We start from the raw sequence: 71,318 nt of genomic DNA, 5'->3' as shown, positions 1-71,318 counted from the left end.
TCACTAAGTCCAGGTTTCTGATATTGCCTGAAGTACCTTTACTGGGAGAAAGTTTCTACTACATTCAGGATTAATAAACACATTCCTGATAGGATATACCAGTTCTTGTTGGTAAATGAATAAAGGTGTTAATTTGGCTCATACTTTCTTTACCAGTGAATAATTAAAATGCAAATAAAGGTGATCTCAGAGTTGGCACATTAATTTGTATTAAATCAAAAAAAAAAAAAAAAATACATTTCACATTTTCTGCTTTTTCATCCATCCTGTGTTTCCTGTGTAAAAAACAAAAAATAAAAAAGTGAAAACGCTGTATGGTCACATCCAACAACCAGCAGTCCTTCTACAGCTACAAAGTGCCAAACCTGCATATAAAACAACCAAACTGAACCTTCACAGAAGGTAAAACATAAACTCTGCAGCTCCACTTGTAAAACATCTATAAAGTCTGAATATGCATGAGGTCACACGTGTTTAATCATTTTTAAACTCTTCTTTGTGTTACAGCGACATGAAAACAATGACATGTTAAAATATGTTTACATGAAAACTTCTAATATAAAAACACTATTTTAACATTGATCCAGCTGTGTTGCCATAATGAGTTAACAGTACCAGCTGTGGCCACAAGGGGGCACAACTCTTCAAAACAAGACAATTTCAGATAAAAGCAGGAGTTTCACTTTCTTCTTCTGTTTAAATGTAAATATGATGAACAGCGCCTCCCAGTGGACAATCTGCTGCTCCAACATGGAAATATCTGATCAGATACTTTATTGATCCTTAACAGGAAGTTGGCAAACGTTTTGTCTTGAATCATCAGTACTGTTGCCATGGTTACCTGTACTATTCAGTACAGAAATATGATGGTGTTTAATTTGTTGAAATCGACATATTTACAATGCACTCCGTAGTTCTTATTTGAATGTTTGTTTTCCAAGCAATGTGAGGACGATTAAAAGGGGAAAAAAAGTGCAGGACAGGTTTATGTATGCTAAATTTGTTACAAGTACAAAAACCCTACAAAGAGGAAAATTAACAAATAAATTAATAGAGAATGATTCAGAGGAAGCACACAGACTGTAAAGCTAAGATAAAACTTCTTTTGCAAACTAAACAGAAGCATCGCAGGAACGATTAACGATTAATTCTGAAAATTAGACCAGACGGCAACAGGATTTACTCCAAATCGGATGAGAAATCAACTGCATTTATACTTGGATTATTTACAGTTATAATAAATTCTCCTCAAGGTGCAAAATATCCAAAACAAAAGAAGAAAGTGAAAGCAACAGCAAAACTGATCAGAGTTTATCAGATTCAGGTGGATTAATGTTGAAAAGACGGAGCGCTGCTGCTGCTGTAAGGACCAAAATAACTAAAACCAACTCTGTAGCTTTCCTTCTCATATAATAAGACTTTCATTAACCCTGCAGCTTTAAAATGTATTAGTTCTTAAACATAAATTCTTTTTTCTTCAGTTTTAATGAGCAGATTTGTATATTTCTATCTGACTACGGCAACAGGTCACAACACAACACTGCAGAAAATCACAGGAACTAAAAACAGCCATCTTTCTACTCTAACTACTCCATCATGTCCCCACCAACGATAACAGTGAAGCGATGTCTTCTTGTTTTTGGTTTCCTCAATAAAACACACGTTTCTGCAGAAAGAAATAAAAATAAACTTTAAGAACATGTTAGTTAGTAAAATGTTAGCTTACTCAGAGACAACAGGTAAATCTTTAGAGGCCACAGTTTCAGAAACGTCCCACCACACCAGTCGCCTGGAAACCCTCCTGGTTGTGTCTCCAACACAAGTCTTGCCTCCCATTCCTCGACGCTCTCTGCTGGAAAGTCTTCCAGAGGAGGACGGCTTCTTCCATGTTCATGTTGCCATAGAAACAACAGCAGGAACCAGAAGAAGAAACGCTCAGGAAGAGGCGACGGTTTCTTACAAAACACGACTTTTGGTTTAAGTTACGCTACTTTCATCAGCACTGACTTCACACAAGTCTTCATCACACACACCTCGACCCAACCCGAGACCTGCGAACATCCCAGATCCCTGATCCCGGCCTGGACTCTGGGAGGCGACGCCCAGCAGCGGCCCTGCGGCGGGCATGTTGCCGCCGCTTCCTGTGGCGGAAACGCCGCCGCTGCCAGGCTGCGGTGACAAAACGCCAGCAGAGACATGAGGAGCTCCTCCTCTCATCCCTCCACCCTGTCCTCCCTCACCTGCAGACAGCAGGAGGTGAGGGGAGGGTATCAAATCCGGCCCGTCTTCGCCTCCTCCCCGTCTCCCTCCATCACTGCTGCCCCCGCCATCGCCGCTCTCCCCCATCCCGCTGCGCCTCTCGCAGTGCGAGCGGTGCCTCATGAAGCTGTCGCGCCACATGAACTTCTTGCCGCAGCCGAGGCAGTCGTACGGCTTCAGGCCGGTGTGCGTCTTCATGTGCTCCGTCAGGTGATGCTTCATCTTGAACTTCTTGGCGCAGACGGGGCAGTGGAACGGCCGCAGGTCCAGGTGCATGTTGATGTGCCGGTCCCTCATGCTCTTATGGGTGAAGGTTTTCCCACAGTGGCACATGAACACTTTGGCTGATCCTCCGGCGCTGCCACCGACACCGCCGCCTCCACTTCCAATCCCACCGCTGTCCGACCCTTCCACTCCCAAACCACCCTGCAGGTGGACGGCCCCGTGCTCCAGACTGGGACCTTTTAAAGAGCCCCCTCCTATCACACCACCTGCCATGCCCAGCGGAGGCGCCGCAGCGTCCAGGGAGAGTCCAGAGGCCTGGCTGTAGAGGAGGATTTGGTTCCCCTGCATGTCCAGGGGGAAAAGCTGAGCTCGGGCCGAGGCCGCAGACGGAACCTGACCCAGCAGCGCTGAAACGGCTCGGTTAGGGTTCTGGTTCTGACCCCCATTGCTGTCATGAAGGTGCTGAGCTAATGTCTGCTCCATCAGACTGCCTTCAAACTTCAAGTAGTCCTCTGACGACTGGCAGTAGTCAACCTGCAGACAAACAGGGATACAAGTCTTCTTAAACCTGCAACGAATCCAGGTCTGCGGCTTCAGAAACATTTTTAAAACACATAAAAGCCAGTCTTCAGCCAGTTGGATTCATGCATGTTGGACATCCTACATGCATTAAAGAGTTTCTGACTTCATAAAGTTTTATCTGACTCAACATGAAAGAAGCATATTTCTGCAAATCCAGAAAAGTAGAATCTCTAGCACCCCCTAGTGGTCACATACCAGCCATACAAGCATCAGTTTCCAACACTTTGTCTCATTTTCTGCGATAAAAACACATTTTTTATTGACGTTAAACAGAGTGGTTCGTTCTGCTCAAGGAACAAAGCTGTTACCTTCCACTTCTGGAGAACATTTATAAATCCTGACTTTTAAAAAGAGCTTTACAGATCAATAATGATCCCACTGACCGTCCTGCTACTGAGCTGTTGGAGGTCCTATCCCCAGGTAGACAATAATATTGTCTTATTAATAACATTATTATTATTATTATTATTTATTTATTTATATAATTAATAAATTAATATAATTAATAATTATTGTTAATATTAATAATAACAATAATAATAGCGCTACACCTCGGCACACAGAAAGTTTCTTTCCACCAGCGGTTCTGACTTTAGACAATGTACTCTAAAAATGCCTCATTCATGCACCTCATTACTATTTTACATCCTTTGTTTTATTTATTATTTATTTCTTATATTTTTTACTCTATTTCAGGATGTCTTTATGTGTGTTGTATGTTTGTATGTGCTTTTACTACTGTTTTCCAATGTGGTTTTAATCCTGCAAATGGGCAATAAACTGAACCAAACTGTTTTTTTCAGCAGGATCTTTCCATCTGCCGTGACGTCACCACACAGAGAGGCGTCTGGTGTGACTTTCAGCTCACCTGCGACTCCATGTTGCTCTCAGCTCGGCCCCCCAGCTCGCCCGAAAGGCTCCGAACATTAGAGATGTTGAAGCTGGCTCTCTCCCTCTCTCTCGCCAGCTCCATCTCCCTCTCATCCTCATCCTCATCCTCCTCTCCACCTTCCTCCCCGGACACCACGATCAGGTCGTCGTCGTCGGTGCGTTCAGTTTTCACCACCACCCACTGCTTGCGGGGCATGATGCTGGGCTGGCTGTATGTGGGACGTTTCTGCAGCGGCATCGCCGACGCTTCGCCGTCCTGTCAAAACAAACCTGTTATTTATGGTAAACGCCGCCATGTTTGTTATCAGCCATCAGTAAAATATCGTCAGAACGGTTCATGAGGTCATAAATGTTAAATATAAAAACCCGATTGATCCGTCTCACCTGATAGGACGACACGCCGAAGCTGTCGCTGACGCCGACCTCCTGCTCTGACACTGAGCTCCTTTTCTTCCTCCTCCTGCTTCCTCCTCCCCTCTTTCTTTGGTGGTACATCACATCCTCCTCTTCCTCCTCTACTTCTTCTTCCTCTGCCTCAATGAGGAAGGCTTCCTCTCCTCCCGATGGAGCGCAGTAGCTGGGCGTGTTGCTCGCTCTGCCTCCATCTAGCGAAGCCCCGGCTGCAGCCGCTCCACCTCCCCCAAAGCTGCTCCCGTCTCTGGGGCTGAAGTAGTTGGTGCTGCTGGGGGACTGGCTCTCGCTCACTGACGGCCGACTGGGGGGCTGGGGGGCTCGCTGGGGCTCGTCTACAACCTGGACTTGGCTGACACCGCCTGCATTAGCAGCTCCGTTCCCGCCACCCTCACCGTTGCTGCTGCTACACCCGGCGTTGGCTGACCCTCTACTTCCACCTGCTCCATCCTGCGCGGCCCCCCCTCCGCTGCTGCCTCCCGCCGCGGCGCTTCGGCCCTCCTTCAGCAGCTCGGTGCATTTGTCCACGATGTGCCACATCTGCAGGACGCTGCCCACCGTCAGGTAGTTGACGATGTCCTCGCGCAGCATCCGGAGCTGACCGGTGTAAGCGCAGCTCAGCACGCTCTCGAACGCCAGCGGGTCCATCACGGCCGGGATGGAGACTGTGGACATGTTCTTCAGCAGAACCTGGAGGTGAGAGGAGATCAACATGCTGGAGGTCATAATGATCTGCTCCTGCCACCAACGGTGGTCTGATACAACCAGGTTTCAGATGTGTGTCAGAAGCAAGACCGGGTTATCTCATGGACACGAGCCCAGGGGCCCACGACCTCTTGAGCCCCATGTGGGGATCACGTAGGGCATACACCAGAAACAAAATGTACATAAAAGCCAGTTAGTAACAGCACAGTGTCTTGAGTATTGCTATTGGTACCATTCATTCCTTCATTTTCTGAACCGCTCCAATTCAGGGTTGCGGGGAAGCTGGAGCCTATCCCAGCTGGCTTTGGGCGACAGGCAGGGTACACCCTGGACAGCTCGCCAGTCCATCGCAGGGCCACACAGAGAGACAAACAACCACTCACACTCACTCCTAGGGGCAATTTAGAGAAACCAATTAACCTAACATGCATGTCTTTGGACTAGCTTGGAGGAAACCGGAGTACCCGGAGAGAACCCACGCATACACAGGGAGAACATGCAAACTCCACACAGAAAGGCCACTGACCAAACCAGCTAAGGATCGAACCAGTGACCTCCTTGCTGTGAGGCCACAGTGCTAACCACTGTGCCACCGTGCAGCCCGCTATTGGTACCACTGGCTGAGAAATGTTATAAATGTTTCACAATTCAGAATTTCCACAATGTTATGGTGTGGAACGGGGCCCCTGGAACACTCTGGGCCCAGGGGCCTGTGCACTTTTAATCCGGCCCTGGTCAGATGAGTCATTAAAGTCATCTGTAAACCATTAGAACTCAACGGAAGAACCAGTGTTGAACCATTAAAGACCAAACACGAGACATCTGGACCTTGAGCTGATCCATCTACTGTTGGCTGAAGCCTCATCAGAAATGGTCTCCATGTAGGGCACAGGTGTGAAACTCCAGTCCTCGAGGGCCGGTATCCTGCAGGTTTTTGTTGTCTCCATCCTCCAACACACCCGACCAAATTTCATTAACAGGTTGACGAGAAGCTGCTGGATCCATTTGATTTAAATCAGCTGGGTTGGTGGAGAGAAAAAAAAAACCTGCTCGATACCGGCCAACAAGGACTGGAGTTTGACACCCCTGATGTAGGGGGAGGTTTTCAAGAAGCTGTTCTAAACGGTGAGTTATGCTAAATGACAACTGGACAGAAAACTGATGGAGTGAGGAATCTTTGCCTGAGAACGACGCGGTGTGGAGCATCTGGACAGAGAACATTATGAAAGGCAGAAACATCCAAAGTAGAACTTTGGAAAGAAGCCTGGAAAACTGCTCCTGATGACGACTTAAAGAAATGACAAGAAAACCAGTTTGAGACGAAGAATGAAGCTGCTCAGACCAAACATTTCATTATGAACTCCTGTTGTTGCGTCATTATGTTTCCACGTAACTCCTGCAGCTGTTTCCTCCTTTCATAGTATTACAAATATAAAAGGTGGAATTTTGCACTGAAGATATAACCTGACAATATAAATCAGTTTTTTCCAACTTCTACATTATTTATATTGAAAAGATCACAAGGCCACACTACAAACCACAAATTCTATTCTATTCTATGCTATTCTACATTTTATCCAAAGCGACTTACATGTGAGTGAGAACAACACAAGCATGAAATCAAACAGTAGAAGACATCGTAGGAAGGTGCTGGTGGACTGTCCAGTTGGACTCAGATCCTTCCATGAAGTGCTACAGGCTTTTATTTTATTTTTTTTGTTTTGTTTGTTTTTCTCCCTTTCCACCCCATAATATCACCTATGTTATAATACAAGGAATTAATACCATGTTTGTTGCAAAGAACAGGGATAAGTTCTCCAACTTTCCAATAAATACAGCTAAACTAAGTGTTGAAGTTCTCCTTGAAGAGCTGAGTCTTCAGCTTGCTCTTAAAAGTAGACAGGGACTCTGCAGAGCGGACAGAGTTTGGAAGGTTGTTCCAGCATCGTGTCACAACAGAGGAAAAGAGTCTGGCTGGTGGTTTAGTCCCATGTATTGGTGGGAACACGAGGCGTCTTTCACTGGAGGAACGTAGCTGTGGAGAGGGAGTGTAGGTCTGGATCAGGGAGTGAAGGTAGACGGGAGCCGTTTGAGTTAGTGTTGAGTTACTAGCAAGCCAGCTTTAGATTTGATGCGTGCTGCGAGCGGAAACCAGTGAAGAGCGATTAGCAGCGGAGCGACATGAGCTCGTTTGGAAATGTTGAAAAATGAAACTCTAGCCTATATGAACAATAAGATTATTTATTATTTTAACCGTTCTTGTCAGAACACATAACTCCGGTGCTCTCTTCACTCCACTGGCTTCCAGTCAGGTACCGGATTGATTTTAAGATTCTTTTTAAGAAATATTTTTAGAAATATATCCGTATTAAAACTAGACCTACCTGTTATTTTATTTAATACCCTTACTTTGAGTGCTGGAAATCACAAATATACCACAAGACATGCAAAAGATGGAAATTTTAGCTTGCCTAAAGCAAAATCAGATGCCATAAAAAGAACTGTTCTGTATAGAGGCGTGAAAACATGGAATTCATTACAGAAGAATATTAAATTAACCACTGATCTAAAACACTTTCAAATACAGGTATCTATATAAATCATAATGATAAGGATTTGGTGATAAAAGTATAATTAATACTAATGTATGTGTAACAGAGTAAACAAATTGATAATATGGATAGAGGTGTACTAGAAGATTTGTATTATAGATAATTAAATATATAGGTTGATATCCAATTATGAGTAAGCGTATTTTTGTGCATGAATAGTGTGTATTACAGTGTTTATATGATACAATGTTTTATGGTAAAGTACTGGATATAACATGAATGACCATGACATGCATGCATTTAGTATGTAAAAATGGATGTAAGGAGATTATTTGAATATGTAAACAGCTTGTATTCCAGGACTGAACTGAAGCGCTGATGTTCTGTGTAACTTTTACAAGTTTTATGTTTTTTGATGTTATAATTGTGTCGGACCCCAGGAAGAATAGCCGTAGCTTGCTGCAGCTAATGGGGATCCTAAATAAACTAAACTAAAATAAACTTTTATTTGTTTTGAAGTGTTTAAATAAACTGGCCTCAGATGATCTGTCTGAACTTATCGAAGCGCATCGGCCCTCTCGAGCCCTTCGGTCAGCTAGCCGGATGGTCTTTAAGGTTCCACGCTCAAACTTAAGAACAAGAGGAGACCGAGCCGTTGCAGTCGTGGCTCCCAGGCTGCCCCTACCTGTGCTGTCTGCCGACAGTCTGTTGACTTTTAAATCTCGGCTGAAAACACATTTATGTGCTTTGGTTGACCATAATCAGAGGATTGGACTGTATATGTGTGTTTGTGTTTTGTCCTTGTATTTTAGTGTTTTTAATATTTTCAAGTGTCATTTTCCCTATTTTTATTGTTTATATAAAGCACTTTGGATGCTGTGGTAAATGTGATTTATAACTAAAAATGACATTGATAAAAGATCATTTCCCACGGCACACCTGACAATCTCTCAAGGCACACCGGTGGGTAAAAAACACTGATATAAACTTACAGCTCCGACTAAATTTATAAAGGTCTTTTATATCCTGATTCACAGCAACATTTAGGAAACTTTTTCTGTCATGTTTGGACTTTTATGTCTTTTATCTGTGTTTGTGTGAGTTTATGTTTTTTGCTGTAAAATATGGCCTGAATGATTTATTGAGGGAAATTTATGATGGATAATCCTAAACTAATGAGGGAAGGTAATGTTAAAAACAGACATGGAAATATCTGTGAATTTATAACTTCCATAATGATTAAATGATTATCAATTTAGTACATTTAATTACAAGCTGCATGTACAATAGGTCATATAATCCCTTTAAATGTATGAATATGACTAAAATCCCACATCCTGGTCACTTCTAGGTGATGCTGTTTGCTACGTCAGCCCACACACCTGATCGTGGAAGTAGGGCGAGGATGCGGCCAGGACGCAGCGGTGGGCCTTGAACACTTGTCCCTGGACGTGGATGGACAAGTCACAGAGCCTGCCGTCCTCCCTCTGCTGGTTCAGGCTGTCCAGCACCGAGGTCTGAGCACTGGGGAAGCTCACCTGCACCACCGACCCACCCGAGCTGCTGCTGCTGCTTCCCACCTCCATGGGCAGCGACTGGGTCTGCGTCGCATAAAAACAGTTTTTTATCACATTCATGTTTCAGAATCTCGTCTTTAAACACACTGATGTCTGAAGAGGGGAAATATGGAGACAGAAACTCATCCAACTGAAAGATAAACCCTCTTAACTTCTGAACTAAAGTCTGTTTTAAGATAAAAAGCATCGAGGTGGGCAAAAGGCCTGCGGATGATGAGGGTTTCCCTGCTGCAACACACCTGACACACATCAGACTTAATTAGCAGACTTGTGCAGAGCTGGACATTAAACTCTGGACTCATCTGGAAATTAGCCACTGATCCGAGGCAGGTGTGTTGCAGCAGGGAAACTCCAAACACATGCAGGACTGCGGCCCACCCCTCATCTACATCGAGGAATTTTCTTCCTGCAAAACGTTTCAGTCTGTCTGCAGATTTTTGTTCCGGTCAGATCAAACCTTCAGCTTTCATTTCTTTTAGGTAGCTTATTATATGTTAACCACCCTGCTGTCCTCTTCATGCCTTCAGCTTCTTCTCAAGGTGGGTTAAATGTCCCTGAGAGGTGATTTCTGCACACATACGTTCTGCAGCGGAGCATTTCTTCACCTAATGAGGTCAGAAAATTCTCTTTTAACTTCATTAGTCCACAAAACGTCCAACCAGGATCTATCAGGCCTCTTCTGGGGGGTCAGTTTTGTTCTGTGGATGCAGGAAAGGTTTGATTCTTCGAGGAAAGTCCTTTTTTGTGGCGGCAGAATCAAACAGAGTCGAGAGCCTGAGATCTCTGAAAGGACTTCTGGACTCAAACAGGTGTTGGCTTAGTTTTCAAACACAGTTTTCTCCAGAAGTTTTTTCAGCCCTAAAACTTCTGTTGTTCCTGTCAACTGCATTTTCTCAGTATCATTAAAGAAAAAGAAAGAACAACTATTTAAAAGCACCTGACTTCTCAAAAATAAGCATAAAATATTTCACATTTAACACATGTGTAACAGTTGTTTAAATGAATAACAATCTGTAAGGTGATTTTTCTTACCCTTTAAAACTAAGCAACCAAAGCATTTTTAATGACTAGTTAATGATACAGACATCTTAATCCACCTGTTTAACATAATTTACCAAAACCAGGCTGCAAATTTGCAAAAGAACCAAGAAGAAATATGAGAAATATGTTGTGCAGCTTCATGGCCTTCTGACAGCTACCTGTTCATATATTTCCCCGGCTAATAAATGCATTTCATGTGAATTTAATGTCAGGGATGTAATCAGACCATATTTTTATTGTATGTACAGATAAAACCACTTCAGATCAACAGTCCCACTTTGCACATCTCTGCAGAGCCTTGGAAACCCAGTTTACATCATGCTCAGGTCATGACAACACAACAGCTGGACACACTTTGGGTCAACATGCGACAAAAGCAGCGCTGTTGGTGAGACATCATGCTGGCTCCATGATACCAGACTGGAGTCTGACTGCTACCATCATGCCGGCTCCGTGATACCAGACTGGAGTCTGACTGCTACCATCATGCCGGCTCCGTGATACCAGCAGTCAGACTGGAAGCTACAGATGTGACGTTAGTTAGCCTGCCAGCTAGCTCACATAGCAGCTAGAAAAAGCCGCCGCTGCCGAGGTTCAGCTCACCGGTTCAGATGACACTGCAGCCGGATAAAGTCCCGTCTGTGGGCGAACCGAAGGCAGTCTGTCCCGCCGGCTTGTCGGCGACCTGAAGTTTGAGGAGCATTTTTAGGAAATGTTTGTCCATCTGATCTCTGCAGCGGCAGACAGCGACGCGTCGCCTTTAACGCGGTTCCAGACAGACGAGCCAGACTTTAGCCGACAGAAAAGAAATCATCAAATGTGATCAATATTTATATTTTATATGTAAAGATCCTGCTCAGGATGACTTATGGAGACTTTATGCTTAATTTATGGTTATTTGTAATGTTTACATTATATATGCTGCTCACTAACTCTATAGTTGTTTTTCTAAAAATAATTTTTATTGACTTATTATTTTTAAAGGTTTTCAGACAAATAGATTTTTTATTTTTATTAATTTTATTGAAACATATTTAGATATACAATGATTAACAACACTTGCTTTTTAAAAATGTACATTGTTTCTTCCATATCCGCTTTTATTTAAAGGTTTTCAGGCAAATATATTTAATTTAATATATTTGAAAAACTGGCATACAAATCATAATCGTTATTTTTATTTTTTTTTAATTATAGGAAAATAAAGATTTGATTAAGAATTTTTGAAAAGCTTTTATCATTTGAATACACATGGTGAATAAACACTATTATTATAAATCGATTTATTTTAAAGTGAGCGACTACAATATCACTTAACATTTTTATCTCTGTGCTCAGGCACATTAATATATCTACATCAATTATAAATAAATAATAAAACTGGTTCTTATAATAAAAACAGACTAGTAACAAATAGGAAATTTACTAAAACATCCACTTTTAAATCAAATGGATATTTTAATCTATTGTATTGAATTTATAAATATTGGCATTTTGGATTGATGTCATTGACCACATGATCAATATATCTACATGATATTGTTACACCCCTTATATCTACCATTTTATGCTTTAATTAAACACACCTTAAAATGATATATTTATATACATATTTACAATAAATATATTTACGTAGTTGTAATAACATTTTAAGAATATAAGGAAATTGTAATAGCGATATTTATATGTACACTAAAAATATTTAATTTAGCATAAAAGGTAATAAAATCTGTGTCCAATGTTCTCATGCTTTTTAGTCAATATTTTTTCCTACCAATGGAAAGAGGATTTGTTTTAAATGGTGCCAACAAAATGTAGGCTCAGCAGCAGAGCTGCATTTGTGGGGTACACCCATGAAAAACTTGACATATTATCCTTTCCTCCAGCAGCTTATTCTGACTCCATTACATGACAGAAATACAAATATTAATTTAAAGGTTTTTTTTGCCAGAATTTGGAACATGTTTTTCTGCAATTTTCTTCATTTTTCTGCACAAATGATAGAGAAAGGAGACATCTACTCCATCCACTTAACATCTTTATTATCAGACAGCAAATTAAAAACCATGCAGAGGAATAAAAAAAGCCCACAGTATTACTATCACTACTATATTTATTTGCAGTAATTCTGCAAAGTATACATGACATAAAAATGTGGAAAGCTGAATATTAAGTATGTTTATGTTATCAAAATTACACAAATGACAGATTAAATGTCTCGATTAGAGAATCCCTCAGTCTAAAGTCCGGAGAGCTTAAAAAAAAAAAAAAAAAAAAAAAAAGTTAAAATCCAACAAAGAAATATATACATGCACAGATTTCCTGCTTTAAAGAGAATCATTAAAAGCCCTAATTAGTATTTACTGATTGAGGCCCTGAGAATATATATATATTTTTTGGTTCTTGTGAATGCAAATGTACCAAAGTCCACAACGTGTACGTGAAACTTACACAGAATATTTCATGGTGGGACCAAAAAAAAAAAAAAAAAAGGGGGGGGGGGGGGGGGGGGGGGGAAGAGAAGTGGGATAAACCCAAAAGTAAAAAAGGTTTTCTTTGAATTCTTTGAGCTACTTTCTGTTGGAGGTTGCCGTCCCAATTACACAGTCGTTCACCTAGAAGGAGAGAAAACAGTTTCATTTACCGACCTTTTAACACAAACGTATCAGGAACTAATCAAGAGGAAGAAACAGACTCAAAAACAAGATGGAAAGAAGTCAAACTGTGACAGAAACGCTGATGAGAGGGAGGCTAATGAAACGTGTTGAGGTCGTGTGATCCAGAGCCTCATGAAGACACGACGGACGTTACTCACCTTGCTGGCAAACCTCAGCGAGTTGAGAGTTTCTCCAAAGCTGTCTGGCTCTGGAGAAATGTTCACAAACATCAACCTGGAGACAAGAACACATCAGAACTCCTGAACTGGAACTAAACTGGTTGGTAAAGGCTTGAAACTGATTCAGCTGGGACAGACTGCCGATGCATCATGGAAACCACAAGAGACTCACGTTTTACTGTTTCCTCCCAGGCAGCCCTGCAGGAGGTAGGTCAGTTTTGAGTTCCTGTATGGAACGTGGCTCTCCTGGAAGACAGAGTCAGTTTGCGTCACACGCTAAAGAAAAACCGTCACAGAGCTGAAGTCAGCTGCAAAACTACATCCTCCAGTTCTCTGCCAGCTGCAGTCTGAACTGAGCAGAGCCATGTTGGTCTGGGACTCCAGCGAACGCACCTTGTTAGCGAGTGAAGCAATGACGATGCCCAGGTTGGACAGCGAGCTGTTGATGGCCGTCATCTCCTTGAAACGTTCGCCCTGAGACTGACTCTTCACCATTCGCTCGCTGCCAGCCAAGTCCACCAGGCAGAGGGTCGCTGCAGGGAAGAAACAGTTTGTCACAAACATGAAGAGGCAACGAGATTAAAGAACGACATAAAAATCCAAAAGCAAGAGCAGCTTTGTGCTTCGACAGTCAGCAGGATTAAACTCACACTTGCATCTGAGATCCCTGCCAGCATTCACTCCCTCGATGTGCAGCTGGAAGACTGAATGCGAGCGAGATGAGCGGTCATTCTGGGCTGTCTGGGCCGTGGAGCGATTCTGTTTGGCCAAAGCAATCAGACCAAGAACCTGACGGGAAAAAAAACAAACCAAAAAAAACAGATTAGCTTTATAATCCTGAAAATGACACAAGAAGAACCATAACATGACGTGTGGAAAGAGTATTAAGTCTTCTCTAAAACAAGCTGACAGGAAGACAGATCTGGATATCATCCGTATGGTTAGAGGTGATTTTTAAATGTTGAAAAATAGAAAATTTAATTTCAACCCAAAATAAAAGAATAAAATGAAAGAATATGAAAACAGAAGAGCAAAGGAAGCACGTTCAGTGAAACTATCCTTGTGGAATTCCGTACATGCTGGAGGAAAAGTCGCTTTTTCAGATGCATCGTGGTGAAGATGATTATGAGTTTATGTACAAAAGTAAAAATGAAGAAAAATAAATAAATAAATAAAATTTGATTCTTTGACTTTCAATTAAAAACTTAATTCTCTGAAATGCAACAGTGGAACTTGCAAACATGGAAGTGCAGCATCTGGACTGTCTGATGTGCACATAAACATTACTGAGTTTAATCCTGTATAAAAGCTAGCGTGTGGACGTACTTCAGCTTCTATGTGTACGTTTCGTTTGTTTGGAAATATAAATGGACAGTCTGTTCAGAGGAAAGAAGAGAAGTCTGGTCCCACTCTAAGGGGACATTCACATCAGCCTTTATGATTCCAATCCTGGTTCGAGAGTCTGCATCGTTTGAGCAAATGCTAATAAATGTGAATGAAGCAGATACGATAAGCGGACGGCAGCACGAAGGTCACCGTGGGCTCAAAGCATGGCATTGTGGGTATAAAAAAAAAAGAAGCACATACTGGATGAAATGAAGCTCCAGCTGGGAGAAATGTCTCATGGTCGTAAGCAGAACAACTTAGTAAAAGTTCTGATATAAATATGTTGAATCCAGGATCTGATCCATGATCCATGTTTTCATCTGCTGTGATGGAAACAGAACTTATCCTGCATGAACCAGCAGAGGAATGAGTTTCCTTCTTTATCGTTTGTCACAACAAACTGTGTTACATGTTTCATCTCAGAGGACACTAGTCAAGTAGTCACACGAGTAAAAGATGAATCGAACAATGTTTTCTGATCGCTCTGTAATTTAATCTCCTTAATCGTGACATAAATAAAAGTTCCCACCTGTCATTCCACACATCACAACTTCCGTTAGATTCACAACGCTGACAAACAGCTATAGAAATAAATCTGTACATCAAATTACTGCTACATTTCCATATGAGGCATCCATGAGTCGTACCTGGTCCTCGGTGTAGACCTTCTCGTAGGTGAGGTTGGTGATTGTCACGTCATTGGCGGCCGTCTTGCGGATCTCGTGTTCTGGCCTCTTGCTAGCCTTGCCGGTGTACAGGAGGTCTCGCAGCGTCTCGTTGTAGATTTCAACAAAGCTTGCTGTGAAGGTGAACTGAGGTGAAAACAAACGTGGATCCAACGTTAAGCAACCACAAAACAGTAAACAAGCATTAAAAAACCTCATCTCATCTCACTGTTACTAATATCCATGAAAATACTGCAGTCTGGTGCTTCCAGGGGAGTCAAACTCCAGTCCTCCAGAGCCGGTATCCAGCAAGTTTTTGTTGTTCCCCTGCACCAACACACCTGATTTAAATCAAATGGATCCAGCAGCTTCTTGTCAACATATTTATGAATTTCTGTCAGCTGTGTTGGAGCATGGAGACGACAAAAACCTGCAGGATACCGGCCCTCAAGGACTGGACTTTCACACCTGTGTTTTAGACAAATCGGTAGTTTGAGATAAGCTGATTTTATTGATCATCAGCTCCTAAACGAACCTCCCAGCCTTGTGAACCCAGCTTATCGCTTGCTCTGAAGATTTGCTGCACAGCTCTGGGAATGACACCTCTGGTGTCGTCGAACTCGTCTCCCTCCATGGTGTAGGTCTTTCCACTACCTGTCTGACCGTAGGCAAAGCAGCAGACGTTGTATCCATCCAGAGCCGACTGCACCAGCAGTGAGATCTCTTCAAAAATCTGATTTAAAAAAGTTCATTAAGTTTATTTTCTGTTATATGATAATTTATCTGCTGCATTAAGCAACAAAAACTTGACATTTACTGAGTAAATGTGTGATATTTACCTCTTGTTGTGAAGCCTGGGGCCCAAACACTCGATCAAAGCTGAAATTATAGTTTTTCTGAGTGTCTGTAGTTTTGCCAGTGTGAGACTGAAACAGAAAATGGAGAAATGGAGAAATCGGTGAAAGCATACTGATTATGGGGCGCAGAGCTGAGCCTTTTAAATAAGAAGTGATTCATTTAAAACATGTTTTGTTTTGTTGGCCTGCAGAAATAATGATTTCCACATTTAAGACATGTTTTTGTCAGAAGCTGACAGGATTCTCACCTCCTCTGTTTTGGCCAAAACGATGGCCTTGTCATCGCTGGGTGTCAGCTGGATGTGTTTACTGAGGCCTCCGTCCACTAGAGGGCGCACTCTGCAGAACACCCTGATATTACCCTACATGACAAAATTAAGAATCAGGCTTTTTTTTTTTTTTTACCCACTAAGAAGATTCACAAAAAGAAAATTCACAATTAAAAATGACAAAAAGAAACGCACAGAACAAAGTTTCCATAGTAACTAGATGACAACAAGGGAACCAGTAACTCATCAATCCAGCCCATGCTCAGCTTCTACACCAGCCTGTTACTCACCTTGAGCTCCTGGATGGTATTATGCAGACGTCTGCGCTCCATCTCCCCTGCATGAAGCTCATCCCTCTGCTGGGCCACAGTGTCTTTGAGCGAGCGCACCTCTTCTTCTGTGTCTCTGAGCGTGGCCTGCAGACGGGCCATCGTTGACTCCTGTACGGACATCTTCATCTACAGCAAAAAAAAAACACATGCATTTGAATGTTTTTTTTTTGTTTTGTTTTTTTGGGATCTGCATTCTGAATCAGCCCCGATTAGATTTGAGGTAAAGGTCATTTCTCGGTTGTTAAACAGATTTAATTAACACATCATCTTGTCTAAACAAATTAGTTTATAACTTCAGACAGCTCAGATCTGACAGATACATTACTAATCCCTTAACACAACTTAAACATAACCAGTAGCAGATGTTCTGTAGCAGTACTGTTTACCTTCAGAGTCTGCAGCTCTGTGTCTAGGCTGTCCCTCAGAGTCTCCATGACCTTGTATTTTCCCTCCAAATTAGTTAACTCCTTCTTGAGAAAGCCCCTCTCACTTGACACTTTATCCAGTTCCTCGCGGACTCCTGACAGCGCCTGCAGCTCTGTCTCGTACTCACTAAAAGTCAATGAAAAAGAGAAAGATTTGGCCAAAGCAGGTCAAGTAAAAGAACAACAGAAATGACAATGTATTTCCTTTCTATCATTTTCAGAATGAGATGGTTCTCGCACCTTATCTGGCTCTTCTGTCTCACAACTTCTCTCTCCAGTTCGGTCACTTTGGTTCGACTCTGAGCCATCGAGTCTTTTAGCACCTCGTTCTCTTCATTAACCGATCGGACCTTTGTCTGGTAGTTGCGGATCTTGCACTCCATGTCGCTGACCTTGCCCTTCAGGTCCCACGCTTGCCGTCTGGGGGCTCCAGTCCCACCTTTAGACAATAACAATACCAGTCTTTCCCACTTGTCTACATACATCACATGTGCAGAAAACACAATCAATCGTTTTAGTTTCATTCTCCAGTATCCTAAATAAGATCACTAATCTAAAAATCTGGCACTACTTTGTGGTACCAGAGTTACAGTTCGGATTCATTTTGAGAGGAGCAGGTAGTTCAGAGTTCAGTATTCCAACTCTGTTATCCGATATTTCAGAAGTAATTATAATCAGTTATCTGTCAGTGGACTGATATTGCTTAGAGTTGAGGATCACAAACCATAAGCATCTTGTTTTTCTACCTTGTGACATACAGAGATTTTACTAAAGAAGCAGGGATGAAAAGGACGCCAGCATCAGAATGTGAGCCGCTCAGTTAATCTGCAGTTTTCCTTTAAAATGTCTCATCCAAGCAATTCGGTTTGGCCTGATCTGAACTCTGACAGTCAGCATCTTTAAAGGACACTTTTAATTTACAAACCTTTGCTTCATTGCTGGTCAGAAATTAGGAAAATTGTGGTTCTCATCCGGTTTACAAATACATAAATTGAGAATGGGTGTCTCACCTGTTTTTGTAGCAGGTGGCTGTTTGACATTGGTTCCCTTTGGAGCAGTAGAGGCTGCAGCCTGTTTCAGGACACCTAATGGAAGAACAATCATCAGTCATGTTTGTATAACAGTAACATCTATGACCTTGACAATACACTGTGCTAACTGTGGAACCAGGGCTGGGCTATATGACCAAAATCTCATCACGATATAGCTCATTTTATATCCTCATAATGATATAAAATAGTTTGTGTAATGTTGTGTCAGTCATCAGTTATGTGTCAGATGTGCTTGGCAACGGCAGCAGTGATCTCCTTCCATCTGGGGGAACAATGGCTGTATGGCGCGTCATGGGTAAAAGCATGTTGCAGCATTTGCATCTGGAGTTTATTATGGGCGCTTTCGCCTCCACATGATACTGCTTTTGCTCATCAGCTCTCTGTATTCTTTGTCCTGATTCTTGTGCAGGTGATAAAATGAGTTAGTTGTGTCAGAGTCCGTTGTTGGGACTGTGTACTAGTCTGTTGTCGGCTCCACATCGGTCTTTTTATATCCAAACCACATCCATGTGACAGAAATTTCTCCTCTTTTATGAACAAGCTCATCAGTTTGAGTTGGCTGGTGATCTTTTAGTGAATTATCCTGCTCTAAAAACTCCATGTTTGTTTATATATAGCAGCGTGCATGTTGTAAAGCGCATCTTAACATAAAGTCCTGCAGTAAATTAATAGTGGCGTAAATTATAGAACCTCATTTGAAACGAAAGACATTTTCTATCGTCCAAACGATACATATCATATCGCCCAGCCCTATGTGGAACATATGCATTTCCAACATATATGCCCAACAGACTGGTTGTCTTACCTCTGGACGGACCAAGAGCCACGGTGGCAGCTCCTGTACCTCTGATTGGCTTAGCTGTATGACAGAAAACACGTCAGAAAAAGAAAAATATTTTAGATAATGGAGATAGAAAACCTGACTGAGCACAAATAAAAACAAAAAATTTGTAGTCTTGTCTGAAGTTCTAAATGTTGGTACTTTCTGGCAAATTTGAGTATAGAAAATAATAATGGATGAATTTATGTCCACATGTTAGATACATCTGGACAAACATTTCTTTGGACTTTAGTTATAAACACTCAGACTTAAGCATGTCACTCACAAAGTGGCGCTCTGGCTGCTGCAGCAGGGGGTCGCCTGTCACCGATAACTGTAGCCGCTGCGTGTGGTTTAAGCACATCTTGGTCCTTCCGCATTCTCTTCTGCAAATAAAATAAAAAATAATTATTTCAATAATCATTTCACAGATATTTTTTTAAATTGCTTGATGTACAGCAGCAGAAATAAACTACTATTCATAAAGCAGGTAATTTTAGCAGGAAAATCATCAATAATACAAACCTGAGCAGGTGCCAAGTCTTGGGAATTCTCCGAGCTACTGCTGGCGAGAACCCTCTTGCTTGTCATGACTGGCAAGCGGGACATTTCACTCTAAACACTGAAAAATAAATGACGGTTAAAGCACACAATTATATAGAAAAGAAATTCAAGGAGTAACAGCTTTAAATGACACGCTATAAACACGTAAAAGTGGCTTACTGCTACCTTTACATTCAGGTAAGCACCTGTTTTTCTGACAGAAAAATAACCAACAATGTTTAAAAATGAAGATAACTTTAACAACCATCTTTCTAAAAACCAAACTCTCTTAAACCATAATAGAAATGCAAAAGTCGTGCATGTTGAAGTATACTTTTTTTGAGCTGCATTTTTGTTTAAAATGACAAAATAACATGACCTTACTTTATTTAAACACACACACACAGGGATGCATGCCATTAATTGTTCTATATTGTTTGTCAACAGAAAGTTTACATTTTAGAATGTAAACTTTTAATAGCTTTTTAAGTAATTATATCAAGATCCATGCGTGTTATCTGATTTAAAAAAAAAAAAATTTTAATCTACTGATATGAAACACAAATGCAAACAAATGGCTCAAACTGTGGCTGCAGAACTCAGAGACCTCTGTAAAGCAAATGTCTTTCTTTTTTTCCCCTTTGCCAATGATTTTAGGAATTAATTTTAATAAGAAGCTCTACTGGCACAATGGACCTCCAAATGTAATCACTGTTTTTTTCTTCCACTTCTGGGATTTCCTGAAAATGTAATCAAAATCCGTCCATACTTTTAGGAGTTGTGTTGCAGACAAACTAACGCCACCAAATACATGACACTGCTTGCGTGGATATAAAACAGGTTTCAGTGAAAACACCACAGACTGTCTATGGAAAATACAAACGCTTACATGGAATTCACGCGTGATTTGCCGTGGGGAAAAAGATCAAAATCATCCACTAATGATACAACCAGGAGTACTGAGCAAATTCATATAATTATATCTTCTGTAGCCGAAACAAAAATTATTTCAAACTAGTTTTAAGAGATTATATTAACCAAATCTCGTCCAGCATTTGAACAGAACAGAACAGGGTAAATTTCCATTCATTCCAACGAGACAACGTTCACGTTGCCACTGACGTTAACTCCTATTCAAGTAAATAACTACATACACTTCCAAGAAAAATCGTTTTACACATCCCAAACAGAATTTTACAACCACCTTCCGAAATATATAAACAAATAAATTCAGTCCGTTTGATTTGATCAAAGTAAATACCTTAAAATCGGGCAGTGTTTTTCCCCAGTCTCATAAATCCACCGTCTCCGGCCGTTTGAATTTGAAATCCAACTGTTTTGGCGAGCGCTTCGCGTGAGCTGCCGTGATTGGCTGAGACGCTGTAGTTCCCGCCTACTTGTTCAGTGACGCTTGTTTTGGTTGACCTAGCGTGCCGCTTGGGCGGAATATGTACAGTTTACGCAGCTGACTGTTTGCTAAAGTCAAAATAGAGACGAAGGGAATTGATGAAGCGAATCTAATTTTAAACTTGTAATATGTCATTGATTAAATCAGGGATCATCAATGCTGTTCATCGAGAGCCAGTGAGCTGCAGGTTTTCCAAGTGACCCTGCTGGAAAATTCCTGTCTCACTCAGACAAGCTCCGCTCATGTCTGCTAAATAAACACGAACATTTCAATCAGGTGTGTTGCAGCAGGGACACTTTGAAAACCTGCAGGACACTGGCCCTCGAGGACCAGGATTAGGGATCCCTGGTTTAAATAATGAAAATGTTATTCTGCATTAAATGAAAAAAAGTATTTAAAATAATTTTTTTAAAAATGGGCTAACTTTTAGTTTTCCTACTGTACATATTTCTTTCGGGTATTTATTTCCTTAGATTGTTTGACAAACATCAATTTAAGATGCTTTCAATATAGCTTATATTTTTAAGAACCATCTTCATGGTTATTAAATGTCTAATAACAAATATTCTTCAAAATGTTTGGATGGGGTTGCTTGTCCAGGGGTTGCTTCCCTACCAAGTAGCATATGGGATACACTCCTGATTCCATTTCCACAACAGGAAATCAACATAAATCATTCATTTTCTCTGTGTTTAGTCCAATTTAAGGTCATGGTGTACCTGGAGGCCAGCAACTAGCATGTGAAAGGCAGATTACACCACAGTCAGGTCATCAGTCCATTGCAGCCAACATAAGTCAGTCATAAACAGTTTGTTTTTTTTTTACTTTATTCTCCATAAGGGAAGAAACAGTCTGTTCAGATGAGTAAGAGGTTTAACTGTGCATACAGTATGCAAGTGTGTAGCATAGGAGGGAAGTTAATAACCGTTATCGGGAGCATTGGTACATAATTTTTTCATAAAAAGACACAATGAAATACAAGGCGGAGCATACATGAAAATCATCAGCCTGATGCAAAGGCTGCTTTAACTTATGGATTAGGACCAGACATCTTGTGTGTCCCAGGTCACAACTTCTTCCTAATCATTTAGTTACTCTCAGATTGTTTGGGAGTACAATCAGTGAACACTAATGTACACTGCTTTTCAGTTAAATATTGAGCGGTAGCATTTTTACCATGGTTGCATGGGTCTTTGGCCATCTCTCCACCCTTACGTCTTCCATACGAGCAGCATTCATATCCTAGAGTTCAGCCTAAGCAGCCTGAACGCTCTTAAAACAAATGTGACAGTGGCTTCAATAAAATATTTTACATTTAACTTGGCACACTCATTTTAAGTTAAATGATTCAAATCCAAATCTCTGAGAGCAAATGTTGCATTAACAGAAATGTTGTAGACCTGATCATAATTATTTGGAGACTTCCCTGGACTTTAAACTCAACAATTTAACGTGACCTGGGACACTACCAGTGATTTGGTACGTGTTAACAGGAGTCTTTTTTTTTTCATATGTTCTGTACACAAGACATACTTCCCTTTTACAGATGAAAAAGTGTCCTCTATCTATTTTATGTACAGCATACTGCAATACAATAATGCCTCAGACTGAATATAATGTGGATAACATTTGCAATACAGTTATAATGAAAGTAGTAATAATATGTATGAAAGATTCTTAAAAAAAAAGATTGATAACAGTACCTGTCAACCGTTTATCACACAATCATTATTTCCCATCTATGGCCCTGACAACAAGCTGGGCTGTCTTATCTGAAGGACAGTAAAATTCTTCTTTTTGACAAGAAACATAAATGGGACGCGGCCATCTGTAGGTTCCTATGTATTCATTACCCCCCCCCCCCCTTTTGTTTCTCTCCGCATGTTCACGCGTTCCTCTGTTGGTAGAAAAATACAAACATATGATATATATATAAAAAAAAGACAAACAATGACAAACATAGATGTGAAGTTTAAGCTTCATCAAGTGCTTTCTGTACGACTCCTTCGTGTCCTTTTTCCTTTAACATGTACTTCCATCTTGCTCTGCTGAGGATTCCTCACCGCTAGTACATTCTCAAACCACTTGGTCTCTTTTGATCAGTTTTAGGCTCTGATAAAGAAATGGTTCCTAAACTCTGTGCTCCTCTGAATGGAGATGAGTGGAAATAAGAGAGTCATGGTTTGTGAAATCCAGAAGCAGAGTTCAGCCATTTTGGCTGCCGTGCTGCATCCGCTTCTCTTCGTTTGTAGTTTTCACTCAGGCTTGTCCGTGGTGTTTAAACACCATTTACACAGATCTACTTTTTCCATCCTTGGTTTTCATATGAATCCAAATGCACGGTTATCTTAGTTACTATTATGAATCACTACAGTCTTTCTTCCTGTCATCTCTATCTCCCCTGTTTAAGCTTCAACTAAATATTGTAGAAAGTTAACTTTAATGTGATCCAGATGTCCTCAAAAATTACACTATACTAAGTACCATAAATGTGCAGAGTAGTGTAATTTTCCATTTCACAGATATTTTACTTCCATCCACTACTGAACCCTCAGAGAAGCTGGTTTAGGATAAATGCAATAAATGTTTTAGAAAGTTCACTCAATTCATAGGTGAGTAAATGTCCAGAATGTTCCTGTAAAATAGAAGAAAATGTGTCCCGACTGAGGAATAAACAACATGCAGTACCATTTAAAAGCTCTAAACACATCTAATCATCACTATGAGTGAGTGGATGTGCTTTAACTTTTATCTGGTATTTTATATCAACCTCCTAAACCAGAAACTATTCTGAGAAGTACAACAGGATTGTAAAATATCTGCGTATAACAAGTAATGTACTGCTAATCTCAGGATTAGAGCCCCTGAACTGTGTGAATTAAATTAGACTTCTATATGTTGATTTGTATTGCAATATCCTTCCAATCCCTTTCTAAATGTCATTCAGGGCTTTCTAAGTGTCACTGAACCAGATGACTCGTATTTGGCTAACAAGCCTGGTAAAATGATTAACCATTTACTTGTTTTGAGAGGACTGTAATGATGAATACAGCTAAATCACTTGTTTGGATCTTTTTACACTGCAGACAAGATTAGTACTCCGCAAGCAGAGTGGGAGGATACAGCCTACGAGTTCATGTGCTCCACCTGTATGGCTGACGTAGAGACGGTGAGGCAGAGGTCTTTGTGGGTCACAGGCAGGTCTGCCACAGTGACTGGTTTGTACTGGATCTCACTGGCTGCTACTGTCTTGTACTGATGCAGATCAAATGGACATGAAACAACAGCTTCTGTGGGTTGCTGGGTTGGCTGGTAGCTGCCTGGGGGTCCAGGATTAGGGTTCTGGTTGGTGTTGTTAGGGTTAGCTTGGCTAGCTAGCTGGCTAGCTCTGCCGCCTCCTCTTCCTCGGCCACGTCCTCGCCCTCTGCCTCCTCCTCCGCCTGGCGTTAGGCCCTGCGCCTGCTGAGCGGCTACTGTTGCAGCCACTGTTAACGGGTCGGGGTTGTGCTTCCTCATGTGTTTCATTAGATACGTTTCCTACAGGAAGAAAATTAAGGTATTATCGTATCCAAACATCCATATTAATAAATATTTATTGCCGTGCATTTCAGCTGAAGCCATTATATTCTATCCAAACCTATAATATATTGTATAATATGGATGAAAAGTCTGAGTGTATACCGAGGTGTACGATCTGTTGCAGAGGCTGCAGGAGAACAGCTTGGCATGTTTGACAGTATGTGTGGACAGGTGCACCTCCAGGCTGGCAGCATCTGTGTAACCACGGTTACAGTTGTGGCACTTGTACGGCTTGTCTTTGTTGTGCTGCCGGCGGTGAGACTGTGGCGAAAAGAGACATTCAGTTACAGGACTGAGACAGAACAGGTGAAAACCTCTATTAAATTAAATAAAAATAAATTAAAATTTATGCTTCAGACACTGCAGAAAATACAAAGGAGTGAGAGAAGGGTGGAAATTATGTCACAAGAATAATAATGCACAGGTGATTTTACTCACCTGTAGGTTGGACAACTGAGTAAAAGCTTTTTCACAACCAGGATGGTTACACTTGTACGGCCGGTCACCAGTGTGAATTCTGAAAAATCAGTTTAATTAGTTAATTAGACTCTAATAATGTACAAGAACAAATAAAATGTGCATAACTGCATGTAGCCTGCTCTATGTATAAGTCTAGTCTAAACCAATGGTTCCCAAACTTTTTCTGCAGGGAGAAATGCATCATTAGTTTAGTGACTGTATTGCAGTTAAAATCGTGTCAGTGTTATGAGCCATTCTTCTGCTTTAGTGTGAGAAGTTTTAAACCAAGAATCTCTGCAAACTTCTTCAGGTGAGCTGAGTTTCCAGTGAGACGATGCTACTTCAGTAAAACAGCTCTGCTGTGTGATAGTTGGTGGTTTACATGTAAAGTAACCTGCAGGGTTTTCTTAGTGTTCGGGATGAAAAGTCCCCAAGTGGTGTTGCAACTTGTTTGGTTTCATAATTCATAATATTAGAATATAATATTTTTATACATGCATAAGACTGTGGTCTTGTCATTACCAACCATTGATTATTACTCGACTGTTTACCTGGTCAAGCAGGAGCAGATATGCTCCATCATGTTTTATTCTCTTTTTTAGTACATTAAGTCTCTCTTGTTGATTCATCATCATTAAGTTTTGGTACTTTAACAAATCTGTCCACTACCAAAACTCCAAAGTTTTATTTAGCCTTCCTGCGCCCCCCTTGTGATAACCCTGCACCCCCAAGTTTGGGAACCACAGGTCTAAACAACACACTGTACATACAGAATTACAGCATTATGATCACATGTTTTTAGCTCCAGTTATTGGTTTTCTGCGATTTTTGGTGCATCCCACTTCTATTTTCACCTCCAAAGGAAATTATCCATGTTTGGACACAGAACTAAGATATATAGTGTAATTTTAGAGGGGTTTGGGGTGTATTTTTTACAGCTGTCTTGAAATGAGTATGTGATAAAGCTACGCATGGAACACAGCATTAATTAAAGGATACATGATCAACAAGCAAACTGGGGTATAATGTTGTTATGTATGATATTTATGTATCTATAATGTGAAGTTCAGTGAAAGTAAAAATCCAGTCTGTGTGAGACATTTTAGTGTGGACATCCTGACACATTTATATTATAAGATACCATAAAAAGCAAACAAAACAAAAAGAAACCAAACAATTTGATACCATAAACAGAAAAATACTAAGAAAGTTCGAACAGTCACAATGAAATAATTCTCCACACACCTGCTCCCATACATGCACACACAACACACCTGATCATTCAAAACCCAGCCCAGCCCCGCCCAGTACCGTGTGTGCTGCTGGAGGTGACTGAGCTGCCTGAATGTTTTCTGGCAGTAGGAGCAGGTGTAGGGCTTGGCCCCGGTGTGGATGCGGATGTGCTGGGACAGGTAGCTGGAGTTGGCAAACGACTTGGAGCAGTGGGGACACTTGTGGGGCTTGGCCTCAGTGTGGTTTCTAACACGGGAAGCCGGGATTGAAGGGTTGAGGGGGGTGGAGAGAGAGAGAGAGAAACAGAGAGAGAGAAACAGCGAGAGGTTTTTAAGCTACAGCATGACCAAACTTCACGATGAACCGAAGACCAAATCATGCGCAAACGCTGAAAGGGTCTGCGATCAGCTACATTGATCACAGGTGATTAGGTCTGACAGTGTGCTCTTTGTGCTGCGTCTGAGTTGTGAAAACACAGAACAAACATACAGCAAGCACAGTCACGCTTTACTCTCTCTCTCTCTCTCTCTCGCTCTCTCCACTTGGTGTGTCCAGCAGTGGGTGAGGTGTGAGTGTTTCTGAGTTTCTGATTCGGCTGCATTCAGACTGAAATGTAACGGAAAGGCGAGTGACAAGCCAGTGGAGCACATCTTCCTGTCTGAAATGTAACGGCTGAGACCCTCAAACAAAGTCCAGAGCATGACAATGAGCGAAATGAGAACATGAAGGAGGTGCATAACAAGGTCAAACTTCAAACAAAAACATGTCTGCATGAATGGGAGAGTGCTTTCATCACTTGCATCATCAGGCATCATTAGTGCAGCGACGGTGAGAGTCTGATTAGTGGATTTCTAACTTCTGAGCATGGTGTGTAAAGCATGCAAGGTGCAGTGAAAAATGCAAAGACGGTAAAGGAAGTATACTCATATAGTCATGACAAAAGGTGCACATACAGTCGTCCACAGATGTATTCATCCCCTTTCGTTAAAGAAAAGGCTGAATTTACAACAGTCACTCAAATAACTGGAGACTTAAAAAAAGGAACAAGTAAACATTTGCTAAATTATAATTTAGTGATGTAAGACGCTGTTTTTTCATTTAACTAAGTTAAAGAAAAAAAACAAAACAAACAAATAAAAACGGTTCTAAACAAATCAGAGTATTTTTCTGTTGAACAGTGGGACAAAATACCTGCTAACAGGTGCAGAAGTCTGACTGAGAGGAACAGAAAACACCTGACTGGAGTGGAAACAACAAAGGATTGTTCAAGAAAATATATTATTTTATTAATTTAGTTTGCTTTTAAATATTATTTATTTTGAACCAGAATTGGAAAATAATGTATGATTTTCATAAAATTTTTATTTATTACATTAGTCAATTTCAGCTTATGTCACAACTAGCTGTTTTTTCCCTTCTTTAATGGGAGGGTATGAATACATCTGAGGACAACTATGCTTGTGGGATTTACATACCTGTTTATATGCCAAAAATAGAAAGATTTTTAAATTAATTCTTTTATTTTTAATTGCTTGACATTGCCAGCTGAAGTGTATTTAGTGTACTGGAGTTACACCCTGTCACAGCTAAAATATTTGGACATAATTAAGTGTGCTTTACTTTTACTTGGATCAACACAAGACTTAGCGTGAGCTGCTAAATGTCTTGGAGACAAACAGAATCAATAATCTCCTCTTTTTTTTAACCATGACATTTGTTTCAGACCCTACATTTACCGAAAGTATTAAAGTGTGTACCCGGTGTTATTCTCATAAATGCTGATCAGAACTGGAACCAATAAACGCCCACGATTACTGCTGCAAGACTGAACGCAGGACCAAATACTGAACAAACCCTCTCCAACTGCACCAATGCCAGATGAAGGTGGGCTTTTTGAGCAGTGGGAAAGGGACTTAAATAACCTACTTTTTCTTTTTTTGACAAAATCCTCTTAAACATTCAGTTTGTAAATTACATAAGTGACTCGATGTAACCAAAATAAGATAAAAAAATGTACATATTTAGTAAAAATTTTATTCAGAATTTAACCTTAAGTTACTTTCCTAATGATAAACTCTCCAGATAAGTGGTTCATTACAAAGAGGGAACACATGGAAGATCCACATGCTAAATGAGGGGAAGGTTCGGGTAAAATAACTTTGTTTTCTCAAACAATTGACCTGAACTATTATTGTTTTTTTTTTATTTAAAACAAAAACAACTGATAGGAGACCAAAACAACTGTAAAATTTTGGAATGAAAAATATTTAGATCAGTTATCAGAAACAAACTTTCACATTCATTTAAGTTTAGAGTAACTTCTTAAGTGATGTTTCAACTGTCCAAACACCTGAGTAAATCCCCACTTCACCATCCCATTCCTCCCTTTACCCATCACTACACAGAAGCACATGCACATGCTTTGCAAAGAGATTACAAGCACAAGCAAGTGTGCGCACACACACACATACACACACACACACACACACAGGACCACGCAAACCAGTCAGCCCAGTACCGTGTGTGCTGCTGGAGGTGACTGAGCTGCCTGAATGTTTTCTGGCAGTAGGTGCAGGTGTAGGGCTTGGCCCCGCTGTGGATGCGGATGTGCTGGGACAGGTAGCTGGAGTTGGCAAACGACTTGGAGCAGTGGGGACACTTGTGAGGCTTGGCCTCAGTGTGGGACTTGGCGTGGATCTGCATGTCTGACTTGCTGAAGAACGTCACCGCACACATTCGACACCTTGGCAGGTGAGGAATGACAAAGAGGAGAAGTGCTTTATAGTAAATACAGTAGATAGTAGCAAACATAGAGCCTGTGTTAGCAGCTTAAACAACATCCTGCAAATACCTGTATGATTTGGGGCCATCTTTGCTTGTATGGTCATCCTCATCATTTGACAGATCATATGGGTCGGTTGTGTGGTGCTGTAAGACAATAACCAATAACTGAGGCAAAAACGCAATAACTGATGTGGATGGAAACCCAGAAACAGCAAAAAAAAAAAAAAGTCTAAAAAAAAAAAAAATCACAATTAAAGAAAAAAGGACCCTCACCTGTCCACCAGCAGCAAGGTGTGCTAATATTAATGCATCACTTCCTGGAGGAAGGACTCCACTCACTCTGCTCATCATCTGCTTGCTCTTTCTGCCCCGCTTTGATGGCGTTGGCATGACAACCGCAGGAGGAATGGAAACATCATCCTTCTTATCTGTTAGAAAACAAGGAAAGGAGTGAAAAAGTTTCTATACACAGAACTGTATGTGGGCTTGCATCTGTATGCAACGACACAAAAAATTACATAAATCTATTTTAGGTCAAAAATGTTGAAGGAAAAAAAATCAGATTTATGTTTTATTTGGTTTCACTTCTGCAGAGGAAGTAAAACTACATATAACAAAAACAAAGATAAGTAATCTCTAAATGTTACATGAAATCTTTTAAATGACAGAAGTAATGGTGAACTACACCTGTGTATTACCTGAATTAGAGGGGTGCACTGCAGACACTATCATGGTGGTTGCAGTGGGGTGTCCAGCTACAAACGACTGGGTGGATGCGGTGGGGACCAGCGTGCCTTGAGGGGTGGTGATCACTAACCCCGCTAAGAGGAAAAGATAGAAACTATGACCTGACAGTCCAGGCTTTCACTGCATCTAAGAATACCTAACAGGTGGCACAGTTATAGAGTACCATCTCATTTCAAAGACTGTCAGCACTTAAAGCCACAGCAACACAGAATCTGAACCTTTAACGTGCTAATGCTAACGCAGAATATAAAGGGACACTAAAAAAACTGATGAGATACACATAAGTGATGAATATTTATAGTTTTCCTCTTTCTAAAGCTCCAATCTTAAAATGATAACACCACATTTTAAAAGACAACTAAGAAACAGCTACTTTAATAGGGGATGTCACAATTCGGACAGGAAAAAGGACCCTGCTTGTCACTCACCTGCAGTCATGATGCCCGTAGAGGGAACAGGCACAACTGTGACGTTCTGGGATGTGTGCGACTGATGTAGGTGTCCCCCAACCACACTTAAGGGTGCATTACTGCTGTGTCCACCGCCGCCTCCTCCTGCGGTGCCCCCACCTCCTTCCTGTTTGGGTACCACTCGCACTCCAGCCCCTGCATCCACTGAGCTCGGGATAGCAAGCACAGCTGTAGGGTAATGGGGGGAGGGAGTGGAAGACGCAGAAGAGTGAGGGAAGGGGGGCGCGTTGGCCTTCTCTGGACCCAGCTGCTCCTTTGCCTTGTTGAGGAACATGGCGTTCTCAATCTAGAGAGTGGTGAGTAGAGGGATAAAAGAAGGAAGGAATAAAGGGGAGAGGGAATGTAGGATGGTGGAGGTAAAACGATTCATGAAGGTGGCCGAGTGAGTTGTGATGGAGGATCAGAGTTAGCAGAAGGGAAGGAAGGTGGAGGACGAAAAGCACAAAGAAGGCAACATGAAGTAAACACAATATGATGACGATCAACATGGGAGAAGGTGAATTAGGTTGGAGAAAGCAGTTAAGGCAAAATCATGCAGTGTTAAAAAAAACAATAGAGGAGGTGAGGAGGAAAAGTCAAGCATGAGACGGGGGGTAACATGAGAAGGAGCATGGAGAAGGTGATCAACAGCATGTGTCATGTAGGGACAATCAAAAACAAGAAATACAAAGAATAATTTGTTGATACGAAGACAGGATGATGAGTAAAATAATGGTTAAGGAGCCAAAGCATGAGGAGAGTGAAGGGGATGGTTGATGGGTTAGATGAAGGAGAGAGGCCGAAGAGAAGAAAGCAATGGGAGAGAAGAAAATACGAAGGCATGGTGAGATGCAAAAAGTAAATTAAAAAAACAACAAAGAAGAAATGACAAGAGAGAGGAGAGGGACAGGAGTGATCAAGTGAGCGCACCAAGAAATCACACTGGAGAACAAAAAGACTTCACTGTGAGCTTAACTTCACCATCTTATTTAGTTGTGTTAAAAACATGCCAAGTTTTAAAGTGAGAATCGCTTCAGATCACGATACCATGTGTATTTCAAGACAATTCCAACAATAAGGTTGTCTCTACCTGTCCTTGTACAGTGGGGACGGGAGACCAAAAGTATGATGAGTTGAAATGGGAATCGTCCATTATTTCTGTAATTAAAAAGCAACACACTTAGAAAACACCTGTCCTCCCCCTCCTTGTTGATTTTTGAGTTTTTCTGTCACATGAAACGAGACCATGCATGGCTGCATTAGTCATCTTAGCCTGTTTCCTCTCCAGAGAAGCCCCTCTACATGTTAGCATGTGGACAGTCTTACGTTTTAAGGTTAAAAGTGAAACTTGAGAACATATACCCCTAAAATTTCAGCTGAATGTTGGCTCTATTTTCAGGAAACTTAAATGTTTGTAAAGATTTTAAAGCCTTAAATGAAATTTTCTCCAATAGGAGAAGAGGGAGAGAAAGGAATCAGGCAAAGATGTTCATCCCAGGGGGGATGGATATACAGATTTATACAGCACAGGAAGGCAAGAGGTGAGAAAACACTAATGATGATCAGTATTTTCTCATGTTTAGTCGCACAGCTCATGCACCTCTTTACTGGTCTCTTACACAAAATGTGTTGCTATTACACAATCTTGAAGCAGTTGCTTTATTAGCAACATATTTATATTGTTGGCATACTTTTGCTGATGACATTCATCATTTAAAGCACTAAAATATATCCAATATTTATTAAACCTGTAGTGTTGTGTTTCTTGAGATCCTAGCAACATTTATTTTCTGAAGCACAAGGAAGGATGTTTCTGTTTCGTTGCTCTATGTTGGCATGCATTTGCACCTTATTTTACACTGTTACATTACATATAATTAGTCCTGTGATTTAGTTGTCAGAGTACATGTTATGATTGTAAATGTCATGCATAACCAAACTGTTTACATACAAAAATACATATTTTTTTCTTTTTTTAATGAGGCATGCAATTACATGTTAGTTAAGCTGAATTGCCAGTTTACATAAGAAATATTTGTTAGGATGTTTACAACAATAAGGCAAGTGCATGGAAAATTACCTCAGAAATGTCTGAGGAAGCCACATATCTCATGCAACACAACTTAGGCAAGACCGGATTATCCAATGGGCATTATGGGCGTGGGCCCATGCCCACTTGGGGCCCATGTGGAGCCCACGTACAGCATACACTAGCAATTTAGACATAAAACAAAATGTACATAAAAGCCACATAGTTACATCACAGTGTTTTGTGTATTGCTACTGGTACTAGGGCTGGGCGATTAATCGGATTTTAATCTAGTTTAGTTGCTAATTGAGCATCTCTGGCATTGCAGCGCTGTGCTGTAAACTTCTCCCACAGCCGCTTTGGTTTCATTCAGACACTGCTCTCGCTAAATCTGGCGACTTTTTTTATTAAAAGCGACTAACGACCAATCTAGCAAGTTTTATTAGAGTTACTAGAGATTTTTCTGGTGTTTTGGCGACTGACTTGAAGACACATATTGTTCTGCAGTTACTGTAAGGAAGGAGCAGCAGGAGCCTCTCCCGTCCTAAAGCACTCCCAGGCGGCCAGTCTCAGTTGGCTCCGGCTGCAGGTCAATGTAGAATAACTGCAGTAGGTTGTGGAAGTTCACCTAAACATAGTTTATACAATTGTCAGTGACAACTGGCTACATTATTTTCCTATACATAGTTTGGCGAGTTAAACACTGTAACAACACTTGAATCAGCTGGTTCAGATCAGCTGTCTTTTAGCAGGTGAGTGAGAAAACCGAGCTGTAGTCTGACAGCGGTTGTTTGGTATAAAACGTACATCGAGACTCACATAAAATAGTTCCTATATAAGCGGTAAAAGCAGATTAAACAACTCGGAACTGTGCATTAGACGGTTATAATGCGCGACGCGGCGTCGACGTGCAGCGTTGTTTAAAAATACTGGATAATTGTGTTTAATAATTGAGATCTCAATTTCAGTCAAAATAATCAAGATTATCAATTTTTTGTCATAATCGAGCAGCCCTAAATGGTACCACTTGTTAAGAGATGTTAGAAATGAGAATTAGAAATTAGAAATTCACAATGTTGCAGTGAAGGGGGCCCCTGGAACACTCTGGACCCAGGGGCCTGTGCACTTTTAATCCGGCCCTGAACTTAGGGCATGTTTGTTTTGTTTTACACGAGCCTCCTCAGTTTTCTGCAGTTGCACAAGTAATTAATAACTACAAGAAAAAAAGAAGAAAAAAAAAAAAGAAAGAAAAGTTAAAACACCTCTAAGGCAAATTAATTAATGTCCTGACGCTGCAGCTATTCAAAGTCTCTGCATCAGATACCAGGGGCTGATATTAAAGCATTAAGTCAGTATTTCAGTACTCTGAGAGCCATTTTTGACAAGCTGGCTCCAAAAACTCTGGCTCTGCTAGCTTCAGGCTAACCTTAGCAGTGATTGATGGTAGCTAAACTAAAAAATCAGGCTGGCATAAACCAGGAAACATCTCGCAATGTTCACGGGGCAGATATGTTACACTGCACCTAACCGGTTGCAAAGAGCTAAAGGTGTTATCTGGGATGCAAACAAACATGGTTAACCTTTTTTTTTTTTTAACGCAACAAGACAAGGGCAGCAAGCTAACTCGCCTCCATTAATTTTCTCCTTTTGTTCGCTGTAGCTGCAAGGAGGCCTGTATATTCTAATGCTTAACCAGCAACACAAACATCCTAGTCCCTACGCCTCCATTCCTCACTCCCTGCTCATCTCGCTGAGAGAAAATAAAAAAAGAAAAAAAAAAGTCTCGAATAAAAAAAAAAAAAAAAAAAAAAAAAAAAAAAAGACAGAAAAAAAAAACGTCGACGTTGTTGCCTCTGTAGGAGACGCAGCTTCATGCAGACTTCCGGTGGCTGGGACGACGGTGCTCTCAGACACACTGGAAATAACAGTTAATTAACAACCAAGTTATAACTCCTGGGTTAGTTACCGGTGAACTGGACTCCCCGTCAACCCCCCCGGAGCTTCTTCGGGTCGGGACAGTTCGAAAACTTTGTCCAAATCCGCCCCTTAAAGCCCTCAGAAATGCCTTTTTTTTCTTCGTTTTTTTTTCCTTTTTTTCCCTCCAGGTCTCTCATTGGTCAAGCTGCACGGTGTTACGTAGGCGCGTTTCCGGTTAGACCTTTCAAATTAAACCTAATTTCCATAGAATTATTATTGTCATTATACGAAAACAAACCAAAACTATATGAAAGATAAATAAATAATATCAGAATTATTCACGTATTTTCTAATTCATGATTGGGTACCGAGTTGTAACGGAGAATTGATCAGTTTTCATTTTCTAGACATTGTTTTTATATAATCAAATGTGTATTTATAACGTTTTCTTTGTGTAATTAACTCTTTTGACTCCCTTTTTAAAAATCAAATTGTTCAAAATAAGTCAGAGAACACTTTCATAGATGTTGTACCGTATTTTTAAATACTAAACAAAACTTCCACCAAAAGATTGACTACATTTTGTTAACTTGACACATCTGCCAACGCTAAAATTGCGTTTCCGGAACATTTATTATCCTTTAAATGTGCAGGAAAAGACAATAAACAATTGTCCCATTAAAGTATTTAAGGAAATTAAAAGATATTTATGAAAAATATGATTTCTTTTTAAATTTGATGGCAGCAGCACATAAAAAAATTGTTGGAACAGGCTGATGCCCCTCTTCTCTTGACAACTGTCTCTAGGAGACCACTGGCTGAAGCTTTAGGACAGGTGTTCCCCTTTTATTTTCTGATGCAGGATTCCAGCTGCTCAGCCAGAGCTTTGCTGGATTTTTGGTTTTCACGATGATGATGTTTTGTTGTGGCGAAAGGTCTGGAAATGTTCTGCCTCCAGACTCTTGTGAAGTCATACTGTTGGGATGAATCCAGTATATGATTTAACATTGTCTTGCTGACAGATTAATGTCATCTTAATGGCTGCAGATGTTGCTCTAAAGTCTCTGTGTACTGTTCAGAATTGTACAAGCCTTTGCACATGTGTAATCTTCCCATGTTTTAGGCAAGCAAAAATCATCCATACCATGTACACGTTCACACAAATCAAGCCAGATGGTCCAACTCCTGTTTAGCCCTAGACTGTGGGTTTAGCCCCTAATAAAAATGTCACCTTTTTAATCAAGTTCACAACAGAAATGTTTTACATGTTTCATTTTTAAGAGTTTTCACCAAAATGTGGCAATGTTTCTGGCTTGTGTTCATGAGAAGATGAGTGGAAATGGTCTTTTTCTTCAATTTAAACTGTTTTTGTACCAGTTCAGATCATTTTGTCTCTTTTATAAGCACAGCCTTACTAACATGGCAGCAGTAACAAATGAAAACTAAGACATGTTACTGACCTTTTTAGTTGTCAAATTCACAGAAAATTTTATTTATTTTTTTTTTTTTTTAGATGTTTTGCAGCCTTTAAATCAATAATGAACCAGTATTTTCAGTGTTAAAGTATGGTCTATGTTCTGTTGAGAATATGTTAATTAGACTTACATTCTGCTTTTATTGACATTTTAGACAGCGTCCCGGCTGTTTTGGAATTGGGACTAAATGCTGCACCCATGCAGATCCAGTTTTTTGGATGTTTTCCAATTTTTAAAATTTTTTTATTGCCATTTCATTCTATTGCACAGATTGTGTACAAATGTCATGGTTTCATCATCAGTGCCATGATCTGCCCACTTTGCATGTGCAAATAACACATCTTCTGTGATAGAAAATGAAATACAGGAACATAAAAATAAAAACTCAATATAAAACATACTTAAAAATACTTATTTTATGATAGAACAAACTTTCAGAAACACAATGGACATAGTTTCCCTTTTGAAATTTAATAATTATATTGTGTACAGCATTTAGAGTAACAATTTTCTCTAACACAAATTTCCTCAAATGACATGACAGTTATTGCAATGCAACAAAATACAAACTTCCACTTCGGCACGATGTCATGAACATAACAGAGAACTTGAATAAACTGAGCTTTTATACATGTAAGCTGACACACAGGAGTTTCTGTTAGTGAGAATCAGTAGTTTAGTGTTGACTTGTGAAGCAGGTAGTGCTACACTGATACTGGATAAAATATCAAATATATATATACTGCATAAATAAACACATCTATTCCATATCAAGTGCCACGTCAGCATCATTACACTTAAAGCAAGACAGACGTTCAAAGGTTAAACTTCCATTTCTACAGCTAACCAACAGGTAATCTCCTACTTTGGTAAATCCACAGTTGACGCACACCTACAGTGTCCAGTCTGGAAACAGATACTTTCAGCAGAATGACAATTCAAGATAATGATTAAAGTGTGATAGGTATTAATGCATGCACATCAACAGTAGTGTTTTCATCAAATAAACAAATTTCAGTACATTTACCAAACTGTAATCAGCAGTGTAGACGTATAAAAACAAGCGAACAGAGAGGAATGAGAAGCAGAGGAATAAGACTAAACTGGTTTAGAATAAACTTTGCGCTGTCCTACAGCTTAAAGTAAAACAAATAAATAGGAAAACTCAGTTACTACTATAAATACAAAAGTACAAAAAAATACAAACAAGCATGTTCACATTGTGAGATCCTTCACTGTATAATATAGATGAATTATAATGTTCACTAATGCGAAATAAAGAAAAGCCATGGTGTTGGAGTGTGTATAACCAGCTCGGGGGGTGAGGTAGAGGGTGATGGTGTGACACATTTATCATATAAGGCAAGTTTCAGAATGACTACAGTAAGACTTCAGGGCTGAACCACCATCAGCATATTATTCTGAGCAACAGCTGCATTGAGATTGTTTTTCACTTCCATACAGTGGATTGTTTGGTATTCATATTAAGATTACATAAATTATAATACATCCAGTGCACACTACAGCAAGACTGAAGTGAAAAGGAAAACAAAACAAAACAAAACAAACAAAAAAAGTAAAAAAAAATTCTACTGTTCTGACAACCTTTCCATCATTCCTGATAAGGACTAAGCGTCCTGATATTCAGTCCCTGCAGTACAAGCTGACATTAAATTATTTACAAACTCACCATTCTGCATCCTGTTCATAAGATCTACACTAAAAGGTTATTTAATCATTATTTTGCATTATTCTCATCACTAAAATAGTTTGTTTCACAAGCTAAATCTGTTGCTACATAGCCGGTCAAAATAAAGACGAAAGGCACCACTTACTTCGTGTGTGTGACTGAGCATCAGCGTGGGAAAGATGAGACTTACACTCCTGTTACACGCCATGCTCACATTTCATATTTAACTACGTCTGTAAGAGAGCAGAAGTAAATGCAGGCGTGAACAGACAGAGGATGGACAGAGGACTCATTAAAATCTGAACGGTCGGCATGAAAATCACTGTCAACAATGTTTATATGCCAACCTTATAGGAGGAAAAGGTGAAATAATCTGAATCTATCCAGCAACCGTATATGAAGGAATACCTGACTGAGCTGGGCTGTCTGGAGGAAAATATCAATAACTTGGAGGCTTTTCAGCCGAGTTGCAACATGAAGGATAATTTTTCTTCTGATTGTTGTTGGTGTTTACAGTATCTGCCGTTGTTTCCCTTTTATTCATTCATTTGCATCAATAAAATTACAATATTTTTATCTTTCCAGCTTATGTGCATGTAAACGTAAAGCTTTCTACCTGGATTTGTGTAAATAAAAGACACATTTCAACACTAAATGTGAGCAGGATGGTAACATTTTTAAGCAAAAGAGAGAAAATCTCAGCTTGGTGGCTGATCCTGCTCACCCACAGAGGTCAGAGTATCTGAATTTCAGGAAGAATTAATCACTTTATAGCTATAAGAATAAAATTATATTTAAAATAGTTTGTAATCTAAAAGTTTTCATGTGATTTTTGCATTAATTTCTAATATAGTGTATTTTTATATGTAAATGTACTCTGAGGCTGTCAGTTAAGAAAACTGAATTTCCTGAGTGACCACCATTATAGCAGACGGAGCTTTGGGTTGTAAAATCATAGCAGATCTTTAAAAACAGCTGGGAAGATGTTTGATAAAAGTCCTGACTGATGCAGAGTGTCTGCTAAATAACCTAATGTCAGATAAGAGCATGCTGAAGATGTAACGGCGTGCACATCGCAGTTTAACGTGGGGTGTAGACCTCCTGCATGGCTTTCCAACAGGTAATGATGCTCCTAAACTCTGACAAATAACAGACATGTAATACAAAACAATGACGGTAAAAATAATAAATAGCAAACTAATGCCACACACTTCACGGACGGTAAATACCTGTTAAATCACAGCTAAAAAGACTTGATAAAAGGGTTTTTGTTAGAAACACGTCATAGGAAACGCTAGTAGTGTTAGTAAATGAATGCAGAATGCATGTTTGCATTACATTTTCATGCTAAGATGCACTTAAGGTTTGGCAGCAAGGCAGCGGACACAGGCAGTAATGGAGGAGGCGTTAAAGGTAAACAGAGGGGAAGGAGGGACACACAAGACAGAGATTTTCCCAGTGAGATGGAAATAGACTGCAGCAAAAAGGAAATGAGGCAAAAAAATGAAATAAAAAATCAGAATAAAGTCTTGTGAAAATGCAAATTAGCTGCATTTGAGTACGTTTTAAATCCAGATGGATGTAGAAAAGAATATATTTTTAAAGTATTGTCGTATGAATGAACACGTTGAGAACAAAGTTTGGTATCTACAACCACAAACTGAAGAACAAGAGGTGATCACCATTTGCACAACACAGCAGCATCACAAAGTAGCTCGGGGAACGTAGCTACGGAGAAAAAGGGACACGAGGAGGCTGTGATAAGATGTATGCAGGGAATCCAGGCAGGTGACAAGACAGCGGGATAGTAGGTCTGCCTGCATGGTCACCAGCTTGGTTGGTTCTGTTCAGCCTGTACGAGAGGACACCTGCAGGACAGGGGGGACAACGGGACAAAAGGCCAGTTTGTCAGGCTTAAATACAGCAGGAGTTGAGGAGGAACACACATGTAGACGGACTACCTGAGAGATGTTGACTCCAGTCAGTTTTTCCACAGCATCAGGGAGGCGGGTCATGATGTCCAGCACCTCTCCGGACAGTTTGGCTGCCCCCACCTCTCCACCTCCGCTGGAAACCATGGTAACTTTCCTGGCTTCACACAGAGGCTTGCTGATCTCCTCCGCCATCTGGTGCAAAACAAACATCATGAAACATTACAACTACAAGCAAATAGAGAAGCCGCAGACGTCAAAGAGCAATAAAAGTCCCACGAGTTGGTTAATCTTACAAACAAGCTTAACACAAATGGCACACGGGACATTTTGAATCCTGAGGAAACCAACAAAAAGCTGAACAAGCAGTTATCTGCTGCGTCTCACCAGAGGCAGTTTCTCCAGCAACATGTCCACCATGGCTCCGTCCTTGTACTCCTGGAAGGCTTCTGCCTTCTTTGCCATCTGCTCAGCCTCAGCTCGACCCTTGGCCTCCAAAGCAAATGCCTCCGCGTCACCTTTGACCTGGAGGAGATAACAAGGCAAATGCAAAGTAAACAAAGTGATTTTTACCAATAAGTTCTACCCAACACCCAGCCCTTCATTTGAGGACTTTTTTTTTACAAACATGCATGTATCTTCTATGTTCCCATAATATCAGCTTTTTATTAAACATGCTTTGATTTTACAGTTTGAACTTTTAGGGAGCTGTAAAGAACTCCAAAGGGAAACAGACGTGGTCCTACAAGGCCTGCAGTCCTGCAGGTTTTCCATGTTTTTCTGCTCCCCTGCAGCCCTTGTAGCCCGGCTTTAGGCTTATCTATGCATTTAATATGTTCCTATATGTTTTATGTGCCATTTTTATTCCTGGATTCTCTGACCTTCTAACATTTATCAACGGACAAAAAATGCACAACAGTCTTTCCACAAATTCAGTCACACTTCCCTTTTGATGTTTATCAATGTGCATGGTGCATTTTAAGTTAAGTTTTACATAAATAAATAAATAAAGGGTAAAGTTTAGCTTTGCCTCTGATGAAGCAAACAAAGATAAACCTGTCCACACCAGGAAGGTTTCTGTAACTGAAGTTGTTTTCACACATGCAGTCCAGTAATTTTCCACTAGTGTTCCAGAAAAGCAGCATGTACGACTGCAAACGCCTGAAACACGCCTTCCTGGCTTCTTATTGAGTTTACCCTTGCAGCTGCTTACTGGGAAGTCCAGACAATAATAGCATTTAAATCCTCCTGTATGTTGCTTAGCACTCACCAGTTCTTCATGTGAAAGTGTCCAAATACATTCTACGCTAATATAAGCATGAAAAATCACCAGGAAACCCTGTTCTCAACACTCCAGAAGCCTCATAATGTTTCCAGCTGGAAGTATGACGTGCATGTCTGCACAGCCAGTGTGGGAAAAGACCATCGCTCATTTCATTGTTCAATAAGTAAAACTATGTAATAAAAACAATGACAGTATAGTTCCCACCTCAGTGTTTTAGAAGAGTTTCGTTTGTAGAATATAAACTAATCTCTTGTAAGAGCTTCAGATGCTAAAATAAAGATTTATTGGTGTGAAACGACTGAAATATGAGTAGTTTTGTTACCATATAGAGTCATTTATAGATACAAATTCAGCCAAAATGTTAAAACCAACCAGATTTTTCTGTACTGTCGGTGACTCACCTTTATGGACTCGGCTTCGGCTTCTGCCTCCATAATCATCTTCAGACTGGAGAGGTAGAACAACATGAAATGTACAGACAGACAGTGAGCAGATGTGTGAAAGGATCCAGCTGTGTTTCCTAACAGGTGGATGGATTGATTTTGATGAAGCCATTACTTTACTTTGAAACATCTGCTCTGAATCTGGACTGTGGTGAAAAAAAAACACATCTTGGAACAGTTAAAAATGCCAACTAAAATTACATCATCACTTCTAATAAACAATACTAGAGGAGAAATAAGTAGTTTGTCATTTTCAGTTTGACTTTTGCACTTTTTAACCTCCATAACAGAAACTGTTTTCTCATATTTCACAGTTTTTTTAATTGATTTTTACAGCTAGAAAAGTGAAGGAAAAACACACCAACCTTCTAAGTGATATTTTATGTTCAAGCAGACAAATAAAAGTTTCCTACGCTAGAAATAAAAAACGATCTGCAGCAAAATAATCCACATGGGTTGAGCTCTTCTGTAAAATAGCATAAATTCTGTTTCCTTCAGAGAAACTGGGAAAATCTAAAACACAGGAGGGGAAGCTTGATTATTTACTTTAAATTAACTTCTGCATCTTAAACATTTAATCTGAGCTTTATTCAAACAAAAAAACAACAATTGTTCTGCAATATGAATTTTACCACATTTTTCCTCCCCTTTAACACGAGCCTGCAGTTGTAAAGCCACAACTGCTCATTAAATATTAATTACAAGTATTACAAATAGATTACGTTGCCTGATGTGGTCATATCATGTTGTTTAGCAGAGGCTGCAGCCTCTTACACTCCATATAACAAAACAGTGGATCATTATCAAAGCTGGGAAAGAACGATGAATCCAGATAAGCAAAATATAAAATGTTGTGCCTCAGATTTACCTTCTTGTTCTCATATGTATCTATATTAATCCAGTTAGTATGAATTTACTGAAACGTTCCACTTATTTTCCATAAAGGATAGATCAGTGTTTCCTATGCTAATGGAGATAAGAAAGCAAGGATTTAAGATCTTTTCCTTTTCCATGAAAGCTCCTGTTATGTCCTCCATTTACAGATAATACGTCCAGGTTATCTCAGGTGGAAGCTCAGCAGAGTATAGAGACTCTGACTGCATACACAGGCTTAAATCACTGGTGATTGATCTGAAAGACTGAACTCAAACCCGGCGTAGGATGATGAGCTGTGACTGAGAATGAACCTGCAACTCACCGCTGAGCTTCAGCCAGTTTCTCCATACGGTACCGCTCTGCCTCTGCTGGTTTCTTCACTTTAGCCTCCAGCTCCTTCTCCCTGCGGGTGATCTCCTGCTCCTGCAGCATGATCTGCTGCGTCCTCTCAACCACCTGGACCTGCATCTTCTCCTCCTCGATGCGCTGCTTCGTCTTTGCTACCTGCCAAACAGAAACAGAAAACACAGACATGTGCAGACATATGCATCAGAATACACTCATTTAACCCAAAATATCACATCCAGCTATTAAATGTGTCACTTATTGTGACGTAGAGCTTTCAACTAGACCAGTAGCGTGCACAACTGCTTGTAGTTTATTTGTGGGCACCTGCAGCTGGTAGGCCATCTCTGATTCAGCCTTCTTTGTGTTAACTTCGATGTCATAGGCTGCTTTCTTCAGCTCATAGTCTCTCTGCGCCTTTGCCATGTCAATCTCATTCCTGTACTGAGCAGATATCTTCTCCTGCATGGCATGAGCTTCCTGCACAGAGACACAGAGAGGAGCAGAGAAATGAGGACAACTGAGATCAATAACAGCTAATCTTCACACAAAACTGTTAAAAGACAAATTAATGGTTTAAGAAAAAGGTAAATGATAGATTATTATATAAAAAAAACTCTAGAAACAAATGACTGTTCCAGTAAATCCCAACACCATCTGTAGTGAGAGGTATGTCAGAGGTTGACAGGAATAAAAACAAAGTGATTCCTCTCACCCGGATCACAGCGTCTCTCTTGTTCTGGGCCTCTCCGATGCGAGCATCTTTCTGGACCTGGGCTGTCCGAGCTTTTCCCAGTGAGTGCAGATAATCCTGCGTAAAACACAGGAAAAAGAAACTTCTGCTTCTGCTTTCCGTTTAAAACCTGGCAACCTGCAACACTGCTTATGGATCAACAAGCTGGAGACGCCTCTCCTTCTCAACACCAGTTCTAAAGTAGACTTTTTGAGGCTTTACTTCAGGTGACCACGTAGAAATACCTGGTCATCATGAACATCTTTGAGTGTGTAGCTGACCACGCTGATGCCCATGTTGACAAGGTCTGAGGAAGCCACCTTGAAAACCTGCTCTGAGAACTTCTTACGGTCTTTGTAGATCTCCTGTGAGACAAAGATGTTGATAGTGATGTAAAAACACATACAATCAAATAAAAACTGCCTAATTGAAGCTTTTAGTGCACACAGTCCTTTTCATTCTGGGGAACTTGCTTCTGACAAGCTAAATATTTACAAAAAGAACTAGATGTGGTGTTATTGTTACTCTAACGAGCTGCTCTATCATTACCTCAACTGTCAAGTGGGCGATGATGGCCCGCTGATGTCCCTCCAGTGTCTCCAAAGCGATCTGAGCGATCTCAGGCTCCGACTTTCCCATGAACATCTGGCAGGCTGCAGCCAGCATCTGCTTATTCTGACCCTGGATCTTCACCTGCAGAAAGCAGTTTCTTGTTTGTTATTAGAGGAGCTGGTATGTTATGCACATATAAACACTTTGAATCAAAACTATGAAACCACAAGTCGACGACGGTTAGATCAGAAAATGCTACACTTTGATGCTCTAAAAAAGCTGCTGAATTTATTAAAATTAGTAGATGCAATGCTATGAACAAGTCACACATGTAGTATCACATGTCTTATTTCTATCTGACTATATCTGACCAGTGTTAAAATAGTCATTTGTGATGTTTTCTCATAGAAACTACTTATCCAAGAGTTTACAGGTGTTTCTGTCAGAAGAGGCTCGTGCTCATCCTGCAGCTTTACCTGAGCGATCCCAGTGACAGAGATGGGAACTCCATGCCGGGTGTAGACCTTATCGCTCTTCACATTCAGAGTCAGAGTGTTCAGGGAAATCCTACAGATGCAGAGTAAGATGTCAGGGTGAAACTGATTATTGATGAATTCTAAGTTGCTCTAATGGTATACATTAAAGTGTTATGTTTCTGTTTTGTCAAATTACAAGCACTGAGCGGACGTCTGTAGAGCATCAACGTCATCTACAACACTAATTATTAAAATGAGCTGGTGTTAGAAATGATAGAAAGAGAAACATTCCCACTGGAAGGCCCACCAGTGGCCTGACTGAAGGGAAATCTTTACATGTTAAAAACAAGTTATTACTTAATAAGAGCAAGTGTTTAATATCTACACGTGGTGGACTTTTAATCCCAAATGAGCTCTTTGTTTATTTGTTCAAGTAAGTTTTCTTGCTCTCAAATTTGGATTGACTACGGTTTGTAATGTCATCGGCATCATGTTTTCTGCTTGTTACATACAGTGACAAGCTAAATACATCAGCTCCCACTAACATGGGACATCCAGGGCAGTGGAGGATGAAGATGTTGCTGCCAACTGTATAGTCACATATCTGTAAAAGTTATTTGTTTTGAATCAGGAACAAATTTTTATTTGTACGGTGCCAATTCAAAGCAAAGTAATCCGAAAACCCTTTTAAACATACAGTCTAATTCAGTTTTAATCCAGTTCAATCATATTCCTTGTGATTAAATCATGATTAAATCAATCAGTCCAAATCATAATAATTTGTACATATAGAGATATTTTCTTGTAAAAATTCTAGCTATAAGATATGGAATGGTCAACAGCTCCATCACTGTAACTGCTTATTCTATTCATATAGATTATGAAATATAAATGATATTATACTTATTTTTTTTTACAGGTATTACTAATATACTGGGTTGCTGCTGTTTTATTGCTATGGGTTACTATTGTTGTTATTGATATTGCATTGGTCATCACTGGGGTGGGATTACATATAAGCTTTTGCTTCTACCCACTCCTTTTGAACATTTTGTCATCTTTTATTTCTATTTTTTTTTCTTGCTTTTGTTTTTAGATTTCATTATGTTCAAATAAATTTTTTCAATCAATCCATTACTTAGTCTGTATTACCTCTGTAATACAGATATACCTCTCAGGTATTTACCTCTGTATCTGCTGTATGCACGGCATGACGAACACTCGGCCTCCAGCGATCATCACCGGAGGAGAACGGCAGAAGCCTGGTGATCAAAGCAACAAATCAGAGAGTCGCATGACTAAGCGTGAGTGACTGAAAACAAAGTTACACATCTGTTTTTGTAAGGCTGGCCCTGTTTTAATGTATTTCTGTCACATTTGCGCTTCAGAATTCGGATTCTACCTAAACAGATTTACTAGCATCAACAGTAATATATCTGTAGGAAAATTACCTTTTTCTTACAAAATTTGTGAATATTAAATCCTCCAACTTGATATAAAAAAGTTGCATGAAGTTTTTAATTTGCCCAATTTGAGTTGACAACTTTAAAATGAGTGAAAATCATTTTACAGCACAGAAATTGTACCGATTGCAGTGTAAATGTTTTGAGCAACTTCTCTTCTGTCTGCATTCTGCTTCCAAGAAACCCAACTTGCAGGCAGACTTTAAAAAATGTCTTGAGCCCAGTTTTCTGAATTGTTTCAAAGTCTTCTTTAAACAATAAAAAACTAAGCACCTAACTCTACAAACCCAACTTAACCAGATCTGCGTCTACATGTGATTTGCAATTCAACTGTATTTCAAGTGTGGACAGCTTAAAAAAATATATTGAAGAGTAAGTGTGGTTGTATTAAATATGAACTAAAAAGTTTTTTTTTGCTGTTTTTTCCTCATAAACTATATTCCCATCTATTATAAATACAGCTAAATCTGCGTTCATGGTAAAATATGAATAAATATGTGTTGTCTTAACTCTTTTTGGTGATTTAATTTTTGCCAGTACAGGCCATTATCTTACCTGACACCACCATAGCCTCATTGGGACCACAGGTGTAGAACATGTTAGCTGATCCTCCTTTTGACTGAAACCCAATTAAAGTGAAAGACAAATCAATAAAATCAAACAACATTAAGACCCCACCTCAGCAAAACGCAAATATGGATGCATATATTATCGATCAAAGTATAAATACATATTCTGTCTGCCATATTTCCAGAGTAAAACCCTATGAAAATGATTAGCAGTTGGTAATGTTATGACTCCCACATTGAAGGGAGGGGCTGTGATGGGAACCAGACCAGACCAGCAGGGCTAAAATCTAATTTACGCAAATGTTGCACAGTAAAATCCTCAAGAACAACCAGAACAGTAAGACCAGCTACATTTTCCTCTTTGGGAACAGAGGGATCTTTAAATATCTGTATACAATACTCAATCCAAAATGACTAGCAACCAGCTATTTAACCATTTACTTGATGTATTTGCCCCATACATAATTATAAAATCCAGAATAAATATGGAAATATGCACAATACGAACGTATACTTACAGCTGAGGAATTAAACGATGTAATTTAGGTGGATTTGGATTAAAGAGGTGAATGATTTTAAGGACTATATGTTTAAAAATATATGTATTTCTTTTCCAGGTAAAGCTTATTCCCTTTAATACGTGATGATGCTCGAGCGACTGACTGCAGGTCTCACAAAATGCAGCACGCCCACCGACCAAAATGTACGCTTCTGCCCTCTAGCGACGCGGTGGGGAACTGCTGCCTCATTATCTGCCAATAATATCCATACATTTAATGCAGGCACGATTTGGTAAAAAAAAAAAAATTCTAGGTATAATTTAAAAAAAAAAAAAAAAAGAAAAAAAATAAAATATATATATATATATATATATATATATATATATATATATATATATATATATATACAAATATATGAAAAAAATAAACTTTGGCATAATTCCCAGCCAAATAAACATTCTTTGCTGGTGGTCTGGAGTGGTTTTTATTCGTTTAGCCTTTTGAAACCAGTGTAAGCCAACGTAAGAGCTGAACGACACAAGCACAAACAAAATAAACGTTACATTTCTGACATAACTTTAGTCACATACATTGGCATCAAACTTTAGCTACATATACTTACGTTTCCAGATTTCTTATATGTGTTTAATATGCCTTGTTGCCAGATTCAATAGGTGCTGATGCTGTATTGTGCCGTTTACGCTACTACTGTGTTGCACTCATAGATTGTATATATAAAAGTTGCGCTTAACTGTTTAACAGTTTATCAACTTTCGTCAAAGCCCTTTCAAAATAAAACAGTCCCACATGTACAGGAAGTTTTAAAATAATGGTATAATATTCACTTTTAAAATGTGAAACTAAAACGTATAATAAGCTCCTGTCAACAACATTTACATCTAATAGAAAACTTTACAGCGCTTGTTGATTTGTCTCACTTCGCCTCGTTTATTTATTTTCTGAGACCTTTCACACAAATCAGGATGCTACATAACGTGTACAAAAATAAAATGCAGGCATTTACATGTTGCTTAAGCCCCATAAAATTACTATAATGCAAAGACAGCATATTAATTGGAGCTAAGGAGACGGGAGATATTTTATTTAATTTTATCCTTAAGCAAATATGAATAATGTAAACATGGATGCCCATGCATTCCCAATAGCAAGATTTTTTTTTTTACCCCAACATGTCACATTTCTGCAGTTTTCCTTTGGAGTACATTTGTCTTTGAGCGATTCACATCAAGTAGTTGTGGCTCCTGAAACTAAGTCATATATCCTACACAACAGACATTGCCCAGAAATGTAAAGGAATAAATTTTGCTCTGCCAGGATACAGGCTCAATGACAATAAGTGCTTCTGAATCTGAATCTTTGGGGGTGCACCTAATCATTAGAACTGCTGTCAAAACGGTCTTCAGACGTTTGCTTCATACAGCAGATGCCAGCACTGGAACTTAACGTAGGTCCCCCAAAACTGCAAGATTTAGGCCTAAATTTCATAAGACTGTTATTGGTTTTATATTATTGTTAGTAATTCTGGTTACATTTAACAAAAATGAAAAACTGCGGTAACTGCGCACAAAACATACATATTGCATGTTTACTGAGTACAGGTTAAAAATAAATAATCTTGAATATTTGCACCTTAACCTATGGTTAAAAACGGTCTGTTCTATTCTATTCTATTCTATTCTATTCTATTCTATTCTATTGTAATGAAATGAAAAATATTTATTAATCCCCAAAGTGAAATTCAATATTCTATTCTATTCTATTCTATTCTATTCTATTCTATTCTATTCTATTCCGTATTGTTTTATTTGGGGCTCCAACAAGGCATTAATGATGAAAACCTCTCCCTGTCCCTTTCCGGTCCCTGCCTTGGAGCCAGGGAAACCCCTTATGGGAGAAAACGAAATCAGATTTTGACCAATCAGCGTCGGGTCTTTAGGGAAAGCAGCCAATCAGCGTGGGAAACGTAAAAAGGGCGTCCCAAGCCGGTATTACGGCGCCTGTTGGACTGTGGACGCGTTTCTTCTGTCATCTGTTCAGGCAGACTGCAGGCTGCAAGTCAGCGTTCATCAATTAACTCTCAATAGCTTAATTTTATTATTTAGAGGCATCCATCATGAGGGAGATTGTGCACATCCAGGCCGGTCAGTGCGGCAACCAAATTGGGGCAAAGGTAAGAATCAGTAAGAACAGGAAAATATAGTTAATAAGCAGTTTAAGATAAGTTTTCTGAAATACTTTTAGCGTTTTGCCAATTTTTGTTTATTTTTTCATTGGCGTGACTTTTCTTTGTGTTAATTTAAAAAGTAACAATATATAGTCATAGAAACCAAAACAAATGGCTTGAGTTATATATTTTATTTTGTTTCATATGCAATGTAACCACAAATTATCCAGCAGCGCAGAGATCCAAACATGACAAACAGCAATTGCCCAACAGCCACTGACTAGCAGCAAATTCCACCTCAAACTGGTTTGCAGCAACTTTGTGATCTTTTGCAATGGTTTGTATATGCTTTGATAATCGGTAATAAAACTCTAAGATCTGCTGTTGTATTTTATTAGTTTTAGCATCTCTGCTTGCACGATTTACTATTAAATTCTGCTATAAAGCTCCAGATGCATTCCAGGTAATAATGAAACAAGTAATCTGGAGAAACCTCATCTTCCGGGACGGGATCGGTTGCCGTTTGCCAGTTTTGTTTTTGTTATGTTTTATAGATTGACTGTGAACACAAAACATTCCACTCACAGGCAAAATGGAAATGTAAAAGAATATCTAACTTTATCCATTTTTAAAATCGAAATCAAATACAGGGAGGAAGGTCCAGTGAATCACAGCTGAATTATCTTGTGATGTGTCATAAAAGCTGGACAAAGGGCAGGAAAGTTGTTAAAGCAATAATAAGTTGTTCTCAACTGAAAAAACAAAGTCAGGAAATGTCTTGAAAGAAACACAGTGATTGGTTATTTCATTGAATTTCCTCTATTTGGTACTCTGTGTGTGTTTTCTTTTCATACTGACAGAAAAAAATAAATTGAAACTCAGAAAAACAGCGAGTCAGCTCACTGATCTATGAATAATAAAGTCAGCCAGACTGCAGGGCCAGCTGCTGTCTTGGCTGCCTGATCAGTCTTTGTCACAGAGGGGGAAAAACACAAGGGAAGGGTGTGAAAAGAAAGGAGAAATTTGCTGAGGCAGAGGAGAAGAATGCAGCTGGAGGAAGATGAAGAGGAGGGGGGATAACAAGTGGCTCAGTGTGTGCTCTGAAAGCACAGATGAGGTCATTTAAATGGCTGCCTTTCCCGTCAGTATCACATGCACACTCCCCAGGCCTCCAAAGCAGTACTCATCCTGAAATTCCTGCATGCATAAGGACAGTTTTGTGTGTTTCTACGTAACAGAAATTTCACTGCTGCACTTTAAACGTCTTCTGGTTGTTTCTGGAGCTTTTTGATCAACAGTTTGTTAAAGAGAGCTGCAACAACCAGTTGATGCACACACACTGATGTGATGTTTTTTATCCCACAAGACAAGTGAAAGATATTTGTGTGTGCATCCTTTTAGGCTTTAAAAATGTGACTTTTAGCTTCCATGGTTGTTAGTTAGAAATGAAGGACAATTTCCGTTTAACTAGCTTAAATTAACAGTATAACATATATGTAAACATTGTAATAACATTTCTCTTAATGATATCTTTGATAATCATGATTAATTTTAGCTACTTGTCTGAAACCAGATTTAAACACAGTCTGCTTTGTAACTGCAGAACAACCATTCTTGTGAATCTGATGGACATTTAGCATAATTTATTTAAATTACATTCATTCATTTGACCCTTTTTTGTTTAAGCCGATCCAGCTGAGTTTCTTGGGTCCAACAGGCGTGGCAGCAACATATGGGGTGACTCAGGCTTCCCTGTTTAATGGCCCTGATCAGTGAAGCCAAGTGTATTTACAGCAGACTTAGAGGCTGAGGTCATGAACATTTTGCAGTGGATTAACTCTGCCTGAATTCCCTCACTCACACAATCCAGCCAAAATCTGCTCAGCTCTCTTGTACTGTTGGATAACACCTCAGAGATGTGCCTGAAACTAAAAGTTACGCAATCTGGTGCAAGTTTCAGTAACTCAGTCATTGATCAGTTTGAACTTTTATTTTTTAAATGTTTTCAAAATTAGGAAGAAGTAACTTATTGATTTTACTGTGTTTTAAATTATTTTATCCCATATTGGTTGTAACTAGTTAAATCTGCCAGTTTGGGTTTCAGGTCATGATCCTTTTCTCACTAAACAAATCAAGCTATCAGCTTGTTGCCACGGTGATCACGACATGAATCAGGGGCTGAAAGAAAATAAGTTGGTGGTATTGAGGATTAAAAAAAGAGATCTTGACCCTTTTTTCCTGCTCAGCTTTCACATGAAGCCATGAGATATCCCACCAGCCTTGTACTTGTGTGGCTCAGATTAGGGTCAGTTGACTGAGCTGGTGTGACAGTCTGTGCTCTTTTCTTAACTGAGTTTGGCGTTAACGTGTCAGCTGGTAAAACTGGAGCTGACTGGATCCTCTGAGAAAGCTGAGCTCCTACCGATCCTCTGACTGCAGCTACTGTAAACTTAAATCTTAAGTCATCTAAGTGATGTTGAAACGTGTGTGATTCAGACTGAACTGGAAAAATCCGGTTTAGGAAAACTAAAAAGCACCTTTCCTTTAAGTCTTATCCAAGATTAAAAAAAAAAAAACCAAAGTACTGATGAAAATGGAAAAACCTTGTTAGATTTTATTTTGTTTGTTCAGATTCTATTTTTGTGAGATTTTCTAATGTAAATAAGAGGTAAATCCGTCTCTTCTGTGCTGCAACAGTATAGTTACTGATCCAAAGAGAACTGGACTTAGAACTTTTGTTCTTTTTATACCTTTTAAAATAGACATCTATATAATCTATATAATCTTTACTGTCCTACCAGATTTGCATTTTGATCTTTTTATGCTGCATAATGTGAAGCTTTACTCGCATCTCTCTAGAGCTGAATCATTTAATCAATAACAGCGGTCTGAGACTGGCCGTCTCTCTGAGGATGAATAAAAAACATCCCGGATCCTGATCAGAATCCTAATCAACTGCAGCACTGAATCATTTATAACTTGTGCATGTGCAACATCTGGTAGGAATTTTCATGCAAGGTAATTTGATTTATGTTGCATTTAGATGTGACTTTATTTCTTTACATAGGAGGCAAATTAAAAGTATTCAGGCTTTGTGGATTGCAATTATGTCGTCTTGCCAAGCTTCAAGCTGTTGTTCTGATGAGGTATTTATTTTTCTCCCAGTCTGCAAATGGGTGTAAGGTAGGGCTGAGACGATATGCTTTTGTCCCGATTCAATTCCGATTTTTTTGGGTGCCGATTTGATTTTAATTGCGATTTTCACAATTCTTTGATATTGATGATTTTTGTAGATTAAAAACAAAATAAATGTATAAAACCTTTTTTCCCTCTTAATTTTTCTTGATTTCAGGGAGAGAAAAAAACAACACAGACCATCATTCTGCTGCTATAACACCCAAGAAGACAAGTTAGATGAAGACAAGATCAATGAAAACAATAAAAATGACAAAAAATTTATAATGGATTATTTTTATTTATTTGAAAAACATGGATTTTTCAACAACAACAACAAAAAAAATCGATTTTAAAATTGTGAAGCAAAAAAATCCAGATTTTTGATTTTTTTCTGTTACATTTTCTCACCCCTACTTTAAGGCAGGGATGTCCAGCTCCGGTCCTGCATGTTTTCCATGGATCCCTGTTCCAACACACCTGACTCAAATGAATCAGTCACTGTTTAGGACTTCACTGACTGTTGGATCTGAATAATGTGAGACAGCTGTGTTGGAGAAGAGATGCACCGAAGACCTGCAGGGCATCTGCCCTTGTGGAGCAACTTTAAACAACCCTGGTTTAGATGCTGTCGTAGCATGAGCTTCATATATATGAGAGAGAGAGAGAGAGAGAGAGAGAGAGAGAGAGAGAGAGAGAGAGAGAGAGAGAGAAAGAGAGAGAGAGAGAGAGAGAGAGAGAGAGAGAGAGAGAGAGAGAGAGAGAGAGAGAGAGAGAGAGAGAGAGAGAGAGAGAGAGAGAGAGAGAGAGAGAGAGAGAGAGAGAGAGAGAGAGAGAGAGAGAGAGAGAGAGAGAGAGAGAGAGAGAGAGAGAGGGGGGAGGGGGGAGGGGGAGGGGAGAGGAGAATGCATCTTAACCTGAATAAAAAACAAACATAAGTCATAGTGAAAAAGGTGTTTTCAGTCCTCCACTTCCTGTCTTAGAGTCCATGCACACCAGGTCTGGGTGTTTGCAGCATTTTGAGGATGCTAATGCCTTCACAGTCCTTCAAACTTCCTTTTCATAGCAAATCCCCACCCCTCTATCGGCAGATCATCTGGATACGACGGTTGTCAGGACTGAGACACAAGTCAAGACAAACTGGATTTTGGGAGATTTTAATGTAGAATTTTCCTCTTCTTTTTCCAGCTTCAGATGTAATGATTCTTTAGTTACTGATGGTGATCATTAACAAAGAGCTTTAATATCATCTTTATCCGTTTTCTGACATTGTTCCTATTTTATTCTGGGTTTTTGTCTGCCCATGTCCTGGTCCTAACTTTTCAAATCATCAGGCTTCTTGTTGAAAATCTACCTCAGAGCAGAAATAAAACATCTATTTTAGATTTGTGCTACAAAATGAATAATATCTTGAGATGTGCTTTGGTTTTGTTCTTAGTTTTTCAGCTGCTGCATCAACCCTCTGAGTTTTAAGTAGGTCGAAGTGATGAGCTCTGTGTTTTCAGACTGCTTTTTGGTGCTAAATGTTTGTACATTTCAGTTCCTGCTCTACCTGTGAGCTTGTAGCCATGAAATGCTGCTTGTCCTTTAGTTTGTATCGTGATTGGAGAAAATGGATAGAATTGGTTTTGGCTTTGTTTGACACAAGCCTTCTTTCAGTCGTTTTAAAAGGACGACATTCTCACTGAACATGTTGCTGTTTTTCAGGTCGTCTTGTGACTGCAGAACCTAATTTAGATGTTAACTCATCACCCAAGGAGCCACACAAAGGCGCCTCTGTCAGAAATGTTCCCTGAACTGTGAAAAACTGTATTGCACACAGAATGGTATCAGATAAAAATGCAAATGGGTGCTTTCATGCTTCAAACAGGCAGAACTTTATCTTATGTGTATCTGTGTGTACACTGCAGGTCGTGTAATGAAATGTTGTGTTTTTTTATATTTTTCTTCAGTTCTGGGAGGTCATCAGTGATGAGCATGGCATCGACCCAACGGGAACCTACCATGGAGACAGTGACCTGCAGCTGGACAGGATCAGTGTGTATTACAACGAAGCCTCAGGTGAGTTTGTCCAGACTACAGTGTAGATGCACTGGGGTGATCTGGGTGGACTGAGAGGGCCCACTAGTGGAGGAACTGAGTCACTGCAGCTCAGAGCTGAGTGTTTCTACAGCTTTGAAATAAGGATATAAAAATATTAAACATATTGTACTACTGTAGTGCAAGCATGTAATGCACTGTAATGTGTTGCTGTCAGATCAAACAGCTCAGTTTCCTTCAGATTTTCTGTTTTTACAAATGTCAGTTTAAAAGTTGTAATGCAGCTGAGAGTTAGGAGGAAAATGTTGATGCCTAATATAGAATTAATGATCAATAACCTGGATTGGCATGTACTATAAAAGCTCAAAGAAGTGATGGAAAATGTGCAGTTTAGATGATGTTGGGATGTTTGTCTCCATCTAGTGGCCATGGTTGGTATGGCACACAGCAGCTTTTCACACCTCACATTTGTTACTTTTAGCTCAACTCGGTTGGAAGAAATTTGGTCCATTTAAAAATTTAAGTCTTGAACAAAATAAAAAATGATGATTTACTGATTATTTTTTCCCCCCTGACATTTATAAAGTAAAAAGCATCCCTTTCTACTTTTTTGAATGTTTATCTCAAATGTAATTTCTTATGTGAACACTTTATTTACAGTCTCAGACCAAAACTCACTCTTACCTTGTTCTCCTATACCTCTAGTGCTTCTATTGGCAATAAAAATATATATGTTTACATATTTATTGCTTTTATCTGCATTTCTAACTATAATTTTCATCTGGCAGCAAAATGAAGCATTTAAATAAACAAACAGAAGATTATTTCTCCATTATGTAAATAAAAAGTATATGAAAATTTGTTAATATCAGATTATTTTTATGTCCTTGCTGTATTTCTTGAAGATTTAATGTGTTCATGTGTGTTCATGTCTGTGTGTGCAGGGGGGAAGTATGTGCCCAGAGCCATCCTTGTTGACCTGGAACCAGGCACCATGGACTCGGTCCGCTCTGGACCCTTTGGCCAAATCTTCAGACCTGATAACTTTGTCTTTGGTAAGAATGAAACCGTTGTTTCCTCTTAAGGTCAGGTCTCAACCTTTTAAAAAAAAAAAAAAAAAAAAAAAAAAAAATGTTTTTTGACAGAGTGATAACCTGATGTCCCCAGTCCCAGCATTATGACCATTAACTCTGTATTTTACTTCTATTTAAACACAGACTTTAATCTTAATAATAGGGAATTTCAATATAAATACTTCACGTTTACTAATATAGATATTTTATATTCTCAGGCCAGAGTGGAGCCGGAAACAACTGGGCCAAAGGTCACTACACCGAGGGAGCGGAGCTTGTGGATTCAGTCCTGGATGTGGTGAGGAAGGAGGCAGAGAGCTGCGAGTGTCTGCAGGGCTTCCAGCTCACACACTCCCTGGGGGGAGGCACCGGCTCCGGCATGGGAACGCTGCTCATCAGCAAGATCAGAGAGGAGTACCCCGACCGCATCATGAACACCTTCAGCGTGGTGCCCTCCCCGAAGGTAACTTACCGAATATGACTTCACATTGGGCTTCAAACGGCAAAGCTGCTTTATTTCTAGATCACATTTGATGTACAGGTTAATGTAAAAAAGCACAACAGCAGGGTAGAGAAGAAGCCAAATGACCTGCAGTGTGATGGATTAACGCTTGTTTTGATAAAAGGCAGTAAATAAAGTTTCTAATCTTTAAATTAGAGATGAGTCGATGAAGCTTTAGAAGTTTCTGTTTGACTGGACTGAAAAGAGCTGAAGCTTCAAAGCCTCATAAAATAGACCACTGTTTCTCAAATGGGGGTACGCGTACCCCTGGGGGTACTTCAAGCCATTCTAGGAGGTACGTTAAATGTTTTGAAAATATATGTTTTTATGTTTTCTTTGAAACATCCTTAAACAAAATAATATAACTATATTTTATAAATATTTAATATATTTTATGCAATGTAAGTATATATTCATTAAATTTACATTAAAAGTAAAAGAAAGTTTAATAAACTAAACACAAATGACTAAGTGCTGTATTTCAAGTTTTTTCTTAACCAAAAATACTTTGCACTAGTTAGGGGGTACGTGGCTGAAAAAAATACTTTACAGGGGGGGTATTGTGTTGCAAAAAGGTTGAGAACTGCTGAAATAGACCGTAGCAGTGACATCTGGTGGTCAGCTGTAGTTATTACAGACACAAGTCAAATAATTTCTCCAGCAACACAAACTGTTCAGTCGTGCAGATGTCTTTATTCTGAGGGGGCGTCATCTCCATAAGTGTTGCAACATTCTGTATTCTCAGTGAATATGACTCAATATGTTTTCCTGTTACTCTCTAGATTTTATAACACATGATTTATATACAGCTGTGTGCTGTGAAACAAGATGACAGGCAGGTATGTCAAAATTAGTTTGTAGGGAGAAAGGATGGTTTGGGAGAAGTGCTGATGCATCTCAGCGAGAATGATTTAGAACAATCCTAAATTTGATTCTTCTTCTTTTTCATGATTTCTGAATGATAGATAGAACAGCCACATTAGTCAGCAACACCCTGAACACCATGAAAATGAATGTTTTAATATTTACTCATCTTCTTTTGTCAGTTCTCCTAGCCAGTGCCACAGAGAGACATTTAGCAATACCATATAATACTAAATACAATGCTACATTGACAGTTATGTGAAGTACTAGGGCTGTGGCGATATGCTTTTGTCTCGATTCGATTCCGATATTTGGGTGCCAATTTGATTTAAATTGCGATTCTCACAATTCTTTATTTCTGATTTGTGTAGATTAAAAGCAAAATAAATTAATAAAACTTTTTCACTTTTCTTGATTTCAATGAAAAAAAACCCCAGTAGCCAAACCATCATTCTGCTGCTATAATTCCCAAAAAGAAAAGTAAAAAGATCAATAAAAACAGTAAAAATGACAAAAATTTTATAATGGATTATTTTTATTTATTTAAATTTTTTTTTTTAAACAAAAAATTTATTTTAAAATTGTGAAGCAATAAAATCCTGATTTTCGATATTTGAATTAGATTTTCCCACCCTTATTAAGTACTATTTAATCTTAATACGAATGAATCTTTTGCCATATTATCGTCCTCCTTCCTTTGAGGTTGACACATGGTGGAAGTTTCCCATGACCATGGTGGTTTTGCTGGACTCTCTCTGAAGACGTGAACGGACTCAATGCAAAACCACGACTTTGCTTCTGTAAAAGCATGTTTGTAAAAACTTGACACATCAGCGTTTGTGAGCTGACCTTCGTCTTTGTTCCTGTCAGGTTTCAGACACGGTGGTTGAGCCGTACAACGCCACCCTGTCGGTCCACCAGCTGGTGGAAAACACAGACGAGACGTACTGCATCGACAACGAAGCTCTTTATGACATTTGCTTCCGCACTCTGAAGCTCACCACACCCACGTACGGAGACCTGAACCACCTGGTGTCGGCCACCATGAGCGGCGTCACCACCTGCCTCCGTTTTCCCGGCCAGCTGAACGCGGACCTGAGGAAGCTGGCCGTCAACATGGTGCCATTCCCTCGCCTCCACTTCTTCATGCCCGGCTTTGCCCCGCTGACGAGCCGAGGCAGCCAGCAGTACCGCGCCCTGACGGTGCCCGAGCTCACCCAACAGGTGTTCGACGCCAAGAACATGATGGCGGCGTGCGACCCTCGTCACGGTCGCTACCTGACGGTGGCCGCCGTGTTCCGCGGCCGCATGTCCATGAAGGAGGTGGACGAGCAGATGCTGAACGTCCAGAACAAGAACAGCAGCTACTTCGTGGAGTGGATCCCCAACAACGTCAAGACGGCCGTCTGCGACATCCCGCCGCGAGGCCTCAAGATGGCCGTCACCTTCATCGGCAACAGCACGGCCATTCAGGAGCTGTTCAAACGCATCTCTGAGCAGTTCACCGCCATGTTCCGCCGCAAGGCTTTCCTGCACTGGTACACCGGCGAGGGCATGGACGAGATGGAGTTCACCGAGGCCGAGAGCAACATGAACGACCTGGTGTCGGAGTACCAGCAGTACCAGGAGGCCACAGCCGAGGAGGAGGGCGAGTTTGAGGAGGACGTGGAGGAAGACGCCTGAACACAAGTAGCTTAGCTCATGCAGTGGCACCAAATAAGATTTAAAAAAGTCAAATTGAAGGAATGTGGCAGGTTAGAGGAGGAGGAGGAAGAGGAGGAGGGTCTGAATTAGCCAATGAACAGATAAAAATTAAAGGAGAATGGAGGCAGAGATGATGGGGAACAGAATGAACACTACACCACCAAATGTGCCATCGATTACACCAGGAGTGTCCATGTCTGGTCCTGGAGTCCTGGAGTCCTACTTGGTCCTGGAGTCCTGCTTGGTCCTGGAGTCCTGCTTGGTCCTGGAGTCCTGCTTGGTCCTGGAGCCTTGAGACGCGGCACTTCTCCAACACGCCTCAGTCACATGATGCATGCTACCGACCATAGTCTGTATATAAAGAGATGGGCGGAGCCTCCGTGGGGTCACCCGTAGGTTTCTGAAGAGCTGAATTGAAGCTCGGTGGGCGGTTCCTACCATCGCCATCTTGGCAGGAGCGTGCGCGTTGTCTTGCCCTAAAAATACAAATATGGGCAAAGAGGTGGAGCTGAGAGGGGGCTGTGAGCGTCATGGTGGATGATTGACATCAAGCAAACTCCGAACTGCCTGTAGCTAAATCTAACCGAGCTAACCCAGAGATAACAGGAGCTAACCAGCTAACGGAGGGAGCAGGCTAAAACTAAGTCACGTTGTTAACCGGTTAAAATCCGCGGTTGTTCTACGTTCTTCTTACTTGAAGCGGGAGATCGGGCACATGTCAATCAAAAGGACACGCCCCTAAATATGCCAAATTTCAAGATTAAATTACTTTTAAACAAGCGAGTTAGAAAAAAATTCACTCCCCCCACAGTTGTCATGAAGGTAAACCTGACCTATTAAACCAAAAATAGATTTTTGTACCAGGCTGTAAACATGTTTATTTCTGCTGTGAAGTTGGTCTTTTTAACATGGGAGTCTATGGGGATTTACTCTGTTTTGCAGCCCCTAGTGGATGAAGGGGGAACTGCAGTTTTATGCTCTTCCACATAGGCTTGACTTTTTACCGCTGAAGGCTCCATCCATCTTTCATATACGGTCAATGTTACCGACCTTAAAGCTCAGCTGAATGAGGGAATTCCACCATTTCTCTCAGGTGTGTTGGAGAAGCGGCACGTCTTAAAGCTGCAGGACCGGAGATCTCCAGGACTGGACTTGGACTCTCCTGGTTTACACTTTGTTTTTTATGATGTTTTTTTTTTTTTAAAGAGTGGAGCTCTTACCTGACTTCTCTCCTGTGTGCCGTCGAGCTCCATCCAGGTTCCATCTGAAGGAGTTCGGTTTGAGTCTTTTCAAAGCATTTATCCCGTTAAAGCCTCAGAAATGTGAATCCAGGCTGTTATCAGTGTTGCTTCTGGTTTCTGTCATCTTTCCACATCCTGACTCAGTGATAAATGTGAACTCGAAACACATTAGACATCACCATTTAGTTAGAAAGATGTCCTTTAATTTAACTTTCTTTTACTTTTTCTGTCTTTGTTGGAAGCATTGTGAGACGGAAAGACGTAACAAACGTCTGTTTCGATTGTTTACTGCCAGAGAGCTGTGAATTATCAGGATCATCAGAAAGTCTGAGTGTTTTACACACAACTAATCACAGATTATTGGAAGAGATTAAAAGCAAAAGGTGTGAAATAAAGTGACTTTGATGCATTATGTGTAAAGCAGCAGCAGCGTGATTTTCCTTTTTCTTTTGAGAACAGTTGCTCCGCAGATGCTCAAAGTTTTGAGAAAACTTCAGTGTGAACCAAAAGTTTTTCATTTCTCATCATGCTGGAACTGAGAAGCACAAACTGCCTCTGAAGGTTCACTGAATGATTTAACCCTCCACGCCCAGATGCATCCAACAGCTCGATGTCAGCCACAGTTTTCATTGTTTCTACCACTAGTCTGCAGTTTTCTGCTTCCATCCAGCACGTCTCTGAGCCGCTACAGTATTTAAATCCAGACAGAATCTGTTCCCTTCATCATGTGAATCTGATTATTTCTGATGTTTTTCTTTCTGTTTGTGTTGAATTCCTGTGAAACTTTCCCGTTTCTGTTTACTGTGAAATATCTGAGAAATAAAAAGGCACTTCTTGGGAAAAAAGCTTGTTTTCTCTTGATGTACTTATGTTTAATGGGTACGTATGTTTAATTATTCCAATGATTTATGGAAATTTATGTTTTATTTTGTAAACAGTATTTGTGCATCGCAGTGAAATGAGTGAACCTGAGCACATCTGACAGTTTGGTTACGTATAAAAAGCAGGTTGAGAAGAAAAGACGGCGTTCCTGAAGACTGTAATCGTGTTGGGAAGCCGCCTGCTCTCTGACGCTGCATTCTGGTCGTACTTCTTCTCAGGGGACAAAGTAATACTTACCTGGCAGCTCTGTTCTGGGACATTTTTAATTCCTTCACTTGACCTTTACATGCAGGTGCAGAATAATCCAGGTGACATAAAACTAAATGTGGAAGGACATGAAGATGTTTCCTTACCACAAAGATGCTGCAGCTCATCTTCATCACCATGGTATCCATGTGTTTTGCCATGACAGCTGGTTATCGGTTAGTGTGTCCAGTAATTTGACTTTATCTACCCGTTCTCCAGACAAATGTTAACTGGTTAACTGGTTTAGAACGGATCTGTTGAGATGTTCAGTATTAAATTATTTAGTTTAGTCCAGTCAAACTGCTTAAGGTTATGGTGATCTGGTGTAGAGGACTGTTTCAGCTCAATGTCTACATAAAAATCGACACCATGCATCTCTGAGGTTTATTACAAATTGTAAAAGCATGACCCATCATTGTCAATTGTATTCTAGAGGAGGACGGCCTTTGTTGTCCATCAGGAGAACAGGGCATTGGTATATTTTTATTTATAAGGCCATGCTTGGGCTGCTGCCAGCCTATATCTGTGATTTAATCACACAGATATGTGTTGATTCTTATTTTTTTGCGATCGAATGATCATTTTATACTTTCTGTTCCATTTCCCCACACAGAACTGGGAAAAAGAGCCTTTGTCTACTCCGCTCTGTCTACATGGAACTCTTTGCAGAAAGACTGGAAATTGTCCCAACTTGTTTCTTTGAACGGTTTTAAGTCCAGAGTGAGAGATTATGAGATGTCCTGTTTTAGTTGTAATTACTTTTAATTATTTGTTCTGTTTAAGTGGTAACATGTAAATTGCCTGTAACTCTTGTTGCCTCTTGGCCAGGACTCCCTGGAGAAAGAGGTTCTTTACCTCAATGGGGCTTTCCTGGTGAAATAAAGATAAATATAAATTAAATAAATATGAATTTCATAAAAATAAAAATAAAAACCACATCTGTGTGATTTTACACACATGAAGAACAAATCTGCTGTTGGGTTGGAGGTGGACGCCTCGGTGAGATTTCCACTCCTGGATGTGACGGGATGTTACTAATTTGTACTTCTGCGGGGGAGTTTGGACCAGTTAAATGCTCAACTTCTTCCAAAACCCTTTTCAAACCTAAGAAGCTTGTTTTGTTGGAACCAATATTTGTTTTTTTTTTAAGTTTTTTTAAAAAAAAAAAAGTTTTAAATAAATTTTAATTACAAAATATGCACGGATGTGTACTTGAGCACTAATCCTAATCGACAGCTGTCTGAAACCATACACCTACCTGCGGATATCAGATGTTTCCTTGCTGCAACACACCTAATTCATATGAAATGGATCTGCACAAGTCTGCTATTGTGACGTCATTTTGAGTCAAGACTGTTGTAGCTGGGAAACGTAGAAAGTCAGCAGGACGGTGGGCCTTCAGGACCGGAGCTGGGGGTCCCTGGTGCAGAGGATGTTTTCTTGACCCCCAATGTGACATGGTTTAACTACTACAACCGACCTGAGTACTGTTGCTGACCATGTCAGTCCCTTTATGACCGCAGTTTATCATCTTCTAACGCAGGGCTGGCCCACTCCCCGAGAGCCGCAGACCTGCACTCATCTGGCTTAGCGGACCTGTGCAGAGCTGGACATCAAACTGCATAGATCTGCTAATGACCCATGATCTGAGTCAGGTGCGTTGCAGCAGGGAAAATCCCAACATCTGGAGGACTGCGGCTCATGAGGACCGGAGTTGACCACCCCCGTTCTGATGGCTATTAACTTACCACGCCACTGAGCTCAGATCTTCTCCATCTGCTTCCCTGAACATGACAATGAAGTGACTGAACTCCAGTGGCCTCTGCAGTCAACGGAGAACCTTTGGGAACGTGGCAGAACGGGAGGTTCTCTTCATGGATGTGCAGCTGACAAAGTGAGGATGAGGATAAAAACATGGCTGTCCATAATGAAAAATATCTGATTCCATCTTTTGCCTGATTTTGACAAAGTTCCAAAGAGATTTTTCTCATTAAATAGCTTGCAGGGGAATTGTTTGTATTATTCTGGAGAACATTTGTGAATTTAATCCATCGCTTCGGGGCTCTTTAGAGACCAAACCATCTGCCACACGCCTCCTCGTTCTTCTCTTGGCTGAAATGAGTTTACTGCATCATTAAGCCTTACAGACAGACCAGGTCCATCCCTGACTGAAAGCTGATTAACAATCTAAACATTATGCACCATAAAACATCTGTCATTTCAGACAAAAGTATTTGAAATTAATGGTCATAACTAAGACTGACTTCTCTCTGGCCGATCTGACAGGGTTAGTAGGGGGTTCAATCCAAAGAAAGGAGCAACCTCAGCAGGTGAAATAAATCAGGACCATGGACAGACCCAACACAAGAACACAGATCAGAAAACCAGGTCCCTGGACAGCAGCTCTGAGCAGGGAATGATGAAGATCCTTTACAGCCAGCATACTCCTCCTCTAAAGCTTAATTCATGTCTATGTGACACTGAGTGGGCTGCAGACCCACTTTCACACATCCTGCACCTAAAAATAAGAAATAACCTGACCAGGAGGAGGATTTCAGTCTGCTGGACCCGATCACCCACCATCAGCCTGGAGAAGCCGTGCATGTGTCATGTAACATGTAATGGTGGCCTGAGGCTAAACTGCAGAGCAGCTTCTTGTGGCTCCGAGCCAGAAGCAGCACCGACGGTTTTTACCGAACCTTTACGATGAAAGCCGAGCGCAGAGGCTCCACACACCCGACACCAACCGAAACCCTCAGCTGCTTCCGATCTCCCCCCATTGAAGTCCGTGGCTGTCGGGTTGGGGGTGGAGGGGTGGATCAGATTCATGAAATAAAGAAGAAAGCGGAAAAAAAGAAAGAAAAAAGGGGGGTCTGTACTCCTGAGCCCCTCCCAGACCAGCGCTTTTCGGATTCCAGGCGTGAGGAAGGTAATTCCCATCATCTGTTTCTGACTGTAGATTGCAGCCTTGTATGGTTCTCTCAGCTTTCCAGCCAGACAGGGAGATGGTGGGTTTGCTTTGCTGTTTTCTGACTGTTTGCCTGTGTTGAACGGTCCCATGCGGAGGATTCAGGGCGTGTAACAACCAGCAGCAGCAATTATGTGTTTGTGCGCATCAGAAAGGCGCAATTAGCGGGGTTTTCGGCGTGAAGCTGCGGGTTAAACTTAAGAAAACGGTGCAGTTTTAGTGTTCGGAGACAGAAAGCCACGCAATGCTGACACAAGACGTTATTTCACGCCTGATCCTGTTTTTTAAAACTGGGCATGTTCTCCAAACTCTCTCATCTCCACTCCCAAAATGGGATCAAACTGGGTGATGGATTGCGGATTTAACGCAGGATCCAACCATTTCATGTGATATGTGTCGTGTTGTCATGTGTTGGGATATACCCGTCTGGACCTGGGGGGGTTTTCTGGTCCACCCTGGTGGAAATGGTTACGCAACACACTACGGCACACATTAAACTGCTGACTTGGCGGCTCATTTGTCAAGTCCAGGAGTCATTTACATAGAGCTCAACAATGAATGGGTGCCAGTGTTTCCAGTACCTCAGAGCATCTAGATGTGTGAAAGATCTCCTGCTGTCATATTGGAGCTCCTTCTGCAGGTAAAGCTGCTTGTTGGTTGCTTACTGATGGCAGCTTTTACACTTCAGCATGAAAAATGCAACCTCAGCCTCCAGAACTCCATTCATTCATCCTTCTGCTCTCGTTTCCTCCATCTTTCGTCTCCATAATGGGACGACCTACTTTTAAGTTGCTTCTATTTATCTTCAAGCTTAAGATTCTGCTGAAATGACAGTATAGAGCAAGTCTTTGCGTCTTTAGTATAACCAGGAAATCTTGGCAGCAGCCCCTCCACTGAGACCATTCCTGACGAGGCTTTGGGAGACAACAGAGGACCAGCTGAAGGTTTAGATTCATCACTTTCACATTCTGTTAATCTGCTGCATTTTTACAGACCGGATACTTCTTATTTTGTCCTCCGCTTGTCCCGTTTTGTTAAAATGGTGAAGGACAAAGTGCACGCCATGCTGAGATGTGGCAAGTTTCCAGCTAATGGCTCTTAGGGAATCACTTTGTTAGTGCAGAAAAACATTTCTTATGTCTATCAAAGTGAGTTATCTTAGACATTTTCAAGAAAATAACTTAAGATGTGGGAAAAAGTTTTGTGTTTTATGCCTGAAGATCCAATTCAAAACAGATTCTAGTGACCACACAAGATAAAATCATAATTTGGATGATCAGGTACAAGTATAAGGCTGAAACCACCCAGGTAAGCCTGGGCCAGTGTTGCTTAAGACCTACAAAAGATAACAATAAAGTCTAGGTCTTTGGAAGCGAAAACATGAGTGAATCAGGAAGGAATTAGGTTATATGTACATAAAAGAGCTCAAGACGTTTAGACAGATTGGGACATTAATCTACTGGAAAGCTGAAATGGATAGATGGGTCGATTAGAGAACCACAGTGTGACCTCTGCTGTGGTATTTTGAACATCAAGACAATAACAATGTAAAAAGTGAGGCTAATAAGATTAGCAGCGATGGTAAAGAGCGCTTAGTGGAAGACAAAACCATGATGGAGTGCATGCGACTGGAAGGATAATTAATATTACAGAAATATTAGCCCAGCTTATCAGCAAACCGTAGTGTCAGAATGGATGACCCTCTAGGATTCAGGAGGATAATTAAGAAGAGAAAGAAGATGGCAGCGGAGGGAAGACATGGCAGAGTAAAAGCTGGGAGTTCTCAGAAGAGGAAGATGAAGGGATGCAGGAACGAAGGCTCTTAGATCTGTCAGTCAGGATGAGCTGATGAAAGCAGACAGAAAGCTGGAACCTCCATGCTTCTCTCACCAGGAGGAGGCTGCAGGGTGTGTCACACACATCAATAAATTCTTTCCTTTTACCGATCAGTTCATCTAATTGGACATAACTAGAGACAGGAGAGCAGTGACCGTACGGAGAACTGGAGTTTAGATGAAGGTCAGTGGTTGGATGTGAGGAGAAGGTTGATTGCTTCTGGTTTTATTCTGTGATGGGATGATGGTATTTAAAAATAAGGCTGCGTATGTGACCATGAAATCAAACACAGTTGATATGACTGAAATTTAATCAAATTAAAACTTTAAAAAGGATGTAAATCTTGTGCTTTGTGTAGTTTTTAAAACTTCTCAGCAGCTAATCTAACAACACTTACATGAGTGTATTCTACTGCATTTCCATAATAAGCAGCAACTTCCCATTTCCTCTACGGACGTCTTGTTCTCTCTGTCAATGAATCAAACCTGTGATTTATAACCTTTTCAGCTCCCCAGCATGAGTGCTCTTAGAAGCAATAACCTAATGGCTCTGTGGTACATTCATCTGAACAGATTCAGACCTGCTTCACGGGGCAGTGATTAGCAAAATGAGCTGCGATTACTGTGTTACACCAAAGACCCTCTTGGACACAGTAAGGGTACCATGGCCGAGGTGATTGTTGACGTGCCACAGGACAGCAGGCTGGATTTCTTTCTTATTTTTCTTTATTAAAAGCCCTTCAACCTCTCTGTGTTAGAAAGCAGGTTGAAATTCAGAGGATTTTTCCTTTTTTCTTTTATAAAGTTTACTCTCTGTAGAAGGAGTGTGTGAAAAACTGCATCGATCCATGATGAAGCAGCTTTTAGAACCACCTCCAGCATGTGATGGCCTTCTGCATGTTATCAGTCTCTCACCGGGCTGAGGAGGAATATTTTCACATTCATTTTCACTCCTCTTCTTCTTCTAAACTTTAGCATTTGCAGCATTTGTTTCTGCACAGCTAATTTAATGTCCCATCACAGCATTTCAGTCAGGTAGAGCCTGGACTTTGATGATCATTAGCTGTTTTTAGCCATTCTGTTGTAGATCTACAGACAGCTTTCCAGACCAATGTCCTCACATTTCATTCTGTTTTTCCTATCCAGAGGCGTTTATAGCTCATTATGTGACAGCAAGTCGTCCATGTCATGTGACTGCAGAAGAAGCCCGTATCATCAGCCCTCCACCTCTGTGCCGGGCAACATTTCTGCTGAGAGGCTATGTTTGGTTTGCTCCAACCACTCTGCATTATAATTATAACAAAAACATATATAATTTCATCTTATTTATCCAAAAGATGTTCCAGATGTGTTGTGGTTAATTGGATGGTTTTTTGCAAACTTCAACTGCGCTGCCGTCCTCTTTAAAGAAATAAAAGTTTTCTCCTGCAAACAAGCCAAACTTCTTCAGTCTTTTTCCAATCATACCGTCACTCTACTGTTAACATTGACCATGCTAACTGTCACGGTTTGGACTTTTTAAATCTTTTTAGTCCTATTTACCATGCTAACTGTCACAGTTTAGACTTTTTGAGTCTTTTTAGTCCCATTAACCATGCTAACTGTCATGGTTTGGACTTTTTGTGTCTTTTTAGTCCCATTTACCATGCTAACTGTGACGGTTTAGAGTTTTTGAGTCTTTTTAGTCCCATTTACCAGGCTAACTGTCACGGTTCGGACTTTTTGTGTCTTTTTAGTCTTATTTACCATGCTAACTGTAATGGTTCGGACTTTTTGAGTCTTTTTAGTCCCATTTACCATTCTAACTGTGACGGTTCGGACTTTTTGTGTCTTTTTAGTCTTATTTACCATGCTAACTGTAACGGTTTGGACTTTTTGAGTCTTTTTAGTCACATTTACCATGCTAACTGTGACAGTTTAGACTTTTTGAATCTTTTTAGTCACATTTACCATGCTAACTGTGACGGTTTGGACTTTTTGTGTCTTTTTAGTCCCATTGCTAACTGTCCTGTTTGGACTTTTTGAGTCTTTTTAGTCCCATTTACCATGCTAACTGTGACGGTTTGGACTTTTTGAGTCTTTTTAGTCCCATTTACCATGCTAACTGTGACGGTTTGGACTTTTTGAGTCTTTTTAGTCCCATTTACCAGGCTAACTGTGATAGTTTAGACTTTTTGAGTCTTTTTAGTCTTATTTACCCTGCTAACTGTGACGGTTTGGACTTTTTGAGTCTTTTTTAGTCACATTTACGATGCTAAATGTCATGGTTTGGACTTTTTGAGTCTTTTTAGTCCCAGTTTCCTGTTTTATTTTGTAGTTTTCCTTGTTTAGTTCCCTCATCTCTGGTTTCCTGTTTTGCTTTTCTGCTCATTAGTTCGCCTGAGTTTATTTAGCTCATCCATTTCACCTGTGCCTTGTTGTGTTCTTCTGTGTATTTATACCCCTCAGTTGTAGGTTTACTTTGCTGGTTCATTATGACTGACTTTAGTGTTCTGCCTGGGTAATAAAACAACATTCAACTCAGCGTTCTGCATCCATCACTGCATTTGAATCCACTCCTCCACCTAATCGTGACACTAATGGAAGCCTGTAGAGTTTGAGATGCAGCTTTTGGAATTTTACATTTCTGAACTTGCATGGATGTCCAGTCCTGGGAAGCTGGCAGCTACTTTCAATGTTTTTACTTGTGAATAATCTTTCTTTCTATAGAATGACAGACTCCAGATAGTTTGGAAATGGCATTAAAGCCCTTCCCTTGGCAGCTTCTCTAAGACCACTGCAGATGTCTTTCCTCCTTGGCTTTGTGTTAATGTTCATCTGAATGCTCCAGACCAGCAAACTGACAAAACATGGAACTGCATTTGATTAGCAGCACCTGGCTGCAATATACGTCATATGTTGCTCACCTGCAGCTGTCTTCACCTGATTTTTTTGTTCTAAAAAGGTCAGATGATTTGCTTTTTATGTCCTGAGACAAAAATCCTTGTCTTGAATTGAGAAAAGCGGTACTTTCTTATTGTTGTGACTCCATGTACAGCTTATCTACTGCATACTGTTACAGTTACACTGATAATGATTTGTAGCACAGAAGCATTCTTTGACAAGACAGCACAAATTGTTAGAACGAGATCCCATGAGATCAGCTGCTCTCAAGGCAGCACTGATGTCAGAAGGGATGCAATTAGTGGTTGTCGTTTAAATGTCAGCTAGATGAGTGTTTAAGACAGCGGAGCTGTAGATGTTCCGGAGCTGTAAGTACTCTCTCAGCACCATTTCCTTAATGGTGGACAAGTATTAGCATTTTGCAATAATATTTTGTTACACAAGGCCTTTATGTGGTGTAGTTCTAACATTAATTTGACGTCTCTGCAGTTTCTTTCACAAGTTAAAGTATTTCTGCTTCTCTGAGCTGTGAAATAATATTTTATGTGACTATGTAACCCTGCAGGGATTAAAGTGGTTTGAAGAAAGTCTTTCTCTTTTCAGTTTTGTCTTCGCGTCTCTTCCTTTATCCGTCCGTCTGATGAGCCCACCTTAATAGCTGCTCCACCACTACTTACTTGGCTAATCCACTGCAGAGTAGTGATAAAAGGTCAGTCTCATCATGCCTTCTGGCTTTTGTTCATCTCATTGTCCCACTTGGATGGATTCACACTCACACATGTCCATTGTTGCAAGTAAACTGTCTCCTCCATCACTTTTTCCTGTGTTTTTTCTCCTTTTCCCCGTGTCATGCATTGTGGTTATGTATTGTGAGTGGATCATCTTGTCCCACTGTGAGAGACACGAAGAGCTGCTGTTATCTCGCCACAGAATGTCCTTGTTTTGCTCCTGCTGCATCTACATACCCCCCAGAAATTTATCTATCACGCTCAGCTAAGTGAATATATTTGCCTTTGCTGGCACAAAACAAATGAAGCTATAGATTTTCTATGCTCCAGCGTCTTTGCAAAACTCTGTCCTCATATCAGGAGCCTAAAGAGCTAATTTGCAAAATGCTATTTAATGTGAGACGTTGATGCAGAGCAGCAAAGGGGTGGACTACTTCTTATTTTCAGGACAGACTGAAGTTGATGTTCTTCTCCAACTCACAGGCACTTTTAAATCAAACACTCGACCCAATTAGGAGAAACACCTCACAGCTGCCAAATAAAATGATCTTACATTCATATAATTATGGGAGATTTCTTTTTGAAGCCGTAATGAGGCTAAAAAGGTCTTTATTTGTTGTGAATTGTCTGTGGGTCCCTTTTTTTTCTTGCAGAGATCAACAATTCAAGATGAAAGTAATCGGAGCAGCAGTTCTTACCACCCTGTTCTGCACCGGTAAGTACAAACATAATCAGTCACTTGGGAGAAGGTTTAGATAAATGAAACAGTTTGAAACACACTTCCTGCAACACAAAACTTGTTTCCAGCTGATTATTTGCAAGAATTCCTATTATACAAAAACACAAAAGCAGCCGTATTACGTGTGATCTGTTTAGTTTCTGCTTGTTTGCTTTCTTCTGTTTATTCCATCCATTGTATTTTTAGATGTTATTATATGAGGAATTTAAATTTCAAATGTATCATAATTATTAAGAAAGTTGCTTTTTCGCTTTGAACAGAAAAACTAACTTCACTTTTCTTTGTTTTCTTCCGCAGCTGTGTCAGCATCTCTGAAAGGTAACACCGCAGGCTCGCTTGGACGCAAACATACAAGTAAAATGCTTTTTAAAAATTTAACAGGTTTTTTTTTTTTTCTTCTTCCAGTCAAAGAGGAACACAGGAAGGCCCTCTTTGGCGAGCACGTACACATTGAAGTCGGGTCTTCGAATGAGTCCGAGGTTGTGTTTCGACGCATGAACGACTCCTATGAGGTGCCTCTGGTGCAGGCGGGCCAGGTGGTGAATAAATCCAGGGCCCAGCTCAACTCTTTGGGTCACCTGGTGCTGGAGAACGTACAGGAGGAAGATGAGGGTGTGTACATCATCAGGAGAAGCAAAAACTCCACCACGGTCAACCACCTCATTCTCAGAGTCATGGGTAAGCTTCCTGCTGTCTGTAACGTCGCTTTGCCATTTTAAACCAATCAAATTGCTTGAAATGACCTTAAATTTGAGCACCTTGTGATTGTTTTAACAGTGGAGATTCAGCTGTTCTGTATCCACTATGAAGCAGCAAAGCAAACAAAATGCAGTCTGGTTGAGTTAAAAACAAAGTGAATTCATGTTTGACATGTTTTCTGTTGTACACGTTGTTTTACACAGTTAACACACGGCTGCACACGTGATGCTGAAGTTTACTGACTTGGAGGACAGACAACAATGAAAAGGCTCATTAGTCACCAATTCTTTTGGTAATTTTTTTTAGAAGTATGTTTGGAGCATTTTTGCTAATTTCTTTTCCTGTTCAGTGAGTCTCAGCATAAAGAAACACTTAAATAAAGGCAGCTGTGCTATTTTTTGTTATCTTCTAAGATTTAATTTTATCATCATAGTTTTCAGGTGCATCAAGTGCAGAATAAAAGCCAGTCAGTCAAACTGATGTGGGAATAACAACTCCTCCAACAAATCTTTGATAATCTTGGGATTTTTTTCTCTCTTTTTTTTTTTTTTTGATTGTTGAATGTTTCAACAGGAAGGCTTGATGGTTTAAATTTAACATTAGTTTTTAAGTTGAATGTTTTAGTTCATATTAACACGATGGCACAGAAAATCATTCCAGGTGAACCAAGGTTGCTGCTTCGACCCAAAGAGTTAATGAATAAACATTAAAAGGAAAAGAGATTAAGAAAAGCTAAAACGTCCCATGCAAAAAAGCCCTAAAACAAATAACAATAATTATGATAAACAAATAAAGAACCCTCTAATGCATAAACAAACAAACAAAAAAAGAAAACTATTTCTGAAAGATTATAAATAATTACAGCTTCGATCCTAAGTAACAACTTTCTATACAATTCAATTCAGATTTATTTGTACAGCGCCGCTTCACAACAATGTTGTCACAGGACACTTTACATGCATGAATCAACATACACATCATTTCAAGCCAGTTCATACATATCCTATAATAGAAACCAACAGATTGCATCGAATCATGACTTGGATCCAATCCCCCCATCCTGAGCTGCACGAGGCGACAGTGGGAAGGAAAAAACTCCATTTTAACAGGAAGAAAACCTCCGGCAGAACCCGGCTCAGGGAGGGCAGCCATCTGCCTCGACTGGTTGGGGTGGAGAGGACAAA

The 71,318-nt window shown here is 40.2% G+C and overlaps 5 protein-coding genes across 5 annotated transcripts; 1 reads left to right on the top strand and 4 right to left on the bottom strand.

The window, feature by feature from the left end:
- Window positions 1-1,977: 1,977 nt before the first annotated feature.
- zbtb22b (zinc finger and BTB domain containing 22b) lies at window positions 1,978-9,217 on the bottom strand (the record flags this gene model as incomplete). The annotated part of the gene is made up of 4 exons (XM_079258850.1): window positions 9,008-9,217; window positions 4,342-5,058; window positions 3,935-4,213; window positions 1,978-3,018 (listed from the first exon to the last, which is right to left on the bottom strand). The coding sequence occupies exons 1-4, from the start codon at window positions 9,209-9,211 to the stop codon at window positions 1,978-1,980; spliced, it is 2,241 nt and encodes a 746-aa protein (XP_079114976.1). The 5' UTR covers window positions 9,212-9,217.
- A 3,596-nt stretch (window positions 9,218-12,813) lies between these two features.
- Window positions 12,814-19,494, bottom strand: kifc1 (kinesin family member C1; the record flags this gene model as incomplete). Its single annotated transcript, XM_079258396.1, has 16 exons — window positions 12,814-12,858; window positions 13,059-13,134; window positions 13,252-13,325; window positions 13,473-13,612; window positions 13,730-13,868; window positions 15,113-15,277; window positions 15,666-15,863; window positions 15,970-16,056; window positions 16,236-16,349; window positions 16,547-16,714; window positions 16,975-17,140; window positions 17,254-17,452; window positions 18,024-18,098; window positions 18,871-18,924; window positions 19,172-19,271; window positions 19,411-19,494. 16 exons carry the CDS (start codon window positions 19,492-19,494, stop codon window positions 12,814-12,816), a joined length of 1,884 nt encoding a protein of 627 aa, XP_079114522.1.
- A 3,334-nt stretch (window positions 19,495-22,828) lies between these two features.
- Window positions 22,829-31,299, bottom strand: znf384a (zinc finger protein 384 a). The gene is made up of 10 exons (XM_079258940.1): window positions 31,178-31,299; window positions 30,067-30,394; window positions 29,590-29,712; window positions 29,165-29,319; window positions 28,959-29,035; window positions 28,626-28,850; window positions 26,186-26,353; window positions 24,854-24,932; window positions 24,518-24,676; window positions 22,829-24,373 (listed from the first exon to the last, which is right to left on the bottom strand). Exons 1-10 carry the CDS (start codon window positions 31,238-31,240, stop codon window positions 23,963-23,965), a joined length of 1,788 nt encoding a protein of 595 aa, XP_079115066.1. The 5' UTR covers window positions 31,241-31,299; the 3' UTR covers window positions 22,829-23,962.
- A 4,795-nt stretch (window positions 31,300-36,094) lies between these two features.
- flot1a (flotillin 1a) lies at window positions 36,095-47,103 on the bottom strand. Its single transcript, XM_079259185.1, has 13 exons — window positions 46,994-47,103; window positions 45,858-45,921; window positions 45,026-45,101; window positions 43,840-43,930; window positions 43,361-43,504; window positions 43,057-43,176; window positions 42,794-42,889; window positions 42,406-42,558; window positions 42,056-42,237; window positions 40,816-40,861; window positions 39,517-39,654; window positions 39,160-39,324; window positions 36,095-39,066 (listed from the first exon to the last, which is right to left on the bottom strand). Exons 2-13 carry the CDS (start codon window positions 45,898-45,900, stop codon window positions 39,046-39,048), a joined length of 1,275 nt encoding a protein of 424 aa, XP_079115311.1. The 5' UTR covers window positions 45,901-45,921; window positions 46,994-47,103; the 3' UTR covers window positions 36,095-39,045.
- Window positions 47,104-48,420: 1,317 nt separating this feature from the next.
- LOC306769821 (tubulin beta chain-like) lies at window positions 48,421-59,979 on the top strand. Its single transcript, XM_079258553.1, has 5 exons — window positions 48,421-48,562; window positions 53,683-53,791; window positions 54,715-54,825; window positions 55,062-55,306; window positions 57,080-59,979. The coding sequence occupies exons 1-5, from the start codon at window positions 48,506-48,508 to the stop codon at window positions 57,890-57,892; spliced, it is 1,335 nt and encodes a 444-aa protein (XP_079114679.1). The 5' UTR covers window positions 48,421-48,505; the 3' UTR covers window positions 57,893-59,979.
- Window positions 59,980-71,318: the final 11,339 nt, after the last annotated feature.

The sequence above is a fragment of the Telmatherina bonti genome, assembly GCF_933228915.1.
Source record: "Telmatherina bonti genome assembly, chromosome: 19".
NCBI classification, from domain to species: Eukaryota; Metazoa; Chordata; class Actinopteri; order Atheriniformes; family Telmatherinidae; genus Telmatherina; species Telmatherina bonti.
This window is presented reverse-complemented; position numbering and strand designations above follow the sequence as displayed.

Coding starts and splice junctions, on each gene's coding strand:
- znf384a (XM_079258940.1), bottom strand. CDS start 31,240: ATGGACGATTCCCATTTCAACTCATCATACTTTTGGTCTCCCGTCCCC. Junction 29,713..30,066: donor TACGGGCATCATGACTGCAG/GTGAGTGACAAG, acceptor TTTTCCTCTTAG/CGGGGTTAGTGATCACCACC. Junction 29,320..29,589: donor AGTGCACCCCTCTAATTCAG/GTAATACACAGG, acceptor GTTTTCTAACAG/ATAAGAAGGATGATGTTTCC.
- flot1a (XM_079259185.1), bottom strand. CDS start 45,900: ATGTTCTACACCTGTGGTCCCAATGAGGCTATGGTGGTGTCAG. Junction 45,102..45,857: donor TGAGGCTATGGTGGTGTCAG/GTAAGATAATGG, acceptor TTTGATCACCAG/GCTTCTGCCGTTCTCCTCCG. Junction 42,559..42,793: donor AGAGAGACGCTGTGATCCGG/GTGAGAGGAATC, acceptor GTCTCTGTGCAG/GAAGCTCATGCCATGCAGGA.
- LOC306769821 (XM_079258553.1), top strand. CDS start 48,506: ATGAGGGAGATTGTGCACATCCAGGCCGGTCAGTGCGGCAACCAAATT. Junction 54,826..55,061: donor ACCTGATAACTTTGTCTTTG/GTAAGAATGAAA, acceptor TTATATTCTCAG/GCCAGAGTGGAGCCGGAAAC. Junction 55,307..57,079: donor GCGTGGTGCCCTCCCCGAAG/GTAACTTACCGA, acceptor TGTTCCTGTCAG/GTTTCAGACACGGTGGTTGA.